Source organism: Arvicanthis niloticus, chromosome 12 (assembly GCF_011762505.2).
Source record: "Arvicanthis niloticus isolate mArvNil1 chromosome 12, mArvNil1.pat.X, whole genome shotgun sequence".
NCBI classification, from domain to species: Eukaryota; Metazoa; Chordata; class Mammalia; order Rodentia; family Muridae; genus Arvicanthis; species Arvicanthis niloticus.
In genome coordinates, this window is record NC_047669.1 from 470,038 (window position 1) to 530,985 (window position 60,948).

The window sequence follows — 60,948 nt, forward strand, 5'->3', positions numbered from 1 at the left end:
AAATTCCTAAATCCAGCCTCAAGTGCTGGTGAGATCCTCTCTAACAAGCACTCTGTGAATGTGAACTAACAGTAGGAATGTACATGGCTATAATCACTTCAAGAAAATGACACTTTTCTACAAAGCTGAACATATGACAAGAAATTATAACTTCTTGATTTTATTTAGTTTAAGCAATGTTTACTTAAACTTGTATGCAATAATTAGAGCATTTATATCTTTGTGTGTGTGTATACATACATGAATGTGTGTACATGCTATGTTACATATGTAGAGGCCAGACAAAGAGCCTTAGTCCCTCAGTTGTTTATCCTCTTGTCTAACTGTTTGAGACAGGATCTCTTGATCATGTTGTACATGCCAGAAGCTCATAAGCTTCTGAGATTCTCCTATCTTTGCCTCTTCACTCACTGGAGGAGTGCTAGTTTTACAGATGTATACAACCACATTCATCTTCATCTGGATCCTAGAACTCTAAACCCTGATCTTCATGTTTATGTAACAAACACTTAGTAAAATGTTTACTGAGTATGTTAAGCCATCTCACCTTTGTTTGTGTGTTTGCTTGCTTGTTTGTCTGTTTGTTTATTTTAGACAGGGTCTGGTATAATCCATGATGGCCTCTAGATCAGTGTGTCGCTGAGGATAGCAGTGAAGTCCTTCTCTTCCTGACTTGACTTCCCAAGTGCTGGGGTTTCAGGTATGCACCATCATAACTGAGTTGTTCAGACAGATTCATTTAAGATTACCAAACCTGGTAACAACCAAAATAAGCCTTCAGTTGGTATATGATAAGCTGTTCTGCATCTTGAAAGGGCACTATTTTCCTATGTTAAAAATAAGTGGGCTGTCAAACTGTAAAAAGATAGAAAAGAACCTTATATGTATATTATTAAACAAAAAATTCCAACCTAACAACGATATACACCATATGATCCTAACCATATGGCATTCTAGAAAAAATAACACTGTAGAACAGCAAAAAGATCAGTTGTTCCCATGGGGTAAGAGGAGAATAGGATACATAAGCCCTTCCATGGGGCTGCTTTCCCTTTGAACCTACATTTTAGCTGTTTCACCCTCCTGCTCCTTCAGGCATGGTCCATCCTATGTCCTTCTCATGGTAGACTACCCTCTTCTCCCTCTCTTGCAATTCTTGCCTGGGAATCCTGAAAGTCCTACCTCTGACCCTCTGATCCTCTGCCCAGCCATTGGCTGCTGGCTCTTTATTGATTAGTCAAAAATGCAACTGTTGGCAGGGACCCGCAACAAACATGCTAAATTACATGTAAGCAAAAACTAAATCCCCAACAGCCATCTGTTGAGGGCCAAGGCTCCCATAGCTCTTTTCCTGGTCTGAAGAAATTAAAGACACCCCACTAGGAGCTTTTCCCAAGTTGACTCCCATACCTGTGCATGTCTCTCTAAGCATCTTTCTATGTTTTTCTCTGGTGGTCTCTTGGATTAATTGCCTAGTGGAAGAGAACAGAAGGAAGTGCATCTATACCATTCTATTGGGACAAGAAGTTTATCTAAGTTTTGAGGTTATACATATAATGCAAATGTCCAAGACATTCAGTTTGTAGAACTGGCAATGTATTTTTATAATGCCATTGTTGAAAAATATACATACTAATTTATCTCATTATTACAGATGTCCTTGGGATTTATAGCATGTTTTTATAACTAAAATTAAGTTCAAAAGATGAAGGAAGTGTGAAAGAAACGCAGGCTTAATGAGGCATGTTGAGTGATTTCTCTCACATAAAATAACATCAAATCCATTGTTGCTTTGTTTCACCACAAAGCTTACTGAGGAGGTAGGAGGATATGAAGAGTTTAGGGAAGAATGGAGAAGGCAGAACAAAAGACTGGCAGCAATGGGGGATCAAGAGTTTCCCTGACATCACATCCACAGAACCTCCAAGGAGAGCAGCAAATACTGGTTACACCTGTATCTGCAGAGAAGAAGCTATGAGACTTCTCCCTAGAATAAGACTTTTCTCCTTAGAAACCCCCCAAGATTTATGATGATGGCATCTCCAGCCAGAATAAGAATACTGAGCAATCATTTGTCATCCATAGTTTAAAATAATAGTAAAGTCTAACCAATCTTAATGAATAAATGCTAAATTCAATGAGAAAATGAATGATGTGTTCCTTTAAACATTTTATAAATTTAAGTTAGCTTAAGGGAATGATAAAATTTCAGCGGTAAAGCATCAAACACAAACAAAAATGCAGAAACTATTACTAGATCTCCTAATGAGTTTATATTCTGATCTTAATGTACTCAACAGAGTGTCTAAGGACTAAAGTGTTTACTTTTCTTGTACTGAATGAAGGTTGGAAAAGGATCTTGCCATTCTTCCTGGTCTGAGTAATTCTCACACAGCAGTGTACAGTGAACAGTTTGGCTTCATTTAGCTCATTTGTGATTTTTATGTAAATGAACCTCTGTATTATTCTATCCTTTTAAAAATTAAACAATTTCCTACACTTTGTGTTCAGTGATTCCCTAAGTTTATCTCAGATTTAAAAAGTTCATGCCCTCAAAGAGAAAGGTGCAATCTGAGCACAGGTGTTTGCAGAAGAACAACAGAACATGCAATCAGGTTAAAAGTGCGCAAAAACCAAGCGAACAACACTGAGGAAATGTAAACAAATGTGGTAAAAATAATCCTATGACTCATGACACAAAGGGCACCTACCTCAGACAAGATGTTGTATGGCTCTGTAGCAGCCTACAGTTCTCATTGATACCTACATATGTTAAGGCAGAAGCTGGAAGTATGGAAATGGCAGTTCAGATACTCAAGGTCAGTGGTCATTCTGTCTGGGTACACACTTCAAAGCTCCATCCTTATTAGTTCACAACTACAATGCAATCCTAGAGAGCCATAGAGTCTAAAAAATGACAGTTGTGCTATCAGAGGTCATCAGTGAAAGACTGATGATTCATAAACAGAAACCGACACAACTGTGATTAACTCACGCTTTGTCACTAAATTGAACTATTTAAGATAGAAGGGCATAATAAATATTTTTAAGAAATCAAAATCCCAAGGAGACTTAAATGGGCAATTTGATTTGATTCTACATTTCCCTCAAAGGAGTCTGAGCCCTTTGAACACAACGAAGTGGATGCTTTGGTATACTTAGTGCATGAGTGACTACAGCCCAGGATTCACTGTTAGAACCTAAAAATTAGAAAAGACAGAAAACTGACACAAGAGGAGCAAGGTGCAGAGTAAGAAGCTTGACAAGGAGCACAACCATGGCCTGAAGAACTCGGTAAAGAACTTTGCAAAGAGATCAGGGAGCTATCTCTCTGTGCTTAGCAATCAAACCTCCATGGCTTTACAGAAAGCAAACTGTGTTGAGAAATTTTTGTTGTTTTTATTTAAGTTTTGGTTTTCGCTTATTTTGCCCTTGTTACCAACTGTGAGATCAGGGGGTCTGTAATAAACATATCAAGATTTTAACAAAGCATGTTACCAGATGTCTCCCTTATCGCCTTGGAAAGATGTGATATGTGAGTAGATGTGAGTAGTAGAATCTAAAGCCAAAGGATGATGAATGAGGTCAAGGTCACCATGCAGAGCAGTTTCCAGCATGAGCAGCAGCTGTTCTCATCCTCTTACTCAACTAGAAAGAAGACTAGGGGAATAACAGGATGCAGTAGGAGAACAAGAATGTGAGCAAGGATAGCAGAGTACCAGAGCACATTTAACAATTGAGCATAAGCAGATTACGTAAGACTTCATATTTTAAAAATATAAAAAAGTAGAAGATAATTTTGCAAATGTTAATAGGAATGCCCCGCTTACTTCAGCTCTTGTGTAAAATATGTATACATTTAAGTAAAAATTAATTATTTTTTTAATTTTTCTAATAATAACCTAAGTTTTTGGTGTGACTTAGCTCAGCTATTAAAGTGCTTGTCATGCAAGAAAAAGGCCCAATGCCTATAAAAATACAGGATAGGCATTGCAACTCTCCTGTAATTCCAACCTAGGAAGGCAGAGACAGGATTTCCCAGATCTGGGAGCTGGTAGATTGATTGAGAGACCTTGTTTCAAAGGATCAGGTAGAATGGCAATAGAGAAAAAGTTTCATCATCAACTTCAGGTCTTGAGAACATGAACACACGTGATCACACATTTGCACTCACATGTTTATAACCATGCACACCACACATACATATGCTTGAAGAGAAAACGCTAAAATAAATGTTTCAAATGCTCTTTACATTATAAAATATCTGTGCTTTTTCTGTCCTTTGTAGTAACATAGGATAGATACCATCTGTCCCTGTATCCTAAAAGCATGAGCACCTCATATGGTAGTCTTTTTAGTGTGCTGAGGGTTCATAAACATCATAACATTGCCGTTGCTGGACTCTGGTTTGTAGGCTAGATTCTCACTTTGTGTTTGTGTGTGAAACAAAGAGTTGGGATGATGGCACTGGACAGTGGGAGGACCTGAGCTGGATTTTTGTTTTGTGAGTAAAGTAATAATCACTTTGGAAGAGTGGACTCTCAGCACCTACCTACTTTCTATTCAGAATAAAAGAATACAAACAAACATATCACATGCCCTTTCCACTGTTCCTCTCACAAAGTGATGGTGATGAACTGCTATGTTCTGATTGCTTTTAGTTTTCTTACATGTCCATTCTCTGTTTCATGAAACCATTTGCAAACATGTTATACCTAGAATTCTCCTGGATCGTGACAGCTCCCAGATTCCATGTATCTTTGACACTACTGACAATTCTAAGACTAAGATGCTGCTCTGTTGTTGGTGGTAGTTTTTTTTTTTTTTAAGTGTCTTTTCCATAACTTGACAGGAGGTAGAAAGGTAGATTTCTCCTGAACAACAACAACAAAAAGCTTCAACAAGTCACTACCCAGATGAGGTTTATATATAAAAAAAAGACTCAAACAAACAAGAGTAAGAACCTCTCTGGGAGCCCTGGACAATCCCACATTGGTGCTTCTCCCCGCTTTCTTACACACACACACACACACACACACACACACACACACACACTTTATGCCTCACCAACTGTCTTCATTATAGGATCAAGATAAGTTAGGTAAGGCAGATTGTATGACCTCATCTGACCTGACATTTGTCTGTCATGCTGAGGCAGGAAAGTGACACCTATTTGACAAAGGTATCCTTTACATATGTTCTTTGCTCCACAGGGATGCCTCAATTGTGTTAATAGCACAAATTTTTATAGCACACATTATCCAACTTTTCAAGGACTTCCACTTCTACCTCTTTTGTCTTTTTGAAAATAGCCAGATCACAAGGCAGCAGGTGCTGCTCACTTGAGTATTAATACTTCAATATACAACTCTGTCAAGCCACATGTCAGTCAAGAAAGCCAGAGTCTTATGCACATCCACATTTGTGCCTATACATTTGTGTGTCCTGCGATTTGAACTCTATATGAATATAATGTGGATTTTGATGAGTTTTCTTTATTTTAAGCTTTATCTTGACAGGTCTTAGCAGCTGAGATGAACAAACAATCGATCAGCCTAGAGCAGTGACTCAGAATGAAACACCCTAACAAAACACAAGTACTTCCAGATGTAGTCTACGTGAGAAAGCAACAAAAAATGAAGGCTGTTGTCCAAAGTATAACACACACACACACACACACACACACACACACACACACACCATACCACCTTCCTCCTCCCTTGGAAAGAACTATAAGGGTCTGGAAGTCCTAGGACAAGAAGTCATCATGAAAAACTCCAACTATATCCTATATCCAATGCATATGTTTAGCCCCAAGGATAATGCCATATATTATAAAGAACACCAATGCCCTTATCTCTCCTGTACACATTTGTCTGTATGTGGATATATACACATTTGTATAATACTGAGGCCACCAAGTATCCAGATTTATTATTCTCCATTTTATGCATTTGAACCCAGAGCTATCCCAGAGACCAGAAAATTCCAGCAATTCTTCTGTCTCCATCCCTCATAGTTCTGGGGTTACATGTCTGACTTTTTTACATGGGTGCTGGAATCTGAACTCAGATTCATGCTTATTCAGCAAGTGCTCTTATTCCCTCAGCATATCTCCTACACCAGACACAACAATTTTGGATATTAGATATATAAAGATATGGTGAACTAATAACATCTTCCCATGTGAAGTTCTTCTTTCATTAATCTTTTTCAGAGAAAGGGAAGAATGCCTTTTCAGCCACCAGGAAATCCTTAGGAATTAATTGTTTATATTCTGCACATCCTGACATTCAGCTGCCTATAATATACTTTCATCTTGCTGAGGACTTTCTTATAGCAAAATGAAATTTCATATTACTTTAAGGATAATCACACAAATTTACTCTTTTTTCGTTTACTGTCAAATTGTACTGTATATTTTCTAACTTTGTTTGGTTTGTTTTTTGTCTTGTTTTGGTTTGGTTTTGCCTTCCTTGACAACAAGCATGTATTGAAGTTTCAGGTTGCTAGACTCTATAGTTTCTAAAGTTCAGTCTAGAAAACGTTCTTTCTTATTCTTTGCAAGGCTCTTATGTTTGAGATTTGTGAAAGGAACTGGAATAGGCAGATCCAATGGATGAAAGAGATATGACTCCAAAGGCCACTGTCAGCTCTAAGACTGATAACTATTGTCAACTTGATTGAATTTAGAATCACCAAGGAAACACTTCTGAGTATGTCTGTGATCAAGTTTAATGTTCAATAACAGGGTCCAGATAAAACATCTTCAGCTCTTAGGTCAGCTTAACTAAGGAGATACTTCACACTTGGCACTGTGACAATAGGTATGGTATTTGAAATGCAATATCCCAGACACCAAAGGCTGAGAGTTATAAAATATGGATTTATTTGAAAGGAGAGAATGTGTCCTCAGGACAGAATATGCACTAAAGATGCCTGCATTCCCAGGTTCAATGCTATGGCATACAGAAGCCACTGAAGCTATAGTATAAGGGGTCTGAGATAACAGCAGCCATCTACAGTTAACACATGATGCTAGTTTTGTAGGCATTCAATGTTCATGGAGGTTCTTACCAAGTCTGCAAATGCTATTGAGGATGAGCAACATGTGGCAGCTTTATATTATTTGTAAATAGACACAGGCCACTGGGTGAACTGTAAAAGTAAGTTCTAATTAGAAATGGAACTTTGGGAATATTGGAGAACCCAGAACTATCAAATGTTTACCTAACCTACAGTACATTGAAGCATGGTGATCTTGAAGACAAGACTCCAAAGAAGAGGAACAGACGGAGGTACCAGAGTGTTCAGAATTGACTTCATTCCCTAATTCATTCAGCTAATGCTGAATGCTGAGAAAAGTTCTAAGTGCCTGCTGTACTTAGACCTCTGAGAGCTATGTGGGCAATTTTACTGTGGGTACAGAGCAGGAAGCTGGGAGCTGTATCAGGAGCATTTTACCTCCAGTCTTTTCACATTCATGCAGCCCATGTGTGTTTGACTCCAGTGTTCAGTTTTGTCCTCTTCATTCCAACCCACACCATATTTCATAAACCGAGAGTCACAAGAGTCAGAAGACCCTGATTTTAAATAGCCTATTAAAGACTGAGACAACCTCACAACCTAGAAATATGACTGGCAACAAGAAGGAGCAGTAGAGATGGTGGAGTTCTCCATGCAGATATGACTTAAAAAGACAATTCTTATTGGTAGGACCCGGTAAATGAAGGAGAACAAGATATGTATTCACAGCCTTTTGACCTCTCTAAAAGCTCCAAGCACCATAAAACTGGCCTCAGAGTAACATCCAGACACCAGATTTTACAACTTCTTATTACTCACATCTTTTTTTCATCCTTAGTTCTGCAGATACATTCTACCCCCAGGAGCCTGTGCCTCTGCAGCTTAGGATGGGTAAGGACCAATGGCTCTCACCATCTATTGTGTGTATCTCACACTCTCCTATCCCATCTTAGGGTCACACTAAGGTTATTTATGTTTGGCCCCAATGAGAACATCCAGAAGTATGTCTCTTTAGTGATTCTAAATCCAATCAAGTTGACAATGGTTATCAATATCAGAGTTGAAGGTAATGTGGAGATATCCATATTCACAGAAACTATAGTAGGACCATATGCAGTGGTCTTTGATGTTGCCTTTAGAGCCATATCTCCCTAGTTGCATAGTGTAAAATAGTTTTTTAATCTTTAAATAATATTTACAAATGTTCTAAAAATGAAAAGACAGTTACAAGTAGCAAGTCAAAGTGAAATTCTTGCTAAGTATCTTGTTTCTAAAACCATGAGAAAAATCAAAAATTCTTTTATGAGTGCCTATAGTCAATGTGGTCAATGGCTTAGGTACATTTTAGTTTTCTGACAAAAGAGCAAAAAAAAAAAAAAAATTCAGTCAAAGCTCAGGGGACATTAGTAGTACTCAAATGTGTCTTCTCTGGCTTCTCCGAAATGATGAAGACAAGCTTATGTAAAGTCAGGAGCAAAACACGGATGGAAAAGGCAGCTCTCTTCTTACGTAACAAACAGACTCACTCAAGCACCATTCTCTAGGTAAGGTGTCTGCCTCTGACTCCTAAAAGATCTATGACTACCCACACCAGATCCTGAAGGAGTCATGCAGGGTGACAGAGGGTGGAAAAGTTATGTATTATCAGACCCTGTATAATCAAAGAAAAACTTGTCCCCACTTACTTGCTTACCAGGTCATCAAGCCAGTAAGAGCCGAATATGACTCATTCAAGCTGAAAAGTAATTCATAAAGGGGATTGCCTGGTATTCAGGGTGATGCCATTTACCTGTTGAGACTAGACCTGTCTGTCAGGCAGCTGTCTACTTTTGCCTTGGACAGGCATCAAGGAGACATGCCAGGCACACTCCAGCTTCATCTGCCACAGGGTGACTAAGACATTTTTAACTGAGCCTCACCCTCTGACCCCTCCCAGTCCCTGTGCCCTGCTTCTCCACAACCCAACTTGCTTAGAGCAAAGACAGGAAGGACAGCAAACAAAGGGAGGAGAAGGCCAGGTACCAAGTACTGCTCTGAGAATTCCTAGAGCCACAGTAAGTATGTAAATATTTCCTGTTATATGCCCTCATGCCTGAATCACATACCAAAAAAGGAAAGGAATTTCTTTCCTTCTCCCTCTTCCTTTCTCCTTTTTTATTTTCCTTTCCCTTCTTCCTTTCTCTTATATTTCCTCAGTGAAAACAGAATGACTTACACTAAGCTTTTCCAACAACAAACTCTGAGCCAATTCTCAGGATGCATGAAGGCAGCAAGTACACTGCAATGTGAGGGCAATGTGAAGAACAGTCAACCCTGTGTGAGAAAGTGAAGTGGTCCAGGACAGTGTCCTGAGATCTGAGCCTATGCAGACTGAGCACATAGCTGAGTAAGTGTGATTAAGTCAATGACGAAAGGACTGACTGAGTATGAAAAGAAGCTGAGTGGGTTTTTTTGCACAACCAACAATCTAGGTATGGAATCAGCCTAGCCTTCTCAGAAGTCACACTGGAGAAAAAAATGTTAAGTGGAAAAGGAGCAGCAGGGTGGATGCTGCCTATACATTCACAGACCTTGAATTTGATAGAAAAACAAAGGAAAACTTTGGGGATCCAATGCCTTTTAGAAGTATAAAAATGAGGAAGACAACATCTCCTGCTTTCTGCTTATGTCTGACTAAAATTACTGCTGGCATGTTTAGACTCTTCCTTGTTCACCAAAAGAGGAAGGAGAAATAAAAAACCAAACCAAAACAAAACGAAACAAAACAAAATACTAAATTGGAATTTTCAACCTGCCACCATCTGGCTATTTATTTCGAATCTGAAAGTCCTGAAGAGAGCAAACAACATTGAAGATCCTCTGAGGCTTTAGGAGAAAGGAGGCCACAAGCACCTTGTCACCAACATCTGGAACTGCTTCCTTTCCCAAAGCCTGAGACCTCATAGCTCTCTCCAATTCCTAAATACCAACCAACCAACCAACAAACAGAAAAAACCCCAATTTAGTAAACTTAGATTTCTAACGCTGCATCTTATTTTATTGAAGTAAAATAGACACAAAGTTGATCCAATAATTTTAAGACTACAATGTGAAGTTTTGGTAAATCTGAGCATGTCCTCCCTCGGCATCACACCGTATTCTATCTGAAGTTACATACTACGTGACACTACCTAGAAACAGGCGTCATTTTACAGCTACCACAAAAATTAATTCTCAGAGCTGCTGTAAGTGGACTCATAAAGTATATTTTATTTAAGGTCTGACTTCATCAGCATGTCTTTGAAGTTTTATTTTATAACTAATAATTTTTTTATTCATTATCCTTATCTGGCTTATTTCCAAAATTAAATTTTATTTTATTTTTACTCTTATGGATAAAATTACTAAGCATATTCTTATTCTGGATGTTTTATTTTTTCATTTTTCTTGAGATGTACAATGGCTGTTTTGAAGCAAATGTGCGTTTATCTTATAAGAAGCTTTCAAGTTGTTTTGTGAAGCATTTGTACCACTTTCTACTCCCATCATCCTCTTGACTTTAGCCATGTGCTAACGGCACAAAACCGCGGCTTCCTGTTCTTTTGTTACAATTTCTGCAGTCATAGGGTTTTTCACATTCTCATGCCATTTTGGGACTCTTTAGTAAAATTTATGTTTTCGATTCTTTCATATACAGGTAGTTAATTAAAAAAAATTTCAGGTTGGAGAGATGGCTTCACTAAGAGCACTGTCTGCTCTTCTAGAGGTCTTGAGTTCAATTATCACCAACCACATGGTGGCTCACAACCATCTATATGGGCATCTGATGCCCTCCTCTAGCTTGCAGATTTACATGCAGTTAGAGCACTCACTCATGGGCATGAAATAAACGAGTAAATCTAAAAACAAATGTATAAAATACAAAATTTCTCTTTCAGATTGAACTTAGATGAAATCCTGCTCTGTGTGAGTGTATATGTGTACATTGAATGTGTGCAAGTCTCTGTGTGTGTATGTGTATGTATGTATGTATGTATGCACATGCATTTCCTTTTTAACTTAGAACTTCTCTTTTCTTCCCCAAACTCTTTACTTACTAAAAGACTAATGTATTAGTCAGGTTTTCTAGAGTAAGAGAACTCATAAAACTAAATGCACAGTTGCTTCAACACAACCATTCTATATGCCAAGAGAAATTGAATAATAAAAAAGACCAGAATAAGAATATTCTTAGCAATTTTATCCACAAAAGAGGATGTATTAGAAAGACTTAAAGTCTGTGATTCAAATAAACCAACTGTGGCTGCTAATGATCAGAATGTCCAAAATCCAGTAGTTTTTTAGTCCACGAAGCCAGATGTTTCACAATATGCTGGAATCCTGACATAATAGGCTCTGGTGCCAGGGAAGAAACAGAATTGCTAACGTTTCTGCAGCAAGTAGGGAAATAGGAAAACTTCCTTCTTCCATGTTCTTATATAGGCTTCCAGGAGAAGGCCTGGCATGATCAGAGGTTGGTCTTTTTAACTCAAAAGATATGGACTAAAAGTGTGTCTGCTTACCTAAAAGATCTGGATTAGAAGTATATCTTCCCACTTCAAATTAAGCAAAAATCCCTCAAAGGGTGACACTCTATTTTGGGGTTTTAGGTAATTCCAGATGTATTCAAACTGATAACCAAGAATAGCCATCACAATTTCACCCCTGGTCGGTTTGGCACACAGTCGTATCTCCTTATGTTATGATTAACTTCCAGATAAAAACAATAACCAGGTATTATAACACCCAAACATAATACAACTATTCCACATGAGTTTCATATAAATTATTTATTTAACCAGGTCATAATTATGCCTAACAATACCTCACACAACTACAGATGAACTATAAATTTATAATAGGTGGCAATGTCCCTTGAGGGGTATTCTTTTAGTATCAAACTTAAATATTATAACTACTAATATTCTCTTAATTGATGTTATATCACATGATAAAAAAATTGAGGAAAGAAAACACAAATTTATTTATAAACCCATTCTTAATAAAATATAAGGGAAACACTGGTGCTTTTAGCCTTAATTTTAATTATATTTTCTGCAAGTCCTTAGCTAGTACTTATCATTACTTTTCTCTACTACCTATTCTGTATCTCTCCCACCCTCAGCAAGCACAGCAGTAGGTCTTGATTTTATTTTTATGGATAATGACCCATATGCTCATTCCTGCCATGCCTGTCTTTGCACTTTGTCATCCTACATTAACATGGTGGCACCAAAAGATGTCCTACATTATCTTCTGCCTTTCAGATGTGATATTTCTTACCTCCATTGTTTTTTCCATGTTTTTATTGGATATTTTATTTACACTCCAGATGCCATCTCTTTTCCCCATTCCCCCCCCTGAGAAATCCCCCATGCCATGCCCCCTTTTACTTTTTGCACTTATACATTTTTTAAAAAATGTTAATCAAAGGCTTTATAAGTTAGGTATTGCTCAATCAGAGGTGTAACCCACTACCCAACCTAGATATATCAACTATCTTTGACTGGTGGAGATACGTGAACATCTGTCTCCCTGTCTCCCCCCTCTTTCTCTCTCTCTCATCACCTAGCTTCTCCCCTCTTTCTTCTCCTCCTCTTCTTACTCCTCTCTTCCTCTCAGTACTCCTCCCACCTTAGTTCCTCCTACATACCACCCTTCTTGTTAAAATGAAACTTTTCTCTTAAAATACAATTAGAGCATAATTATGCCAATTTGTACAAGATAATCCTAATACCCAGTGTATCATTTTGTCGACTAACCAGAACCTCTGTCATCTATCCTAACTAAAACACTTAGTTCTGAACCTGGCTTTTTCCTTGGCTTTAGGATGAATGTCAGCTGATGACCATCCACTCAAATCTTTTCTCTCAAGGTAAATAGCCAGGATTGGCTATGAGGCTATAAGTTTTCAACCCCGTCAGAAATCCAGAATGACTGAGTTAACTATAACTGTGGGAAGCACAAAGCATAGCTTCTAAAACTTAGCCAATTTATAGAGACCACTGAACACCTGGACACTCCCTCTACTACAAAACATTGGAGCATCTGTTCTTCCGCCTTCTGGCCCAGGATCATCTGACAGACCTTAGTGCTGCAGAATTATTAAGGGCTGATTACTCTGTCTAGGCAGATATAATCAGTCGACTATTCTACAAGTGTGTCCTTTTCTGGACAGTAATTTGTCTGTAGATGGAAAGAGGCAATTCTTGTCTAGTGGCTGTCTCACCACAACTGGAGTAACTCCAAAGATGCTCAATTTCTTCTTAGAATCCACAACAGGAAGCTGTCAGGAGCAGACAGGTCTCTAATCAAAATGAAAAATATTTTGTCAGGTCAATTCTGTGGATTTCTGACGTTTTGAAAACCAACTATCCATGTAAGGTAATCTGGACTGTTGTCTGTTAACTCCACTTAGCAATTTCTAAATAAAACATAGAAAACACCCTAACAATAAACTCCAAGCCATGAATTTGCTATAGTACCTTAACTCACAGGCTAACCATCTCAAATCAGTTAAAAAAGTTAAAGAAGGACTGGGTCTAAGCCTTGTATTCCTAAATGTGTTATACTGGTACAATGTCTATGAGAGTAACAATATTCATCTCACTTTTATATCAATAAGAAGCTCGTACCAATGAAAACCTTAAAATTTGTAATCAAAGTAAATTGGTGCCATTTAAGTATTTATATCTTTATCTTGATAATAATTGTACAGATTTCTACTAATAGGTTATGGCTATGCAATAAATCCTAGCTAATCCTCTCTATTTCCACAAAACTACTACTTTTCCCTAGAAAGACAGCCCAACATTTACCACCTTAGTCCCCAAGCCCAGGGAATAGGGACGCAGACTCTTCATTAGCTTCTTCAAGCTGATTATGGGCATTGAGATATTAGAAGAGGGGTGGGGAGAAGAGCAAATTGATAAACCTCTGATGCTGTGTCTTCACTGCATCCAGATGGAATTCCCGGACCTCAGAGGTTTGAGCAGGTCTGCCCAGCTTGCTTGGTGAGTAGATACACCAAGGCTGATTATTCTGCAATATAAAGTTCTCAAAACAAATTTTAGTATCAAGATAGTTTTTTTTTTAAGAGAGCTGACATTTTATTAAGGATGTTGGTTCTAACCGCTTTTCTTTTTTCCCCCTCTCTTATTAGATATAATATTTACATTTCAAATTTTATCCCCTTACCACATTCCCCCCACCACCCAGGAACCCCTTATCCCATTCCCCCTCCTGCTTCTATGATGTTGTTTACCCACCTATCCCCCACTCCCCCTCCCCACCCTTATAGTCCCCCCCACTCAGTGTTCAGCCTTCATGGTACCAAAGATCTCGTCTCCCACATATGCCCAACAAGGCCATCCTCCCCTACATATACAGCTGGAGTCATGTATCTCTCCATATGTGCTCCTAGGCTGGTTGTTTAGACCCTGGGGAGCTCTGGTTGGTTGGTATTGTTGCTCTCCTCATTCTTACCTCCATTGTTAAGAATCAATCAAATTTCCCCATGAAAATATGGATCAATTACCATTCCTATCACTGTTATTCCTTTCTTGGCCTGTCTAAGGATATCAGAAGCCTAGTGTGACTGGGGGGATGTCTGAGCTTCCAGTTCAGTGGAATGTTTGTTGTAGCTCTTGAAAGTAGTGTTCCTCGGTTTAGAACTAAAACTGCAAGGCTGGCCAGAAGAAACTAAGATTATGAAACAAAACCAAAAAAAAAAAAAAAAAAAAAAAAAAAAATCATCCTAATGGGTCACTACAGAAGATAGTGAGTAGAACATGGAACTTTTCCCTCTTTCCAATCCTTGATTCCTGGATGCATGGATGATGGCTATGGGAGAAATTATACTGTATCTTAGAATTCAAAGCATATACGTCCTTCTGGAGAACCTGTCTCAGCCCACCCAATCAATCAATAGAACCTAATTGATTCTATAACTATCTTCAAAAGGCCATTCTACTTTTTTTTTCTATCAGACCAGCTGCTTCAGGGCTGTGGAAACATAAAAACTAGTGGATTCCATAATCATGAGCTCAATGTCAAACTTCTCTGTCTATGAAGTGAGCTCCTTGGTCATAAGGAATACTGTGTAGAATACCATGACAGTAGATAAGGCATTCTGTAAGTCCATAGATGATGGTTTTGGCAGAATCATTACATACAGGAAACACAAAGGTATAACCAGAATAAATACTTACTCCAGTAAGGACAAAGTGTTGTCCTTACAGCTCCAGAGGTTTAGTCCATTTTTGTCATGGCAGCCTTCAAGATATGATACTAGAGAAGCCGCTAGTTTTACACTTGGATCAGCAGGCCCCTGGAAGAACAATTGACCACACAAGGCCTGAGTTGGCCATCTGAGAGCTGAAAGCCCATCCATCTCTTAGTGATACACATCCAACAAAGCCACACCTATTCCAACAAGGCCTTGTTGTCAATTAAGAGGTTCTGAAGAATAAAAGCAGACTTTGTTTTTTAATATTTATTTGATATTGTGCATACCAACGCCACAAATACTCAAAAACATTGCATAAAGAGGTATGAAATCTAATAAAAATTATACAGCCGCTGTTTGATCATAGAATAAGTTATGTACCTTATGTGACTTAAGAAAGATATGAAAGATGGTCAAATGAGCAAGAGGAAGGAAAAAAAGACAAAATAGGATTTATGGGGACTTGGGGACATATTTTCCAAGAATTTCAACAATGAAATGAGCTTTGATATTGTCATAGGGCAACATGGGCCCAATATGTTCCGCATGAATTTTCTACTACACAACATGCAAAAGCTGAAGAGTTCAGACATCAATTATCAATGTGGAATTCTTAGTGAAATGGAAGCTAATAGGTTCTAAATACGATAAAAATTTTCATGGTGTCAATGCTAGGGCTAGGAAACACTGGAGACAGAATTCCATCACATATGCTTTTAAGTTTATTATCTTTCCCTTTTCTCACAACTAAATCAGAAAAGCAACTAAATCAGGAGTTGTGCAGATTTCCTCAGCATTGCCTCAGTCCACCATCACTAAATATGAATAACATGAAAACTTAGTGGAATAACAGATAATGGAGCTGAACCGACTAGTGTCTTCAGTATACGTGCTTGTCATTGATGAAACTTTTGTTGATAGGTATGAATTAAGAATAACACTCTGAGAGTTCACCAACATACTTGGACATAACATAAAACTTTTTGTCATAGCAATAGTTATATTATTTTTCCTGAAGAATGGGAGAAATAAGAGCAATTGATGATGCTGTTGAAATACAAACAGGAAAGAAAATTGCAAGAGATTGTTTGACTGGGCAAAATATAGGTCAACCTGTATGTGAGGCTACTATCATTGGGGCATTGTGCCACTCTTCTGATTTTACAATGTACACTGAAGTTATTGAAAGGATAACAAAGAGGATATCTGTCTGGGAGGGCACCATGATCAGGACTGAATGGTTTAAAAACCCATGGGGAGGTCCTTATACCCCTTAGAGTGCTGAAAGGTTCTTGTTTGATTAGGTAATAGCCAAGAGACACTCTAAATTTGGCCATTATTATTGTAGTAATCCTATTCTTACATTAACTTAAAAATATGTACTGAGCACTGTGCTAAATGCCACAGAACCAAAATAGTGAGCAAATCATCTTACTTTGTGGACATGCACTCTGTCAAAATGACATTATCCAAAGCATATTAAAACTCAATGCAAATGTGTACAGTATGATCTCTGCTATAGAGAATAGCAGAGTGACCATGAGTATTGAGAAGGAGTTGTTCATAAACCCAGTTGACCAACACAATGCTATGAGTATTTATAACGAGGCAGAAAGTAAAACGTGTGGAGAAGTAAACACTGTCAACAAGAACTCATGGTTTGAGTACACAGTGGACTGTGTCCCACATAATGAGGTGCATGGCATGTCACAGACAACAAGGAAGTTTAAAACTGATCAGAAGTAGGGCAGTAGGGCTCAACCTTCGTAAATTTATCCTAGAAACAGCTCATTGAAGGCACTTAAGCACTTAGACAGGCAGCCTTACATGCCAGGCCTCTTTTTATTCACAGCTTAGATTATATTTTATGTGCAATTTTGAGATTCCTAAAAGGGGTTGCCGATTTGTAACCTTACCTAGGAAGGGAGGTCAGCGAACTCTGAGTTTGCAGAGCTCTAGTGTCCGCACAGAAACACTGCCTCTGTGCTCTGCTGTTTGCTGTGCTGCTCTTTTGTTGGAAATGTTGTGTGTTTTATGTTTTGTTCTAACATCAAGAAGCCAATCAGCTCCTGAATAACTCAGAGGGTACATGAAAATATTCCTGAGTAACAGATTCTGTTTTTGAATCCTGTGAGAAATTTTGCAAAATTCTATATCCTTAAAAAGAATCACTTTAGTAAGTTCAATGTTTTCTTCTTTTTTCTCATATATACCTTTTAGATGTTTGTTCTAATATAAAATCTTTCTACAAATAAACACCATAGATGTGTTGATGTTTTTTCCATGCCCACCAATGACTGAATCTGCTCCTTAGCTGCTCTCTTTCCTATGACCCCATCCCTCTTCAGTAACTTAGCTAAATTATTTTGTTTTATTGCCGTTAATTTACAAATATTATTACACAGTTTGTTGTAATTATAAATGTATGCATATAACCCATATGTTTATATATGTATATGATATGTATGTGTATATAACCATTGTTCTATGAAGGGTTTCTATGAAACACAAATATGGGCTTTAATATATATAAATATAAATCATATATACAGACATATTATTTACTTGGCATTGATATGTTATCCGTTAGATAATAAATTAAAATATTGCCTCTGAATTATATCCACAATGTTAAAAGAGAAGACAAACTACTAGATATAAAAGTAAACTCCTCACACACTTATCCCTTAGGCTGTGTTCACTAGTTCCATGAGTGAGAAAAGGTATCAGCATAAGCTTCGCATCCATTTCCAGGATTCCAGGAGCAGGTCTCAGGTTCTCAGTCACCATTGGAAGTTACATTACATGTGTAACTTTCCTGTGGTTTAACCTAAAAGTCTAGTCTAGCAAGAATCACCAAGCAGAACGTCAGTGGATATAAGCAGAGAGTTTTCTGAGATTGCCTGCCCCTGCTCTCAGATAAGCACAGCTACTTTCTGGAACCATATGGTCTCATGGGAAATAACATTATAAAGTAGATAGAACTAAATATAACTAAATAATAACAGGGATGGCACTGGGATAAATGACAAAGTAAACGTATGAAATAAATCAGACTTTCCTGTTGGATTCCATGGTATAAGTAGAACACTAGATTCAAACAGGTGAACTATTGATTAACTGTCCCTTCAGAGTCCTGAGCACAGGTTTATTTACATAGCTATTAAAGTTGGTTTTTTTGTTGTTGTTTAGAGAAGTTATGAGAAGCTTTGAATAGTTGCTTTAATGACTTCAAAGATGGAGGTCTCAACAGTCTCAGGGATTTTTAGAGATTCTTGGAAATAAGATTTTTACTGAAAGTCACTTTTTAAAAATCAGAGACTATCTTCCCAGCCTGTTCTGTGCAAATTGATTTTTGGATTTTTGAGTATACAAGAAAGCAAACCAGGAGACTAAAGCTGTACTCGAGTAGAACTACTGCACAGCAGCAGTAGGAAGGTTACAGTCGGGCCATTCTCCCTCTAAGCACCTGTCTGACATGACACACATAGGCTAAGACTGAAAAGACTACAAAGTTGAATGTGAAAAACAGTTGATTGCCCATGAAAATCAGCTGCGTAAGTCTACAGTTAGAAGTTAGGCAGGCTGTGAAGATAGAGCAGTGTAGTCACTCTGCATTCCTTTTCAGAAGCAAAATCAGAGCCAAAGCCAGCCCTTCAAAATGAAGTGCACTGAAGATGCATCAGTTCTTTTATGGTCCCATGAAGCCAAGAACAGTTGGACATCTGTGAAAATACTAGATTATACCTAATTACTTTGTGAACAAATTATCTTACTGAGGTGGAAAAAGCAGGAGTTTAGTCTTTGTCATATGCCATGATTTCTATTTTATGTAAGAGTATATTTCCAGAAGTCATGTGGAAACAGTATCTTTCAGTAACCAAGAAGGAGAGTATTCTCTTCTTTTAAATATCCATGTACATAAACCTATTTGAGGGTGCTAGAAAATGAGAAAAAAGCATATATACTTATGTGTGAAATATGAATTAACACACTGTAGTTACGGTTTCCGTGCTGTGAATAGACACCATGAAAACATTTAATTGGGTCTGGCTTACACTTTCAGAGGCTTACGTAGTCCATTATTATGGTAGGAAGCGTGACAGCATGCAGGCAGACATGGTGCTGGAGAAGGAGCTTAGAGTTCTACATCTTGATCCTAAGGCAGTAGAAGACTGTATGTCACACTGGGTGTGGCTTAAACACAGGAGACCTCAAAGCCCACCCTTATATTGACACACTTTCTCCAACAAGATCACACCTACTATAGTAAGGCCATTCCCCCTAATAATGCCACTCCCTATGTGCCAAGCATTCACACACATATGTCTATAGGAGTCATATCTATTCAAATCACCACACACACTAACAGTTCTAAGCCTAAGAAAGTGAGTTTTACTGTGTGTTGAAGCCTGTAGTTTACAGCTTTAATGCTATGTCCACACCATTTTCCTGTCACTGTCTTCATCCCAAATAACCTCATCAGAGGCCTCCATACCATACTGGCTGCTTTTGCAAATAAGCATTGCTGTTTAAAATTTCAATGCACATTGTCAAATATGATGTTGCTTAAAACTAGAAGGAAACAATGAACGGGGAAAAGCAGCGGTAACTGAGAATGACAGACACACAAAGCATGCAGGGCTGCTCAGCCTTAGGCTGTGGAGAAAGCTGGTCTCTGAGAACTGCTGTTCTCCACTCATGTTCCTACATCTCATAAGGAAAGGAGAGACTTCATTAATCCTCTTCAATCTCCCACAAATTTCTGTTGCCTCTGATTAAAGTAAAGAAGCTAGTATTTCAGAGATTTTTCCATCTTCCTGGGAAAAGTAAAGATGTTTTAGAAGTGATTTTGTGTTCAATCTGGAACCCATTGTATATCACCATGTAATAGCATTCAGATGCATGCTCACTTCCCACCTTTATATACGAAGAAAATATTACAATTCCATGTTATTATTGTGAAAGAAAGAACAATGAGCATTAAATGCATTTGCTGCTTCAATCCAACAGTTTTAAATGGCAAGCCATTCATCTTCTATACATCTCCTGTTGAGCTGCTGTTTCTTTATGTTAGCAAACCTTTGATGCCATAATGTCCACAGAGCAGCACTACGTTCTCTTTAGGCACAGATTCTTTTTCTAATTTAGTCTTAGAAGGACAAACTGATGGCTTAGAGTGGACCAGCTAAGTGCAGAACATAGCAGCTGACACTTATTTTACTGACATCCCATGGGCTGAACATGCAGGAATATAAGATTGAAGATTATTATGTACAGGACCCACACAGTTGTCACAAGAGCTAAAGGAACATTTCAAACGCAACAGTTTCTTTTCAGAGCATCTTGCTGAACTTGCTGTACCTTCGTTATACCCTTGCACTACAAGAGACTACTCACAGCTGTCAGCAGAATCTGTTCCCTTGCCAGGTTTACAAAACTTATCAATTCCTACTTCTTATCATTCGTTGGAAAATAAAAATGTTACAAAAAGAAATATCAACTGAATAAATCAGTGACAGAGGTGTCACTTTTTAAAAAGAGGCAACATAATAGTGGACTTTTTCAATGTCTAAAAGTCACTATTGGCTATGACATAGTCTCAAGGCTAAGCCTCAGGCAGCAGGAAACAGTGAAGAAACTATCAAAATGTAAGAAGAAAATGCCTAAGCCTTCAATCCATGTGCACAAAACTAGCCCAAAGCTGTGCAGGTATAATTTCATTAATTCTCTGTCATTATATATATATATATATATACATATATATGTGTGTGTATCATTACATATATAACTTATATATTACATATGTAATATATATGTGTAATGTACTTAAGACAGCTCAAAGTTTACCATTATGCAACATTTTTACAGATCCTTTCTTCCTTTTGTTTCTATAAAAATAAAAACACAAATGTTTAGTATTTTGCAGAGGTTTTGACATATAAGCTATAGCAGAAATAATTTAAGGATTTACATTAAGTTTTACAACACCATCAATAACTGTTCATCACCCAATTATAAAAGTAGGATATAGCATTTTTAGATACTTGTTGCAGTAACACCCTGTATCTCAAAATCAAATCTCTCAGTTTCTCTGGGCTGCCATATTACAGAAACACCATAAATATGGGTGGCTTATAACAACATAAATTAATTTCTAAATGTTCAGTGGTCTAAGACCAAGGTGATGGCAGATCCAGTTCATGAGTAAAGCAAGCCTCCTGTTAACCGTCAGCTGTCCTCTTGCTGCATTAACATGGAGAAGAGACAAGCTTTTCCAGGTTTTTTTTTTTTTTATCAAGACACAAAACCAAGGTTTGAGTATTCTATATAATGACCAAATCACCTCCCAATGTTTCATCTTGAAATTTTGCTGCAACCTTGATGAATGGCTTTCAACATATTTAAAGCATGGATATTCAGACACTAATAACATGGGATTTGCCACAGTTTCCTTTGGTCCTAAGGATTCATGCTGATCTTGGAAGGATTTCCTTATATTTGCTGTGTACCCTCCAAAACACATCTTATCTCCAGGATACAGAAGGGCCATTCTTATGTTTCATTAACACCATAGCATGTCTAAAAGAGATAACACAACTAGTCTCAGGACTTGCTCACTGTTACCAGGCCATACTAGCCACTCTGGGAAAATTACTCAGTAGACAAAGAAGCTTATAGTCCCAAGATGTTACAAGAGCAAGTTTTAAATATAAAATATTGAAGATCTATGGGCAACAGTGTGGTTTCTCAGCAGACTATGTATTGGTTAGGTAGCAGTGCCCTCAGCTACTACTCTGGTGAAATGTGTAAGTTTGCTTTACAAGAGCTTCTTCTGAGGTACTCTGTTCCTGGGCCCTCTTTAGCCAAACAAAGGGTCCACTTAAAAATGATCAGCTTGGAGGCAACTTGGAGGTGTTTTATACTGGATGGCAACATGGACACACAGGCAGCTCATTACACACAAAAGTTCTACATTGTTGTTCTCAACTAAACAGAATTTCTTTACCAGAGCTCCTCTTTCCAGTCTCCTTCTCTGAGCAACAAAAGAAGACAGAACTTCTCAAAATGAATGGATTCCAATTCTCCCAGGAGTCAGACCCCTTGTAGAACTTTTAAGAAAATCATTCCAAGGGCCCTTTCCCAGAATCTTTATGAACCAGACTTTTCTAAAACAGGACTTGGAGACCTTTCATTTTCAAAATCTTCCATGGGTCCTCCATTGACGCAGAGGACACAGGTTTCATTGACTCCCCAATATGTTTGCCTCACATCATGAATCAGAAGCTGCCTCAAAACACCCACTAATTTTCTCCAGGGTACCTGGTCAAGTCACACAGATAACTTGTAAGGATTTCTAAAATATTCATCTGGTGTATAGAGGGACCTCACTTTTAAGTCTCAGGTTGTACAAAGATGTGAGCCTGTAGCCTTGTTCAAAGCTATGACTCCAGTGTCCTCTGTGACAAACCGACAGCTCTAGAAACTATACTGTGTCAAGAGTGGTTGACTTAAATATAAAATTCTGGTCAGTATGTCAGCAGGGACCCCCAAGCCACTTGAGTGAGATCCTGGAGACTTGAGACATGTGTCACATGGTGAGTAGCTGTCTACTTGGGAATGAAGGATGTTGTCTATAACTAGCTCCTAGTCAAGAATTCAGGGGCTTGTAGGCACACAGGTATTTTTTTTTCATGTTATTAAATCAGCCTCTGGGGCAAAATAGATTTTTTTTAAGTCTGTTTCACAAAGAACAACTTTTGCCACCAGGGATGTAGATGAAATCCCTTTTTCCCTCTCTCCCTCCTTTTCCTCTCCTTCTCTTTTTGTCCTGTTCTGTGCAAGTCTCTAAGGCAGAGATCATTATCCAGGCAAAAGAAAGAGTGTGTGTGCTGTGGCCTTCACAAGGAGGTCTGTGGGTTTGGGCCAGGAGCAGGAATTCCCCATACAGACAGCAAGTCGGCTGCTGGGGATGGACTTGCCAGCTCTACAGAAAGCCCTTCTGTTCCCAAGCACCGAGGTGCCTGAGTGGCGTGTTCTGGAGGCCACAGAAGGAGGAACTGTTTGAACGGGGGTGTTTTTTTTCCCTAGAATACACAGCGATCCTATTTCCTTAGGGGTGCAGTAAAAACTAGCCATGAATAGATTGCCAAATGTAGCTAAAAGTCAGCGAGGATATTTATCTCCTCAGGCTAGAGTTGTTCAGATGGATCTCTGGGACCAACTTTGAATACTCAATAAATCAAAATAAAAGATTAAAATAAGAAAGCATTTGTTAAGCATGTTTGGAAAGAGCACTTTATATTGCTATTTTTCTTGCTTTGTGATTTCACTGGCTTTTTAATCCAATAAGAAATGTTCATGCATTTGAAGTGGGAAACAAAAACAGAAAAGACAAGGGTAACTGATATTTGGAACTTTGACTCTCAAGAGATTTCCAGGTGAAAAAATCCAAAAGCTAAATTTAAATTTATTTGTTTTATAAAGTGTAAAACACAAACAAAAAACAGAAACAATCCCTGAGGGCATATAGATGATTAACATAAAAGTCTACTGAACTGTATTCTTTATTTCTCTTTCATTAAAATGTAAAGACTGATTTCCTGGGAAGCCCCATCAATAATGTTAACAACTATGAATACTTGTGAGCATGTGACTTGTTGGAATGTGCAAGGAGACACTTCCCAGAACCTGGTCTCTGGTGTGTAATGTGAAAGTGTTTTACTTGTTTAGAGAATGACATTGCACAACAAAGTTTAGGAGGCCCTTTATAGCTTAGAGGCTGTCTATTGCTTTAGTTTAGCTTAATTTAACCTTCTGGACAGCCACAAAACCTCTGCTTCTGCTAAAACATACAACTGGGGGCTGGCTGCCTATTCTGAGTCCAAAGCAGACAAGCAAGTGCTGCAGCTGTTCTTCTTGTGGGTGGGGCTTCACTTCAGTGCACATCCATAAGCCTACAGAGAACACAAGCCGGCCAAGCAGTGTATCCTAGAACTTTGTAGCCTGAGCTATAACCTCAGGATCCAATGGCTAAATTCAGAGATAACCTTTAATGATATAATTATGTTAAATGAACTCATTACGGTGAGTCTAAGTCAATATGACTGGATATGTGAACATGCATTTGCTGGAAGACTTGGAAACACAGACACATAACAGGGAGGATCATCTGAAACACAGAGATTATGGGGAGGATGACCATAAGCAAGTCCAGGAGAGAAGACTCAGGTTGCATCAGCCTTGTCAACACTTGCACCTTGGACTGCTAAACAATAGATTTCTATTGTTTAATCCAGTTGGCCCTCTGTGGTGGTAGCCCAAGCAGTTGATATAACTTTGAACAATGCCTGGGATTTCTGCTCTCAAGCTTTAAACAAAAAAAGGCAGAAGTTTTGCTATAGGCACTGATAAATCTGCCTCACTCTGGGATGGCAGTGAGGATACATTCAGTACCTAACATAAAATGTAGTAAGACACACAAAGCAAGCAAGCATGCTCATGAGGCTTTAAATGCATAAATATATGGCTGCTTTCAGATGTCAAGACTCTGGTGTTCACTTGAGCATCTCTTTGAAAGAGAAAGCCTGCTTTTTAATGCAAATAATAATAATGAAAGCCAAATCTGTACTTAAGCCAAGAAATAAAAGCCTACAAGCCAGATTTGAGCAAGGGCTAGCTCTCAAATGACAGTGTATACATGTCTGTCAAAAACACTCAGCAATGGTGCATTTGGAAATAGAATACTTTCTTTACCTCAAAAGCTCTGTCTACATCCGCCTTCCAACGGAAACAGCTTTTCAGAGACTGCAAGCTGATAATAAACAGCAAGTGATAAATGAAGCTTTTTCAAATGTGTCACGCCTGGATCTAACTCAGGATTGGTCTAAGATCTTCTGCCTCATGTTTTCTGCCCACATTCCTTTTGCATGATCAATGCTTCATGTGCCTGAGGTTGGTGCTGCTGAGGTTGCATTCCAGAGAAGCTTCCACTAACCCTTTTGCTTATTTCCCTGCCCAATGGCACTTGTTGTTGTCAAACACAGTTGATATGTAAACTTTGTTTATTCTCTATCACACACAGCAGAACTCTATAAGATTAGCTTCCATTGATATACTATCAAGGACACAGACTCCTATATTAAACTGGATTACCTTAGAGAGCATTGACTACTATAACAGAAAGATCCAAAGCAATCAATAGGCATTTCTCAGAGAGTCAAGCTGTGCTTTCCAGGTTAGCAGATGGAGCATTTATCAATCTATGGTTCCTGTGAGGATCACTGTCAACATAATGGAAAAACTACAGATCTCTCTCTCTCTCTCTCTCTCTCTCTCTCTCTCTCTCTCTCTCTCTCTCTCTCTCTCTCTGTGTGTGTGTGTGTATGTGTGTGTGTGTGTGTGTATGTGTGTGTGTGACATAGGGTCACAGAATGCACAAACTTTATTTTCTATCCAAGTCTTATAATATACCCTCTAAAATGGACTCATGTGCCAAGAAATTACCTTGTCTTGACTTCTGGGAAAGAGAAAAAGGATGTACTTTTAGAGCTTATGTCACAGAATGGGGTGGCACAAACCCCTCCTTTAACTCTTGATTATTTCTAGTGAACAGGCCTTCCAAAGATGTTATCTATCTGGGTAGATGTGTACTCAGCTACATGACTATGACTACAGCAAAAAAAAAAAAAAATTAATGCCAGCAAACAATTTTGCCTCCATTCCTCACAAACAAATGATTTTTCCAGGAATGATTACTATGAATTCATACTAAAAAAGAGAACTAAAAGATGCAATGCTTCTCTGATGTTCCTTGGGCTTCACTAATAGACATGATAGATCAGTTGGTGTGGTTCATAACCAGCAGTGAAAAAGCATTCAGATCCATAGAGCATTAGAACATTGACATGTTAAAGAGAACATAATCTGCACAGACACAATACTTGATTGAAGTCTGGCCTTACAACTGGCTGGTTTGTTTGTGAGCTAATCTATTAATTATTCTCCTCAGCATCTTTCTCCAAAATAATCCCAAGATCTCTCCAGAAACTATAATAAGATGCCTGTTAAAAGTATACAGGATAACAAGATGTCAGGAGGCAAGCATAAGAGCAACAGAAACCAACGTTACTTGGCATCATCAGAACCCAGTTCTCCCACCATAGAAAGTCCTGAATATACCACCACACTGGAAAAGCAAGATTCATTTCAGATCTAAAATCATTTCTCATGATGATGATAGAAGACTTTAAGAAAGATATAAATAGCTCCCTTAAAAAGTACAAGAGAACACAGTTAAACAGATAGAAGCCCTTAAAGAAAAAACACAAAAATCCCTTAATGAATTAGAGGAAAATATAACCAAACAGGTGAAGGAATTGAAAAGACCATTCATGTTCTAAAAAAGGAAATAGAAACAATAAAGAAACCTCAAAGGGATACAACCCTGGAGATAGAAAACCTAGGAAAGAGATCAGGAGTCATAGATGCAAGCAATACGAACAGAATAGAAAAGATAGAAGAGAGAATATCAGGTGCAGAAGATACCATAGGAGACATTGACACAATGTTTGTCAAAGAAAATACGAAAAGCAAAAAGCTTCTAAAACAAAACATCCAGGAAATCCAAGAAAAGAGAAGACCAAATCTAAGGATAATAGGTACAGAAGAGAGCAAAGATTCCCAACTTAAACGGCCAGAAAATATGATCAACAAAATTATTGAAGAAAACTTCCCAAAACTAAAGAAAGAGATGCTCATGAACATACAAGAAGCCTACAGAACTCCAAATAGACTGTACCAGAAAAGAAATTCCTCCAATCACATAATAATCAAAAAACAACAAATGCACAAAACAAAGAAAGACTATTAAAAGCAGTAAGGGAAAAAGGATCAAGTAACATATAAAGGCAGACCTATCATAATTGCACCCAACTTTTCACCTGAGACTATAACAGCCAAAAGATCCTGGGCAGAGGTCCTACAGACCCTAAGAGAACACAAATGTCAGCCCAGGCTACTATAGCCAGCAAAACTCTCAATTACTATAGATGGAGAAACCAATATATTTCATGACAAAATGAAGTTTACAGAATATCTTTTCAGAAATCCAGCCCTACAAAGGATAATAGATGGAAAACTCCAGCACAAGGAAGGAAATTACACCCTACAAAAAAAAGAAGAAAGTAATCTTCCAACAAACCAAAAAGAAGATAGCCACATAAGCATAATTTCACCTCTAACAACAAAAATAACAGGAAGCAACAATCACTTTTTCTTAATATCTTTTAACATAAATGGATTCTATTCCCCAGTAAAAAGAAAAAGACTAACAGACCAGATATGTAAACAGAGCCAGCATTTTGCTACATATAGGAAACATACCTCAGTGACAAAGACAGACACAATCTCAGAGTAAAAGGCATAGAAAAAATTTAAAGTAAATAGTTCCAACAAATGTCCACAAGGAGCCATAATACTATCAAATAAAATTGACTTTCAAACAAAAGTTATCAAAAAAGTTAAGGAAGGACACTTCATACTTGTCAAAGAAAAAATCTATCAAGATGAACTCCAACACAAGGAGACTACAACCTAGAAAAAGCAAGAAAATAATCTTCCAACAAACCCAAAAGAAGATAGCTACACAAACATAATGACAGTTCTAATAACTAAAATAACAGGAAGCAACAATCATTTTTCCTTAATATCTCTTAATATCAATTGACTCAATTCTCCAATAAATATATGGAGACTAACAGACTGGATACATAAACACTATCCAGAATTTGACTGCATCCAGGAATCGCACCTCAGTGACAAAAACAGACACTAACTTCCAGTAAAGTGATGGAAAACAATTTTCCAAGCAACTGCTTCCAAGAAACAAGCTGGAGTAGCCATTCTAACATCGAATAAAATCGACTATCAACCAAAAGTTATCAAAAAAGATGAGGAAGGACACTTCATACTCATCAAAAAAACATCTGCCTAGATGAACTCTCAATTCTGATCATCTATGTTCCAAATTCAAGGACACCCACATTCATAAAGAAACTTTACTAAAGCTGAAGGCACATATTGCACCTTACACAATAATAGTGGGAGACTTCAACACCACACTCTCAGAAATGGACAGATCATGGAAACAGAAACTAAACAGAGACACAATGAAATAAACAGAAGTTATGAACCAAATAGATTTAAGAGATATCTATAAAACATTTCATCCTAAAAAAAAGAATATACCTTCTTCTCAGCAACTCATGGTACCTTCTCCAAAACTGACCATATAATTGGTCACAAAACAAGCCTCAACAGATACAGGAAGAATTAAATAATCTTTTGCATCCTATCAGATCATCATGGACTAAGACTGGTCTTCAATAACAACAAAAACAACAGAAAGCCCACATACATATCTAAGCTGAACAATGCTCTACTCAATTATTACTTGGGCAAAGAAGAAATAAAGAAATTAAAGACTTTTTAGAATTTAGTGAAAATAAAGGCACATTGTACCAAAACTTAGGAAAACTCATAGCTCTAAGTGCCTACAAAAAGAAACTGGAGAGAGTATACACTAGCAGCTTGACAGCACACCTGAAAGTTCTAGAACAACAACAACAACAAAAAAAAAGCAAATACACCCAAAAGGAGTAGGCAGCAGGAAATAAACTCAGGGCAGAAATGAACCAAGTAGAAACAAAAAAACTATACAAAGAATCAACAAAACCAGGAGCTGGTTCTTTGACAAAAATCATCAAGATAGATAAATTCTTAGTCAGACTAACCAGGGGCACACAGACAGTATCCAAATTAATAAAAATCAGAAATGAAAAGGGAGAGATAACAACAGAAACCTAGGGAATTCAAAATATCATCAGATCCTACTACAAAAGCTTATATTCAACCAAATTGAAAAATCTGAATGAAATGGATAATTTTCAAGACATATACCAGGTCCCAAAGTTAAATCAGGATCAGATAAACCATCTAAACAGTCCCATAACCCTTAAAGAAATAGAAACAGTCATTAAAAATCTTGCAATGAAAAAAAGCTCAGGACCAGAATTTTATCAGAACTCCAAAAGAAGACCTTAAACCAATACTCTTCAAACTCTTTCACAAAGTAGAAACAGAAGGAACACTACCCAATTCATTCTATGAAGCCACAATTACACTTATACCTAAACCACACAAATATACAAACAAGAAAGAGAACTTCAGACCAATTTCCCTTATGAAGATCAATGCTAAAATACTCAATAAAATTCTCACAAACCGAATCTAAGAACACATCAAAACAAACACCCATCATGATCAAGTAGACTTTATTCCAGGGATGTAGGAATCATTCAATATATGGAAATCCATCAAAATAGTCCACTATATAAACAAACTAAAAGAAAAAAACCCACATGATCATCTCATTAGATGCTGAGAATGCATTTGACAAAATTCAACACCCCTTCATAGTAAATGTCTTGGAATGATCAGTAATTCAAGGCCAATACTTAAATATAGTAAAAGCAATAAACAGCAAACCAGTAGCCAACATCAAACTAAATGTAGAGAAATTTGAAGCATTCTCACTTAATCCAGGGACTAAACAAGGCTGCCCACTTTCTCCATATCTATTTAATATAGTATTGGAAGTTCTAGCTAGAGCAATTAGACAACCAAGGAGGTCAAAAGTATACAAATTGGAAAGAACGATGTCAAAATTTCACTATTTGCAGATGATATGGTAGTATACTTATGTGACCCCAAAAATTCCAGAACTCCTAAACCTCAAAAACAACTTCATCAAATTTGGCTGGATATAAAATTAATTTAAACAAATCAGTAGCCTTCCTCTGTTTATCAAAGAATAAACAGGCTGAAAAAGCAATTACAAAAATGAAACCCTTCACAATAGTCACAAATAACATAAAATACCTTGGTGTGACTCTAACCAAACAAATAAAGGATCTGTATGACAATAACTTCAAGTCTCTGAAGAAAGAAATTGAAGAATACCTCAGAAGATGGAAAGATCTCCAATGCTTATGAATTGGCAGGATTAATATAGTAAAATTGGCCATCTTGGCAAAAGCATTCTACAGATTCACTGCAATCTCCATCAAAATTCCAACTCAATTCTTCATAGAGTTAGAAAGAGTAATTCTCATTTGGAATAACAAAAATCCCAGGATATCAAAAAATATTCTCAACAATAAAAGAACTTCTGGGGGAATCAGCATCCCTTACCTCAAGCTGTATTAGAGAGTAATAGTGATAGAAACTGCATGGTATTGGTACAGAGACAGTCAAGAAGATCAATGGAATAGGATTGAAGACCCACAAATGAACCCACACACCTTTGGTCACTTGATATTTGACAAAGGATCTAAAAACCATCCAGTGTTAAAAAGACAGCATTTTCAACAAATGATACTAGTTCAACTGAAGGTCAGCATGGAGAAGAATGCAAATAGACCCACTCTTATCTCTGTTTTACAAAGCTCAAGTCCAAGTGGATCAAAGACCTCCACATAGACCAGATACATTGAAACTAATAGAGGAGAAAGTGGGGAAGAACCTTGAACACATGGGCACAGGGGAATATTTCCTGAACTAAACACCAATAGCTTATGCTCTGAGATCAAGAATCCACAAATGGGACTTCATAAAATTGCAAAGTGTCTGAAAGGCAAAGGATACTGTCAATATGACAAAAAGACAACCATCAGATTGGGAAAAGATCGTTACCAATCCTACATTTAACAGAGGGCTAATATCTAATATATACAAAGAACTCAAGAAGTTAGACTCCAGAGGATCAAATAACACTATTAAAAATGGGGTATAAAGCTAAACAAAGAATTTTCAACTGAGGAATACCGAATGGCTGAGAAGCACCTAAAGAAATGTTCAGTCTCCTTAGTCATCAGGGAAATGCAAATCAAAACAACCCTGAGATTCCACCTCACACCAGTCAGACTGGCTAAGATCAAAAACTCAGGTGACAGCAGAGGCTGTTGAGGATGTGGAGAAAGAGGAACACTCCTCCATTGTTGGTGGAATTGCAAGCTGGTACAATAACTCTGGACATCAGTCTGGAGGTTGCTCAGAAAATTGAGCATAGTATTTCCTGATGACCTAGCTATACCACTCCTGGGCATATAACCAAAAGATTCTCCAACATATAACAAGGATACATGCTCCACTATGTTTATAGCAGCCTTATATATAATATTCAGAAGCTGGAAAGAACCCAGATGTCCTTCAACAGAGGAATGGGTACAGAAAATGTGGTACATTTACACAATGGAGTACTACTCAGCTATTAAAATCAATGAATTCATGAAATTCTTAGGCAAATGGATAGAACTAGAAAATATCATCCCGACAGAGGTAACCCAATCACAAAAGAACACACATGGTATTCACTCACTGATAAGTGGATATTAGCCCAAAAGCTTGGATATACAAGATACAGTTCACAGACCATGTGAAGCTCAATAAGATGGAAGACCAAAGTGTGGATGCTTTGGTCCTTTTTAGAAAGGAGAACAAAATACTCATGGGAGCAAATGTGGAGACAAAGTGTGGAGCAGAGACTGAAGAAAAGGCCATCCAAAGACTGACCCACCCGGGAATCCATTCCATATACAGTCACCAAACCCAGACACTATTGTGGATGACAAGAAGTGCATGGTGACAGGAGCCTGATATAACTGTCTCCTGAGAGGCTCTGCCAGAGCCTAACAAATAGAGGCAGCCAATCTTTAGACTGAGCTCTGGGTTAGAGAAAAAGAGTGAAGGAGCTGTAGAGATTTGCAACCCCATTGAAAGAACAATAATATCAACCAACCAGACCCTCCCCCCCAGACCTCCCAGGGACTAAACCACCAACCAAGGAGTATACATGGAGGGACCCCTGGCTCCAGCTGTATATGTCGCAGAGCATGGCCTTGTTTGGCATCAATGGGAGAAATGGCCCTTGGTTCTGTAAAGGACAGATGCCCCAGTGTAGGGGAATTCAAGGATGGGGAGGCAGGAGAAGTTGGGTTGGTGCGTGAACATCCTCATAGAAGCAGGGGGAGGGGAGTTGAGAGGGAATTCTGGGAGGGAAATTGGGAAAGGGGCTAATATTTGAAATGTAAATAAAGAAAATATCCAATAAAAATAAATTTAAAATAATGTTTCCACCAGCAAATACTGTTCTGTGTCTACACATTGTCCTTCATAGATAAAAAGAGTCAGTAACTAGATTTTAATGTCCTCTTGATTCTGAACTTGTACTGGGTTTGTGCTCTGTTTTTTACCTTCTGATTATAGAGGCACACAATACTCTTTATTTCCTTAGAAATTATTTTGCTGACTGTACCTTTTGTTTATCTGCGAATAAATAGCTGTCTCTGCTAAAAATAAATAAATAAATAAATAAATAAATAAATAAATAAATAAATAAATAAATAAGAATGTGACTTTCCACAGTTATCTGCCAGCAGTCCAGTTCAGTTTTGGAAATTTTTATTCATGATGAGCCATTGACAGCTTTCAAGTAGACAGGAAATGGAATCATTTTGCTGAGTGGACTACTGTCTTCTATTGTTCTGGTTAACTGTTAATCCCATAATTATTCCTAAAGCTAGCAGCAAACACTTCCCTACCTCCACAGTCAGCTTCTCAAGTGCCAGACTACAACCTACAGATATGAACCATTTAATGACTATGTGATTCTAAAACCACATCTCTAACAAACTTTAAGTTAATTTTTGTCAATCTATTAGCTTTCTATCACCAAAACAAGTATTTTAGATAACCAGTATATAAAGAAAAAACCATTAAGTAGTTGTTTATAACTAACAACAGTCAGTTATATTGTTTCTGGAACTCTGATGGCAATAGCACATCATGGCCAGAGTCCGTGGTGTAGTACATATGCTCATCCTGGAAGAAAGAGAAGGGACTGACATGTCTCCACTCCTTTCAAGGGAATGCCTTAGTTATGCAAAACCTTTTACTAGGTCACATTATCTGAAGTTTCCACATCTCATGGTTGCTCTGAGATGAGGAGTAATACTTTTATACACAGGCCTATAGGAAATATTCTACACCAAACAAAAATAAATAAATAAAAAGAGTGTATTTTTTTTCACAAAACCCAATAGTTGGTCTGAAGTACATTCATGTACTGACAAAGCACATCTCAAATAAATATAATAACCCCGAAAAGGATGTGCTGAGGTTGTCTTCATAGCTCAAAGAAATGAGCTGCACACAGTTCATGCAGGTATCTTTCACTCAGTGGTACCTTAGGACGCAGAGGAGGTTTCTTTCAAATGTTGTCTGATGGTTAAGAGATGTTTGTCACTTGCTTGCTTTAATCTCAACAGGCTTAAACACTGACCCTACTTTTATTTTTTTCTTCAGGTTAAGTGGACAGGGCCTGGTGAAATAAGCAATTATCTCATTTGTATTTGCCTTCCAGAGGAATCCAATTTGTACTGTCTCCCAAGATGCTGGGGCACACTCATTAGTGTGTTCACCATCAGTGGAAACCTGATCCCCAAAACACACCTGTTCTATCCACTTGTTTCTAATCAGTGGAAGCCCACTCCCTAAGACACTTCATATGCCCAGGATTTTGTCTTAACCTGCTTCCTGGCTTTCACAACTTCATCTGTATGATGTAAGGAACAAACTCTAGGATTTTATGAGAAGCAAGATCACAATATTTCCAGTTCTTGTTTGCTTCTACCATTCCAGAGTGTCTCTGCTTCTCGATGTGAGGACACTGATGTCATTTCATGTTGCTTAACAATTCTCAATTTTCCTTAAGGAGGAATGGTCCCTAGAGTTACCCAGGGTTCTTGATTCTGTTTTCAAACAGCATTGCAATTATTTCTACAAATAAAATAATAAAAGAAAACTAGAGACCCCAACACTGGTACTATTTCATTTTGGGCTTTTCCTTATCTTTAGCGTGATTTATCTATTTTCAGGTTGAAAAAGACATTATGTTTACAATAAACTACTATAATTCTCTAGCCTTTGAGCTCTGAAGGTTCATGATAACGTAGCTCATTCACTTAGTTCTAAATTCAAGTAGAGCACTCCATGTGTTGGGTAAAGTAAAAATATTGCAGCACTTCTCTCTTTCTTCCTCTTTCTTTCTTTCTTTCTTTCTTTCTTTCTTTCTTTCTTTCTTTCTTTCTTTCTTCCTTCTCTTCAGAGCCAGAACTTGTCTTACAAATAAGCAAAGGATCAATTTTAATGGGATTTTTAAAGAAGCAAACTTCGGTTATAACCCATACCTGAATGGGAACCTATTTATACATAAGAGGACGTATTTTTAATTAATAAACATAACATCTGACACTGGCCTTTTGCAAACTTGACTGACAACCCCCACTCCAAAGAATGAGATGAGAAAGAGACAGAGACAGAGAGAGAGAGAGAGAGAGAGAGAGAGAGAGAGAGAGAGAGAGAGAGAGAAGAGAGAAGAGAGAGAAGGAGGAGGAGGAGGAGGAGGAGGAGGAGGAGGAGGAGGAGGAGGAGGAGGAGGAGGAGGAGGAGGAGGAGGAGGAGGAAGGGGAGGGGGAAGGGGAGGGGGAGGGAGAGGGAGGAAGAAGAGGAAATGGAGGGAGAGAGATAGGGGAGAGGGGAAAGAGGAGAAGGAGGAGAAGGAGGAGGAGGGAGGGAGGGAGGGAGAGAGAGAGAGAGAGAGAGAGAGAGAGAGAGAGAGATCTACTTCCTTAATTGTTCAGACTCCCTTCTGCCAATTGCTTGGATGACAGAATTATTTCCCTACAGCACCACTCCAGGTCTTGAAAACTCTAAATCCCTCTTGTTCTCATCACATAAAACATCTATGCAGCTTGCACACCTCACACTTCTGATTATCATGCAGTCTTGAGGGACTGTGTAACCGAAAATATAGTGTGACAAGTGAAAATAAAAATTTCCAACATGGCAAACAATACGGTTTGCAAAGTGACAGGCTAAAGCGCTGCAACTGGAACTAAATGTAGGCACAGTGCTTGTGCTGTGCAGCTGGGACTGGCAGGTCTTACTGAGCCGACTGGAGGAGATCAGTGTCCCGCCCAACTGTTGCCATGGCTGCTCTGTGTGCAGAGACCACTTTCAACTGTAGCGCCGCCTCCGGGAGCCAATTGGTAGCCCTCTGAGGCGTTGCCATGGCCACACTGTCTGTTAGGGTCGCAAATGCGCAAATGCGCAGAGCCAAGCAGGCTGCCTCGGCCTGTGGCTCCGGATCTGGAGCGTCCTGACACTATGCTCCAGATGACACTCTAAGATCTAATTTTATTAACACCCATCATGAACCGAAAGAAGCTGCAGAAGTTGACGGACACCTTAACTAAAAATTGTAAGCATTGTAAGTAAGAACTGAATGCCAGAGGACCCATGACTTCTGGCTAATTCTCTTTCTAACCTGTCCCTACTTCCTGCTTCCACCAGTAATGGCCCCTCCACACTACCCCTTAAGAGAATTTGGAAGAGAAACCCTTTCTGTAATTCCAGCTCCTTCGGGGGCATCCTGTCCCAGTACCTTCAGAACTCAACAAGTTCCATAAAATCTCAAGCATCTAGTGTGTGTGCTTCCCTCACACAGGTTCACTGAATTCAAAGACCCTCTTTATTTGCTATTATGTTAGAAAAGTAATATGGTACGTGCCTGGGAGGCATGTGGCTTCACCTTTAGACAGGTTGAAAAGGAAGTCCTAGAAAAACACCAGAATCAAGAAAGTAGCAGAGTCTTAACCTACGTCCTGGCTCTTTTTAAAGCAAAAGAAGCTGTGAGGTCTAAGCTCTAAAGTTTGCTAAGAGATCCATAAAGAAAACAATCATCCACTCCTGGACACTTTTAAGAAAGAGTCTGGAAGTGTTACAGGCACTGTCTTATGTTGAGGCATTTTATTGAAAAGCAATAGCTCAGCAAATCTAAGATGGTAAGAAATCTGTTCCCAGTTTCAGATGCTCAATTTCCAATTCCTCGTCAAGTCCAAGATCATACAGATACAAACCAGATCATTGTACTCAGACTGAAAAATGGCTGTTCTTTAGCTGAGAAGCAGTGTGTGTATCACTGAGATGAGGGCAGAATTGTTTGATGTGTGACAATGAAAATGAATATTGGTCACAATGAAAATGGAGAGGTTGCATCTTCAAGCCATCTCTGTTGTATGAAGGTGTGGAAGTGAACTTCTAATGTAGCTCTAGAGGTTTGGGGCCTAACACCTTTATATCGTTAGTATCTGATATACTGTGTGAGAATTAATGTCATGGGGCCAGTCCCCTGACGGAAAACTGTGAAATATTGTTACACTGTGAACACCTTAAAATTCTCAGAAAATGGTAGTTTATTATTTAAGGTGTTTATTAATTTAATAAGAGATTATGTTCTTTTGTTGTTTTCCTGAAATGCTTTCATATCTGGGAAAATATCTATATTTCTAAAATGAGTAAAAATATTTCTAATGAATACTCACAACACATTAATAACTGGTACACACAATGTTTATTTGATTGAGTCTGCTTCATAAGTTCACAATTCTTTACTAACCGACAGTGACAACAATTCAAAAATAATGAGGTGAGGATGTTTTCCCTATTTCCAAGAGCCATACACTATCTCATACAAAATTCAATGCCAGGCTTGGAAAACCTCCAGTCGAATTATTGGTTAGGGGAGTACAAGAGATTCCCAAGACAATATGAGCTATGGCTGTTGCCTTTGTCTTCCAGAACTTGAAAGTGAGATTCTATTGCTGAAGAGACATGTAAGATACAGAAGTCACAGAACTTGAGCTGCAGCTGGCCTGGAAACCTCCCTGAGGCCGAGCTCGTATATCTTAAAGTGTTGTGCATGCTGCCAAGGGAGAGGAGCAATCAATAGCCCTATGCAGAGAAAAGCCTATGAGCCAGAAAAACAACTGGACTGACACAAGATCCACAATGGTGGCACTTTTATTTTGCGAGCAGCCACCAGCTGTTTAATTGGACTACGTAGGAGAGGCCTCATGTCTGGTACTATAAACCTAGCCAACTAATTATGGCTGGAAGGATCATGAACCCCAGAGGAGAACCTACAATTGCCATTTTCCTAAACCAGTATAATTTCTATATGTACTCTAAATAATTATTCTTGTAGTCACAAATAAGTGTAGTTCTCACTCTGCATCAAGTAAGTCTCTTTTTTCAATAGATAGAAACTATTTCAAAGATCCACAACATGTCATGATGCAAAAAAATAAGGGACCATGAGGTACCTAAGCCCAACTGATGTATATATGAAACACAGCCCTTATTTCTAAGACTCAGAGAAATATCACAGGGAGAAGAAAGCTTTAAGAGCCAGAAGACCAGGATAACATCCCTAGACATAACTAGGACAATGCAGCCATAAAATCTCAACAATATAATTTTGTAAACAAGATCAGTATAATGACAACATTGGTTGACTTGTCAGTGTGTACAGAGAAAATGGGTGCAACTCATAGTTAAAGTGCTATGGATATACAACAACTGTGTGTGTGTGTGTGTGTGTGTGTGTGTGTGTACACAACAATAAAAAAGGTCATGAATTTGGAAGGGATTGGCGATCATGAGATGGGAGGAGTTAATGGAGAGGAGGAAGAGACAGCAGTGACATAGACGCAGTGTTCACATATGAAGTAGTCAAAAGGTTTTAAAATCAGCGAGAAACTTTTTCTTATAAACGACTTTCAATCACAGTCATAAATTGAGCTAATGTCACTTAAGGGTCATTCCTGTTGAGATTGAAATGCAATGTTGCTGTTCCTTCCTCGGACACTAAAAGTTCTTAGCTTTGCTTAGTCATGCATGTGCATTTTTATATCATTAGATTTAGTATTTTAACAATTTTATATGTTTGGTTCTTGGCATTAAGTTCAGAAGTTTTCTCTTAACCATGATATTGTGGGTGGAGTCCAAGATGCCTGCTATTAGATATATTAAGCATTATATATTCAATGTTTTTCCCTACATATGTATACCTACTATAGTTTAAGTTATAAACGAGGCATATATGTATATGTCAAGGTAGTTACAAAGAATTAAATTAAAATCATTACAACAATATACTATAATAAAAGTAAGGTTTCTTTACTGTATCCATCAATCTTGCACTCTAATAGGTGAAGTGAAGCTTCACACAGGAGGGGACTCTGTGCATCACGGGTTATGTCACTATCATAATCAGCACTCTTAGAGCTTTAATCTTCCCCAAGTAAACCCTGTACCATCCAAACACTGACACCCCTTTCTACTGTCACAACTACTAGAATCCACCATTAGAGCAATAGACTCTGCCATTAAGTTGAGAAAAGTAGGTACATCATGTAAATGGAACCATATTTTCTTCTCTTGTTTAGACCCACTTTGGTCTATAAACATGCTTCTTTAGTTTACTGTATTTTAAAAGATATTAAAAAATAAACATTGGTAAAGGAAAACAGGATTTATTTACTTCTTGCATAAGTTGAGTGAGGGTGTCTAGCTTTCCTCCTTCTGTGCCTGTGGGCAGCTTCCAGTTTATAGAAAGCCGGGAGAGTAAGACACATGTAAGCATATCTACAGGACAGGGGAAAGGGGAACTAAGCCCAGTTGGTCTGTTGTTCCTGTTCTTTATGGACCCTGCTCTCTGTTACAGAGATATACCTTTATTCAGTTAAAGGAAAGAAAAAGAATGTCATCTGATGGACTTTGTTCTGGGCCTGATGGTTCTTTGTCCCTCAGTCCATCTCTGTGGTAGGTCCATATTTGTTCTAGGTCCATCTATCTCCATTATAGGTTTATCTCTGTGCTGAGTCCCATCACTGTGCTAGGTCCATCTTTCTGTTATGTCCATCTATCTCTGTGCTAGGTCCATCTGTCTCTATACTAAGTCCATCTCTGTGCTCAGCCTGTCTGTGCCAGGTCCATCTTTGTATTAAGTCCATCTCTGTGCTAGACCCATCTTTAACTCTTTCTCTTTCTGTTTTTTCTCTCTGTGTGTGCTAGGTTCATCTATGTTCTAGGTTTATCTCTGTACTAGGTCCATCTCTATGCTAGGTCTATCTATCTCTGTAAGAAGTCCATTTCTGTGCTAGGTCTATTTCTTTGTGCTAGGTCCACCACTATCCTAGGTCTATCTCTGTGCTAGGACTATCTCTGTGTTAGGTCCATTGCTGCTTGATCCATCTTTGTGTTAAATGTCAGGTATAATAGTATTATTGTTCAGTTGTGGTTTTTTCTTTTAAAAACAACTTCTGGCTTTGACTCCTGAATGCCTGTCATTTTGCAAGTGAAAAGCAGGTCTGATAGTGAAGACACAGGCAGAAGTACTTCCTTTTACATTATTTTTCCAATGCTGTGGTATTAGCATGAGGTCATGGTTATACTTTCCTTCTGTTTTTCTACTTAATGCCCATGCATCTTGTAACAACCCTTTAAAGCCAGGATTCAGCTGCTTGGCTACATAACATTTTGTTTAACCTCTCATCCACCACAGAACACTTAGGCTGCTCCTGTTGGCTCTTCTGAAGGATGTTATTGTGAACAATGGTGTCTAGTCATATGGTTGACTTGGTTCTCTCAGTTCTCTAGTCCTATGCTGAAGTAGATCACTGGATCACTGGATCATAATGATAGGGACTGACATGCTGTTTTCCATTATAACAGTTCATGTAAAAGTCTTAACCGTATTCTACTATTTACTTTTTCCACCTTTTCCAAAGTTTTAAGTTTTTCTCTTAAAATATGATTCTTAAAACCAGGAACCACCCTCAGTCTGCTGTAGCATGTATGATAGGGTGCAATTTCTCTATTTTCTCTTACACACAGGCTTTGTCTTTATGTATAAAAGCATACATATGTAAACTTTTTCCATCTCCCACTCATATTTCACATTTAAATTCACTTATATTCTTTTTGGTAAACTGTATTTTAAAATGTTTTATTTACTGTTTCTGCTGATGGTATTGGTAGGTTAGTAGTGCTAGTGCTGTATACGTGTGTGTGTGTGTGTGTGTGTGTGTGTGTGTGTGTGTGTGTGTGTGTGTGCGTGCAAGTGGTATCAAACTCAGGTCACAATACCTCCATGGCAAGACAAGCTCTTTTTTTTTCCACCAGTCTTCATGTATGTTCTTATTGCCAGTAAGTATTCATTCTCATACTCTCTCATTCCCTCTCTCTTATAATCTCTCTCTGTCTCTTTCATCTCTTTCTCTTCTGCTTTCTCTTTCATATGTGTGGGTATATGTCTTAAGTAAATAAAATCCTTTTACAAAAGTAAATTTCATTAGTTTCTTGTTAATGTTCATACAACTTGTAAGATATAATGCTGGTTTGTAGAACATGCTTAAAATTTCTGTATTAGAAAATAACTCTGCTTTCAAAACTCTGCCTTATAAATTCAGTGAAATGAAAAACATTACACAGATATTTAGTAGCCTCAATTTCCAGGGAAACTCTTGTTTATAGTTGTCATAAAAACCTCTGTCAAATGTTGGCTGTTGCTGACAATCTGAAACAACACTACTATGACTATCCCTCAGCCTGCACTGGAAAGTTTAGAATTTGGCAACAGAGTCATTTGGATCACATGGCTGATATCTTTTTTTTTTTATCCTAAATGCAATGGGCCTATATCTACTTAGCATTTAGGCCCAGCAGAAAGAGCTTACCTTGTTGGTGCATACTGTAATTTTGGCATCATCTTCCTTTAATTCTAAAGCTGTGACTCAGAATATAGGAGTCATGAAAATGGCAACCAACTATTAGGTATCTTTGCTTCTGAATACCCAAATGCAGTAATACAATATTTGGTAAAAACTTAAAATTTTAAAGTGTACTTTTGTTATGTGTCCATTTTGATCTTTTACAGTTAATAAATTTGAAGTGAAATGTCTTATAACACTTTTCTATAATTTGGTGGGAGACATACCAGAGAGGCCAGGGGTAGTCACTGGACTAGATCGCAATGTATTTCGGAACATCCTGCATGTGACATTTGGAATGACAGATGACATGATTATGGACAGAGGTAAGATAATGTACAATTCAAACTGCCTTACCCAACTGTAATTTATAAAGGTTTAAAGCTGGGCTTACTTATGGAAAGAATAATTTCCAACTTCATTTGAATATATATTAATCTTCCAAAATGTCTGGAGAAGGAAGTGGTCTCTTCCTTTTGTTGTTTAGAAAAAGACCAAGGTTGAATTGCATAGCTAAGTTCATACAATCATAAAAGCCCCATAGTGTTGCACTTCTATTTAAATTTTTTTTACATTCTTGCAAGTAGTTCACAACCAGTTAAGGCACACTTCTATGATGTAACAGAATCACTTGTCTTGAGAATAAAAACATTATTGCTTTTTTTTAACTTTTTAAATTTTTTATTGGATATTTTATTTACATTTCAGATGTATCCCTAACCCATACCCATCCCTGCTCAGGAACCCCCTATCCCATCCCCCCTTCTCCTGCTTCTATGAGGATATGCCCCCACCTACACCCCCACTCCCACCTTCCCACACTCGAATTCCCCCATACTCTGCATCTAGCCTTCATGAGACCAAAGGATCTCCTCTCCCACCTATGCCTGACAAGGCCATCCTCCCCTACATATACAGCTGGAGCCATGGGTCCCTCCCTATGTGCTCTCAGGCTGGTGGTTTAGACCCTGGGAGCTCTGGTTGGTTGGTATTGTTGCTCTCCTCATGGGGTCACAAACCCTTTCAGCTCCTACAGTCTTCTCTCTCACTCCTCCATTGGGAACCCCTTGATCAGTTCAAAGGTTAGCTGTGAGCATCTGCCTCTATATATGTCAGGCTCTGGCAGACCTCTAAGGAGACAGCTATATCAGGCTCCTGTCAGCATGCACTTCCTGAGATTCACATCAGTGTCTACCATTGGTGACTGCACATGAGATGGATACCCAGGTGGAATGGTCTCCAGAAGGGCCCTGCTTCAGTTTCTGTTCCACACTTTGTCTCCATATTTGCTCCCTTGAGTATTTTGTTCCTTTTTTTCTAAGAAGGACTGAAGCACCCATACTTGGTCTTCTGTCTTCATGAGCTTCAAGTGGTCTGCGAGTTGAATCTTGGGTATTTCAAGCTTCTGGGCTCATATCCACTTATAGTGAGTGAATACCATGTGTGTTCTTTTGTGATTGGGTCACCTCTGTCAGGATGATATTTTCTAGTTCCATCCATTTACCTAAGAATTTCTCGAATTCATTGTTTTTAATAGCTGAGAAATATTCCATTGTATAAATGTACCACATTTTTTTGTATCCATTCCTCTGTTGAAGGACATCTGGGTTCTTTCCAGCTTCTGGCTATTATAAATAAGGCTTCTATGAACATAGTGGAGCATATGTCCTTGTTATATGTTGGAGCATCTTCTGGGTATATGCCCAGCAGTGTCCTCAGATAATGTTATGTCCAATTTTCTGAGAAACCACCAGAATGATTTCCAGAGTGTTTGTACCATCTTGTAATACCAGCAACAATTGAGGAGTGTTCATCTTTATCCACATCCTCGCCAGCATCTACTAGCACCTGAGATTTTGATTCTAGCCATTCTGACTGGTGTGAGGTGGAATCTCAGGGTTGTGTTGATTTGCATTTCCCAGTTGACTAAGGATGTTGAACAATTGTTTAGGTGCTTCTTGTTTCCTCAGTTTCCTCAATTGAGAATTCTTTGTTTAGCTCACTTGGTTGTCTGGAGTCTAATTCCTTGAGTTCTTTGTATGTATTGGATATTGGCCCTCTATGAGATGTAGGATTGGTAAAGATCTTTTCCAAATCTGTTGGTTGCCATTTTGTCTTATTGACAGTGTCCTTTGCTTTACAGAAGCTTTGCAATTTTATGAGGTCCCATTTGTCAATTCTTGATCTTAGAGCATAAGCCATTGGTGTTCTGTTCAGGAACTTTTCCCCTGTGCCTAGGTATTCGAGGGTCTTCTCCACCTTCTCTTCTATTAGTTTCAGTGTATCTGGTTTTATGTGAAGTTTCTTTTACATTTGGACTTGAGCTTTGTACAAGGAGATAAGAATGGATCAATTTGCATTCTTCTACATGCTGACCTCCAGTTGAGCCAGCACCATTTGTTGAAAATGCTGTCCTTTTTCCTTTTTTTAGCTCCTTTGTCAAAAATCAAGTGACCATAGTTGTTTGGGTTTATTTCTGGGTCTTAAATTCTATTCCATTGATCTTCCTGCCTGTCTCTGTACCAATACCATGCAGTTTTTATCACTACTGCTCTGTAGTACAGTTTGAGGTCAGGGATGGTGATTTCCCCCAGAAGTTCTTTTATTGTTGAGAATAGTTATTGATATCCTGGGTTTTTGTTATTCCAAATGAATTTGAAAATTTCTCTTTCTATCTCTATGAAGAGTTGACTTGGAATTTTGATGGGGATTGCATTAAATCTGTAGATGGCTTTCGGCAAGATGGCCATTTTTACTATATTAATTCTGCCAACCAGGAGCATGGAGATCTTTCCATCTTCTTCGATTTCTTTCTTCAGAGACTTGAAGTTCTTCTTGTCATACAGATATTTCACTTGCTTGGTTAGATTCACACCAGGTATTTTATGTTATTTGTGACTATTGTAAATGGAGTCATGTCCCTAATTTTTTCTCAGCCTGTTTATCCTTTGAGTAGAGGAAGGCTACTAATTTGTTTGAGTTTATTTTATATCCAGCCATTTTGTTGTAGTTGTTTTTAAGGTTTAGGAGTTCTCTGGTGGAAGTTTTAGGGTCACTTAAGTATACTATCATATCATCCGCAAATAGTGAAATTTTTACTTCTTCCTTTCCTATTTGTATCCCTTTGACTTCCTTTTGTTGTCTAATTGCTCTGGCTAGGACTTCCAGTTCTATATTGAGTAGGTAGGGTGAGAGTGGGCAGCCTTGTCTAGTCCCTGATCTTAGTGGGATTGCTTCACGTTTCTCTCCATTTAGTTTGAGGTTGGCTACTGGTTTGATGTATATTGGTTTTACTATGTTTAGATATGGACCTTGAGTTCCTGATCCTTCCAAGACTTTTACCATGAAGGGATGTTGAATTTTGTCCAATGCTTTCTCGGCATCTAGTGAGATGATCATGTGTTTTTTTTTTTTTTCTTTGAGTTTATTTATATAGTGGATTACACTGATGGATTTCTGGATATTGAACCATCCCTGCATTCCTGAGATAAAGCCTACTTGATCATGATGGATGATTGTTTTGATGTGTTCTTGGACTCGGTTTGCAAGAATTTTATTGAGTATTTTTACATTGATATTCATAAGGGAGATTGTTCTGAAGTTCTCTTTCTTTGTTGGGTCTTTGTGAGGTTTAGGTGTGAGCATGATTTCAGCTTCATAGAATAAAATGGGTAGTTTTCCTTCTGCTTCTATTTTGTGGAATAGTTTGAAGAGAATTGGTATTAGGTCTTCCTTGAAGGTCTGATAGAATTCTGCACTAAAACCATTTGGTTCTGTGCTTTTTTTGGTGGGGAGACTTTTAATGATTGCTGATGTTTCTTTAGGGGTTATGGGACAGTTTAGATGGTTTATCTGATCCTGATTTAACTTTGGTACCTGGTATCTGTCAAGAAAGTTGTCCATTTCTCTCAGATTTTCCAGTTTTGTTGAGTATAGGCTTTTGTAGTAGGATCTGATGATTTTTGAAATTTCCTCAGTTTCTGTTGCTATGTCTCCCTTTTCAGTTCTGATTTTAGTAATTTGGATACTATCTCTGTGCCCTCTTGTTAGTCTGGCTAAGGGTTTATCTATCTTGTTGATTTTCTCAAAGAACCAGATCCTCCTGGTTTTGCTGGTTTGTATAGTCTTTCTGTTTTAACTTGGTTGATTTCAGCCCTGAGTTGAATTATTTCCTGCCGTCTACTCCTTTTGGGTGTATTTGCTTCTTTTTGTTCTAGAGCTTTCAGGTGTGCTGTCAAGTTGCTAGTGTATGCTCTCTCCAGTTTCTTTTAGTAGGCCCTTAGAGCTATGAGTTTTCTTCTTACTACTGCTTTCTTGGAGTCCCACAAGTTTTGGTATGATGTGTCCTCATTTTCATTAAATTCTAAAAAGTCTTTAATTTCTTTCTTTGTTTCTTCCTTGACCAAGCCGTCATTGAGTAGAGTGTTATTCAGTTTCTACTTGTATGTGGGCTTTCCATTGTGTTTGTCATTATTAAAGACCAGCTGTTGCCTGTGGTGATCTGATAGGGTGGGTGCAAGGGATTATTTCAATCTTTTTTGCATCTGTTGAGGCCTGTTTTGTGACCAATTATATGGTCTATTTTGAAGAAGGTACCATGAGGTGGTGAGAAAAGGTATAATTCTTTTGTTGTGGGATGAAATGTTCTATAGATATCAGTTAAATCCATTTGGTTCATAACTTCTGTTAATTTCATTGTGTCCCTATTTAGTTTCTATTTCCATGATCTGTATATTGCTGAGAGTAGGGTGTTGAAATCCCCCACTATTATTGTGTGAGGTACAATGTGTTCTTTGAGCTATAGTGAAGTTTCTTTTATGTATGTGGGAACCCTTTCATTTGCAGCATAGATGTTCAGAATTGAGAGTTCATCTTGGAAGGTTTTTCCTTTGATAAGTATGAAATGTCCTTCCTTATATTTTTTGATTACTTCTGGTTGAAAGTCGATTTTATTTGATATTAGAATGGCTACTCCAGCTTGTTACTTGGGACCATTTGCTTGGGAAATTGTTTTCCATCCTTTTACTCTGAGGTAGTGTCTGTCTTTTTCACAGAGGTGAATTTCCTGTATGCAGCAAAATTCTGGGTCCTATTTATGTATCCAGTTTGATAGTCTATGTCTTTTTATTAGAGAATCGAGTCCATTGATATTAAGAGATATTAAGGAAAAATAATTGTTGCTTCCTGTTATTTGTGTTATTTGAGGTGGAATTATGTTTGTGTAACTATCTTCTTTTGGGTTTGTTGGAGTATTATTTTCTTGTTTTTTCTATGTTGTAGTTTCCCTCCTTGTGTTGTAGTTTTCCATCAATTATCCTTTGAAGTGCTGTATTTGTGGGATGATATTGTATAAATTTGGTTTTGTCATGTAATATCTTGGTTTCTCTATCTATAGTGACTGAGAGTTTTACTGCCTATAGTAGTCTGGGCTGGCATTTGTGTTCTCTTAGGGTCTGGATGATATCAGTCCAGGATCTTCTGGCTTTTATAGACTCTGTTGAGAATTCTGGTGTAATTCTTATAGGTCTGCCTTTATATGTTACTTTACCTTTTTCCCTTACTGCTTTTAGCATTTTTTCTTTGTTTTGTACATTTGATGTTTTGATTATAATGTGACAGGAGGTATTTCATTTCTGGTCTAGTCTATTTGGAGTTCTGTAGGCTTCTTGTATATTCATGGACATCTCTTTCTTTAGGTTAAGGAAGTTTTCCTCTAAAATTTTGTTGAAGATATTTACTGGCCCTTTAAGCTGAGAATCTTCACTCTCTCATCTATACCTATTATCCTTAGGTTTGGTCTTCTTATTGTGTCCTGTATATATTGGATGTTTTAGGTTAGGAGCTTTTTGCATTTTGCATTTTCTTTGACAGTTGTGTCAATATTTTCCATGGTATCTTCTGCACATGAGATTCTCTCTTTTATCTCTTGTATTCTGTTGGTGATGCTCTCATCAGTGACTCCTGATCTCTCTCCTAGGTTTTGTATCTCCAGGGTTGTATCCCTTTGAGATTTCTTTATTGTTTCTACTTTCATTTTTAGATCCTGGATGGTTTTGTTTAATTTCTTCACCTGTTTGGTTGTGTTTTCTTGAAATTCCTTAAGGGATTTTTGTGTTTCCTCTTTAAGGGCTTCTATCAGTTTACCTGTGTTAAACTGTACTTCTTTAAGGGAGTTATTTATGTCCTTCTTAAAGTCTTCTGTCATCATCATGACAAGATATTTTAATTCTGAATCCTGCTTTTATGGTGTGATGGGGTGCCCAGGGATTACTATAGTGGAAGAACTGGGTTCTGATGATGCCAAGTAACTGGTTTCTGTTGTTTATGTTCTTAAGCTTGCCTTTCGCCACCCGGTTAACTCTAGTGCTACCTCCACTCACTGTCTCTGACTGGAGCCTGTCTTTCTAGTTATCTTGCTTGTGTCAGAACTCCTCAGGATCCAGATGTCTCTGTGATCCTGTGATCCTGTGATCACGTGATCCTGAACTCCTGGGTGGAAGAACTCCTGGGACTTAGGCCACCTCTGGGATCCTGATATCCTGCTGCTCCAAGTGCAATGGTCCCTCTAGGATGGCTCAGGATATGGTGTCTTCACAAGAGCTGACAAGCTAGGTGTTCGCTACTCTGAGTGTAGTGGCTCCTCTAGAATGGCTCAGGATACAGTGTCTTCACAGGAGCAGACCAGCTAGGTGTGTAAGCCAGCCAAAAGGACCAAGAGAGGGGTGGAAGAGAAGTGGTATTCCACAGGGGCAGGGTTTGGGTGGCTGATGGGTTCTGATTGCCCCATGCTTCCAGTTCTAGCTCTGGGTCATAGGGTAGTGGGAGAGGGTTCTTACCCATTTCTCTGGGTGCAGTGGTTTCTTTAGAATGTCTCAGGATATGGTGTCTTCAGGAGAGCAGACCAGCTAGCAACATTTTTGCTTTTGATTAAGAAACTTTAATATCTAATAACTAACATTATTATTATTATTATTATTATTATTATTATTAATTTCTTCACCCATATTTTATATATTAAGAACATTATTCAGTTCTACAACATATGAAGAGAAAATAAAAATATAATTAAAAGATTTTTTGTGTAATAAGTTTAATATGTAATTAAAAGACTATGTGTCTCAGTTTCTCTTGTTAAAGGAAGGCATGGGACCTTGGTCTTAAAATAACTGTGAAAACCATAGTGATGTGAGACTTGATATATTATGGAGTTTTAAAATCCAACACAAATTACACTGTGGTTTTTTTGGTTTTTGTTTTTTTAGTATTTCGAGGCTTTGATAAAGACAATGATGGCTGTATAAGTGTATCAGAGTGGGTTCATGGATTATCACTGTTTCTTCGAGGGACTTTAGATGAAAAAATGAAATGTAAGCCTGCAGATGACCTACTAGCTCATGAATTATGATAAATATACTAAAAGCTTTTAAATGACTGTTTTCCAAACCACCAATAAAGAGGTTTTGATTGGTTGGTTGGTTGGTTGGTTGGTTGGTTGGTTGGTTGGTGAATTCTTTCTATGGGGCAAATTTAAGTTAATAAAGGGTGGGAGTGTATTAATTAAAAGAGAAATCAAGCCACTTAAGGAGTGAATGGCATGAAAAAAGCACCATGAACTGTGATCTTACATTCTAATGATGCTCCAGTACATTCAGCTACTACTAAATAGCTCATGGCACCTGACAGCAAGCATTAAACCAGAAAACATAATCAATACTTCCTGGTTCTTAAATAATTCTCAATTAATAGAGTTATACTTCATTTAATAAAATTAATGTAAATATACAATTGTTTTTTCTGTGTTTCCAGTAAGTAATGCTTAGGTTAGTGCTCCTAGGTGTATCTTTTCAAAAGAAATGTGTAGTCAGGGACAAGAATATTTCCCTACTGTACACTAACATTCCCCTGAAATTCAACTAGTATTATAGCCAGATAATGCAGGAATAAGATATGTTTTTGCACTAAATACTTTGTCAGAGAAACTGCTACCTTAGTGATAATCTCATACACACACACACACACACACGTTCCATGTAGCTTTTGCTACCCTGCCTAAGCTCTGGGAAAAGACTGCACTACCAATCCCTGCCCAGAGAATATTAGATCCTTGAGCATAGGCATACACAGTTGCTCAATTTTAACTTGCCTTCTTGGCTCTATTGCTGAGCACCTCAAATCTACCTCGGCTACCATGCCCTTCTCTGTACTCCCAGCTCAATGGTGTAAATCCACACTCAGCTTCAGTTGCTCTGCCTCCTTCAGTCCAAGATCAACATTCCCAGCCTTCTACCTATAGAAGCAGCCTATGGCTGCTCCACCAGTGATCTCATATAGCTAGTTGGCTTTTCTATCTCTGAAGCATGTCAAACCTCCTTTCCTCTCTACCTGAGTCTCCTACCTGCCCTGTGGGGACCCTGAAGTCCTGCCTATTCTGCCCATCAATTGGATTGGCTGCCAGCATCTTTATTGATTGTTCAAGAACCAGTTGAAGAAAAGGACCTTAGCAAAAGCCAGTCTCACCTTTTCTGCCTAATAAAATAAAATAAAATGTTCTTCTTCCAGACATAAACTAAACAAAACCATAACAATCATGTAAATTACTAAGTATGATATATAACTAACATCTAATCCATCATATTTGTCCATTAAAGTACTCGATTCTATCACTGGATTGTTTAGGTTTTAGCCTGTAACGTCATCTGTAAAGCATGTCTTCTACTTTATAACCTCTCTCTCAATGTTAAACAACTTGAGTTGGATTATGAGACAATAACTAGTTTTCAACCCCTCAGTAATCTGAGAATGACTTAAGTATTACCTGGGTATATAGGAAGCACCAAACACAGTTCCTAAACTTAAACAATTGTAGAGACAGCTGATTATCTGGAGAGCCCCCTCATTTCTTATAATGTTGAGCATCTGTCTTCAGCCTTTTGGCCCAGGATTGTCTGTCTGACCTTTGAAAAGGAGGTTTATGAAGGACTGTTTACCCTTCTTAGCAGAGCTATCATTTGAGCTATCAATTCTGCATAATGTGTCCTTTTCCCAGAAATTATTTTGTCTACAGATGAAATAGGCAATTTCTGCTCTGTGGTTACCTTGCCATGATAAGCCACCTCTCCTGGAGATAAAGTTTCACAATTTCTTTTTTGAACAAAGACGAGGGTACTGTCAGGAGCAGATATGTCTCTAGTCAAATGATCTAATAATGATGAATTGATTAGATGTCAGATTCTGTAGACTTCTGATTTTTTGAAGACTATCTCTCTATAAAATGTATATCTGAACTTTTCAATCTTGACTACTCTCAGCTATTTCCAATTGAATAATATTGAAAACATATTATAATTAAATCAGAATTTAACATAACCATGAGTTTGGTATCTGGCCAATAACTTGTGTTGCTTAATCATCTAAAAACACTTTGTAATATCCATTATTGGAAGGACTGGGTCTAAGCTTTGTATTCTTAAATGAGTGGCATAGGCACAATGTCTATCTAAGAGTAACTATATTAATCTCAAATTTTGTATCAATATAAGAAATTCACATCAATGAAAACCTTAAATATGTATCAATGTAAATTTTGTTCCAATATAAGAAATTATAACTTCAAATTTTAAAGATCAATTATAAAGATTTCTACCAATTAAGATTATGGCTACACAGTGTTTTGTTTAAGGATAAAATTTAGTAATCTATCCCATCTATTTCCCCCCTGTTCAAAATTATGACAATTTATCTATAATTTGTAAAGTAACCATTACCAGACACCCAAACCCAGGGAATTGGGCTGATAATTCTCCATAACTTCTTCCTGCTGAATAGGGACTACAAAAAAAAAATCTTTAAAGGGGTGAGGAGGGGTAGAAAAATTAGAAAATTTGGTTAGACTTAAGAAAGCTAGCTTTAGCATGTTATCCAGTCTCTGAATATTTGGAAGATTCAGAACTTGACTAAAGTTCTGACCAGATCAATCAGGAAGGTTAGATGAAGCTACATGATCTGGAATCATTGGCAATCTCCAAAGCTATTTATTTATTTATTTATTTATTTATTTATTTATTTAGGTGGCCAAGCAAGTCAGTTTAGCATCTTTGAGGATGAATCATGCCAAAGTTGTACATTTTGTAATATATGAATCTTACAAACAAAATTTTAGTACAATTAATATTGTGGGTTGTGTAGTGTGCACAGGTCAGTTAAGGATGAAATTATGCTTGTTTGAATAGGTAAAAGGCAGCTGTGTTTTTTATGAGTTAATTTTATCAATAACTAATTGTAATAAGTCTTCATCCATACCATGTATAAGATGGCAGAAAGAATCTTTACCTGTCCTGTTTGCTTCTCTTCAATTTTTCTAGTTCTTCAGGGGGTCTTCCCTTGTCATATCTGATCCGTATCACCCTGGAAGGAGTACAGAGCCTAGTATCCTTTCCCATCAACACAAATGAGGAGACATTCTTCCAAAATCACAACTCCTTGGTCTAGTAACAGGAAATCATTAAATGTTTAGCTTGATCTCTCTGCCAGAGGAATTTTAATATAACTACCAAACTCATAACCATACTCAGTTGATAAATAAAACAATTCAAAGCAAACAAGGCAATCTAAACAGTTGTTAACTGATGCAACAGTGTTTCTGCAGTTTCCTGCCCTGACCTGGCTGAGCTTAAGGCCTAAATTACCTAATATCTTTGTCTATTTACTATATGAGGCTCTCTATATAATTCTCAAGGCCTAAATTTCTACTATCTGAAGTAGACTAGGCAACCTACTCCCTGCCTTTGATCTAATAATTTAAGATTGAATGCCACAACATTTTATTATCTATGTCTACTTACTGTATAAGCCTATTTCTAGGCTCTATTTTTGTCCTAGCAGGCAAAGAAATCCCAGAAATTCCATGAGTAGACCAAGTCCAAAGATCCGAAGAAACTGACCTGGCAAGACTTTTTCAAATATTTTTTAAAGCATTTTTTTTTCATGCAATCTTTCTAACTTCTCTTCTATGGAGCTCAATATTTTCAAAGAGCTCTACCAACTGGCTCTTTGCCTCTCATCTTAAGCTCTTCCATTAGTTGCAAACCACAGGAAGAGGTGCTCACGTGGCTTGGTCAAAATCTGTATTCCCTTCTATCCTTAAAAACAATTAAATCAAATTTCTAAAATCTGTCTTTGATTACCTGGTTGTAGGAAGCAGGCAGCTTTAGAATATATTTCTCTGCCTCTCATATTAAGATCTTTGTAACAGTTCTGAACTACAGGAAGGAATTCCCACATGGCTCTGGCAAAAATCTGTATTTTCTTTTATTCTTAAAAACAATTAAATCAAAATTTTAAAATTTTGTCCTTTAATTATCTGCTTGTAGGAATCAGGCAGTTTTTACTGTCCTTTAATTATTTGCTTATAGAAATCAGGCAGTTTTTACTGTCTGGCTTTCTGCCTCAGAGCAGTCATCCTGTCTCTTTGCACAGCAAGGAATCCCAGCATCTCTGAGCTGAGGCTCTCCCTGTGTTCTTTTGTTCCAATTTTGTGTGCATTGGAATCATGTGACTCTCTCTGATCTGCTTGCTGAGAAACCAATGCTCCCTTCTTAGACTCACTGTGTGGTCATAATCCATCGGAGAATTCCTAAATTAATAGTGGATTCTAAACTTCCATGTTGCATGCTATCTTTCGGGTGTACATTTTGCTACCCTGCGTAAGCTCTGGAAACATGCTGTGCTACTAGCATCCACCCAGAGAATATTGACTCCTTGGATAAAAAACACAGACCCACACAGTTGCTCAATTTCAACTTGCCTTCCTGCTCAGTGGTTCCAATCTACCACAACTAGCATATCCTTCCCAGTGCTCCCAGTTCAGCACGATAAATCTGCATTCAGCTTCAGTTGCTCATCCACCGTCAATCTTAGTTCAACATCCCTAGCCTTCCTCCGGTAGAAGCGGCCTCTGGCCACTGTGCTCAAGATGTCACATGAATGGTTGGCTTTTCTCCTTCTGAAGCATGGCAAAACTCTTTTCCTCTTTCCCTGTGTGTCCTAACTAGCCTGTGAAGATCCAGAAGTCCTGCCTATTCTGCCCAGTAATTAGCCATTAGCATCTTTATTGATGGATTAAGAACCAATTGGAGAACAGGACTTTAGCATCAGAACCACCCTTACACACACACACACACACAATTTTATATATATATATATATATATATATATATATATATATATATATATATGTATATATAATTATATAAATTTTCTTTAGATTGCTTTGAAGTATTTGATCTGAATGGTGATGGCTTCATTTCAAAGGAGGAGATGTTCCACATGTTGAAGAACAGCCTTCTCAAACAACCCTCTGAGGAGGACCCTGATGAAGGGATTAAAGATTTGGTTGAAATTACACTTAAGAAAATGGTAAGTATGGATAGAGGTTTAATATTGAAACTTATAGGGAATCTATGGGAGAGAAATAATTACTAATTGAGTTACAGTGATTTTCAGTATTCTGTTTAGTTAAATAAAAGTTAAAATTTTTTGTTACTAAAATATTTTCTTTGAGCTGCAGGTGTGGCTGTGACAGAACACTTGCCTACCACGTCAGAGGCTCTCAATTTCATGCTACTAACACACACACACACACACACACTATAAAAGTTATTTTTCAACTTTCCAACCTAATCTCTCATTCTCTTACTAACACCTGCCCATGAAAAAGAGTGTGCATTTGAAGCAAGAATGCCATGTGCTGACTGACCCAGGTTGTGCACCTCACAGGACCATGACCATGATGGGAAGCTGTCTTTTGCAGACTATGAGAAGGCCGTGAGAGAAGAGACTCTTCTGCTGGAAGCCTTTGGGCCATGCCTGCCTGATCCAAAGGTAACAATATTCCTTTTGTTGAACCAAAACCTAATTGGAATTGAACCAAAACCTATTTGGAATAGCCAACTTAGGACATACCAGCTTTTGGTATGGTAGTCAGAAAAATATAAGTATAGAAGGCCCCAACAGAAGGGACAGCTTCTCTCAGGGATAGCTTCTGTTACATTCCACTGCTTATTTTTTTTTTTCATTCCTTAATGGATTAATCTACATTGAAAAAAATTCATGAGGCTCAATTGCCAGAAGCCCAGAGGAAAGGCTCAGTGGCTGCACTGGACGGCAAAAATCAACATGAAAAATCAGCGCACAACATTGTGCTAAGTATATTATTGTAATAGTGTACATTAAATGACTTACATGGTCACTGTGACAGGCAATGATACAAGATCATATTGCCCAGTTTATAAATGAAAAATCAAACAGGAGGTGTACACATTTTATCAAAACTATCTTAACTAATTAGTGGAGTGCCAAGGTGGGTGAGCTGGTGCCATTGCCCATGGAGAGCTGTGTAGAATGTGATGGTGGGCAGGAAAAAGAACATCCATACCATCCAAACCACAGGAAGACAGAAAGGCTTAGCCATGGAACCAGGTCAACGATAAAATACAATGGGGAATTCATCCATGCAAAAGAAGTGATGTTTGTACAAAAGAAAGAAAGGGAAGAATGGAAGGATGAAAGGATTGGGGAGAGAGAGAGAGCAGGAAGTGTTTTACAAAAGAGCCTGGTTTATAATTAGCTAAACATAAGGTAGTAGGTGCCTAGAAAGACTATGTCCTGCACAGCTTGGGATGGTCTGGAAAGTGATAAGGATGTGGATGGATTTAATCAAGCAAGTCAGTAATGCAAATTATGAGTATCCCCATCCCCTGACCTCTAGTTTGTATTTCCAGCTACCAACTCAAGTATCTATTCAGATATTTTCTAAAAGTTTCTGGTTTCTCCTAAATGTGCATCTCTCCTCTCTCCTGTGTTGTTAAATGGTGGTCTGTTTCCAGCAACTTCAGTAACCTGAGAGCCATGTTTGGTTTCTCCTGGCACTCTTAGCTACTCCTTCAGCATTTAGCCTTAAATATGGCCCATGCCAGTTGCTACTATCATTGTCCTGTATAAATACCTAACTGTTACTCCCACTGTCTTCTCCCTACTGCCTTTCCACTGTAACATCCTCTATATTTGAAAATGTGGATTGCATCATGCCCCATCTTTTTCCACACTCTCCAGTGAAATCTCCATATGTAGCATCTGTATCCTGTCTTTACAGAAACATGACTCTGTTTCCACATTCTCTCAGGCATTGCAGTAGAGGCAGTCAACTCTATGATCTCCACTTTCTGCTGTGTCCTTCCCATCTCTTCCCCAACCCTTCACATCCCCGATTCCCTAAGTCACCCAGTGTCAGTGGACTTATTGCATTGTTCAGACAGCCTTTGCTTTTCCTTATCTTTCGTCTGTGTCCAAACTTGCTTTTTGTACTATTTATTTCACCATATTTATTTGTATGTGTATTGTCTCATCCCATGAGTTTGAATTTCATTATGTCAGGAAAGAAATTCATTTTTTCTCAGTTTTTTTCACAATTTATGTATTGAGTTCACAGAATAGATGCCTGGAAAAACATGGATACATGAATGGAGATGTAGATGAAAGGATGGTGAAATGAATGAATGATCTCAGAAGTTCCTGGAAGAAAGCTCTGGGTCTGTCCTTGCCCATTCAGGAACTGCTTAGTCATTCTTTCATGCCTTCTCAACATTCTTAAATTGTTCCTTCCTTACTAAAACCTCCATGTTTGAATTCTAAAGGCTTTAAAAGTTTTTCCATCTTAAAAACCAAACAAGGAGCTAGAGAAATGGCTCAGCAGTTCAGACCATATTCTTCTTCTCTTATAGATTACTCCAGTTGGGTTCCCATACCCACACCTTCCTCTCATTCTGTTTCCAGGGAAATTTGATGCCTCTGACCTTTACTGGCACCCACACTCATGTGCATGTACCTCAAACAGAAACACTTAACACACAACATTTTTAAATTTTTTAAAATGCAAATGGAAAGGACAGGATAAAAGGAAGACAGAGAGGGAAGGTATGTATTCACATGAGTTTCATAGTCACTTCTACTTGTACAGTTACATGTCTTAAGAAAAATGTCCAATGTAAGACCAATACTATCATGTGTTACTCCTCATCTTCTAGAATCTTGTTGTTGAGATTATCCTGTTTCTTGCCACATCCAGTTGATGAATTTCATCAATGTCTTTAGGTGTTTGGATGTGCCTGAGTTCCTGGAAGTCCAGAGTTCAGTATTGCTCCCCACTGAAGCCTCATACCCAGACTATACCCCATGTTCCTGGCCTCTGTTAGGTTGGAGTCCACTGAAAAGCAATTTGAGAGTCAAAAACACACAAAGAAGATACCAGTACTCACTGTGTTAGTCAGAGCAGAGGTTCTCAATCTGTGGGTTTAACCCATTGTGGGTCAAACAGCTCTTCCACAGGGGTCACCTAAGACCATCAGAAAACACAGATATTTACATTATGGTTAAGAACAGTAGCAAAAGTACAGTTATGACAGAGTAAAAAATTAAGCTTATGGTTGGAGGTTACTATAACATAAGGGACTATATTATTAAAGGGTCCCAGCATCAGAAATATTGAAAATCACTCAAGAGAAACAGAACTCACAAAATGAAAAAAAATGTGTGTGTGTGTGTGTGTGTGTGTGTGTGTGTATTTGAGATTTTTGGTAGTGGCCTACTGCCTGTGATTTAACTATTCTAATAGTGATTGTTCCCTCATGGAAAAGTCCAAGAATCCAGTAGTTGTTTAGTTCACAATCCTGGATATCTCATCTGGTCTTCAGTATTTGTTAGGTTCACAAAGAAGTAGACTCCAATTCCTGAGAAGGAATCCACTGGCCAGGGAGAGTGAGGGCAAGCAAGCCAAAAAACAAAAAAATCAGCTTTCTTTCATGCACTTTATGTAGGCTGCCTTCAGAAAGTGTGGCCTAGATTTCAGCTAGGTTTTTCCTACCTCAAATGATCCAATCAAGAAAAATTACTCAGTAGCATGGGTTTTGGTTAATTCCAGATATAATCAAGTTAATAACAAAGTGTAGCCTCCATACCCACCTTCCTTGTGACCCTGTCTCTACAGACACAGAAGGATACAATGTTTTGTTTTGTTCCGCCTCTTTTTTAAGTTTATGCTAAGTTCAGCACCTTTATCTTACAGAGTCAGATGGAATTTGAAGCCCAAGCATTCAAAGATCCACATGAATTTAATGATATCTGAATTCCTAAATGTATTGTTGTGAGTAAGTACAAAAGGAGCCATATTAATGTCATCTGTTCTTCTCAGCTCAGAAGATGCCGTGGTGAGATTCAATTCCCTTGTATGTATTTTAGTTCAGGACATCTTCAGAGATGCTGTGTTTGGCAAGAGAGGTTGACATTGTTAAAGCTACTTCACCACATGGACTCTGTTAAGACACATACCTGTCATAAATCTCCAGATTAATTAAAGCAGTGAACAAATTATATAGTCATCACTTATGGATACAATCTATATGTCAGAAAGAGTTTGATTATACATTGAAATATTGTTGCAACTCCAGAGTTTCCTTCATAGCAATGGGTGATGAAGAAATAAGAACATGCCAGGTACTGGGAACTACACAGCAAGATGAAGGACCCATGGAGACTATTTAATATGCTTTCTTCTGTTATGTGACACATTGCTTTAACAAGCTCATCAACATTGGAAGGTGCAGATTTGTCACGCACACTTTCATAGCCACCATAGCAGCTAGCCTTCTGCATGTAATTGGCCCTCAATAAATATTTCAGATTAGATTTAAAGACAGAAAATTGCCACACAATTACCCTCTGTCAATGAGCAAATAGAAGTCTTCTCCATTTCATGAATCCAGCTTTTAGTTAATCTCTGGAGACATGTCTGACCTGTGTATTGCAGTCTGATGCCAAGGCCCTCTCTGCTCTGGCTTCTAGTGTCATACCTCTCTCACTTTGCTATCATGCATTCCCCATATGTAATATCATGTCATGGCTCCATACTGTCTGATGTCCATTATAAAACCTATTATCAGGGATCATGTCACATTGTATAATAATGGTGCTGGCCAGTTATGGCAACACAAAAACTCCATCAGGTACTGTGGGCATCATATGGCAATGAAAGGGCACCCTTCTCCACATGAGGTTCTGTGAGCTCTCTTTTACCTCAATACACACAGGAAAGCAATTGAGAAGGTTAACTATGTGGTACCTTCACCTGATGTGTACAAGCTCTAGAGAATACATGAAAAAGCAAATCTCCTTCCTTGTTATATATGCATTATTATGTTTGTGCAAAGTTTATATTGTGTACAACAATTGGCTGCTATTAATACCTGGAACAAGAAATTCTATAAAATAAACTGATTATACATATATAAGGCACTTTTAATGAGTAGCTATGGCAGTTATAAATAATAAAACACAATATTCTCTATATTTCTAGCTTCATTGGGAACTATCAACCAAAATGGTGTGTAATTAAGGCAAACCCAATGTTTATATGTGTATATGACTAAATAATTATTACTTAAAAGTCAAGTAACATATCTGTCAACACATATCTGTCCGGCTTAAACATAGTCTGCTTTCATAGTAAGTTTCAAGTGCATTGCCTGTATCTTCTGTTGAATAACTGAAACCTAGTACATCTTGACTAACACACCCTTCATTCTGCTTAATGGTGGTCATAGCCACATCCCACCCTACTTTGTGCTGCTGTGAGATTTTTAGCTTTAAATTCACATAGAAGAATGAGATTTTGTAGTACTTACTATCTTCTGTGTGAGGCATTTTTTGCTTTCACAATGTTCAGCTTATCAATAGTGTCACAAACAATATAAAATCCCATTTTAAAGGGTAACTGATATCCCCCAGTAAATGTATATAAAATGCATAAATGTAGGTCACGATCACCTTGTCTTTTTCTGTTTGTCTAATGGCAGACAGGCTATTTCTGCATCATGCTTGTTTACCTTTGTCATGTGAATGCTATGAAACGAACACAAGAGTCTGGTGTCCCTCTGTGTTTAATTTCATCTGGTACCTCTCCTTCCACATTGTTTCACTCTTTCCCATAATGATGTCCTCATGCACATTTCCACTAATGCTATGAGGTTTTTTTCCCCCCATAAACTGCCAGCATGTGTTACTTTTCTTTGTCTTTTTTAACACTAGTCACTAAAATTGGGGAAATGACACCAAATTGTGGTTTGGACCTGTACTTTCTTAGAATATGGCAACACTGAACACTTTTTTTCTTCCTCCTCTTGACTTTATTTCATTTTTCTTACTCACTTTACATCCCACTTACCTTTTTCTAAAGTGTTGGTCATTTGTATATATTTACAAAACACAAAGTTGGGCCATTTGCCCAGTTTGCATCACATCTTCTGGTGTAATTGTAGTTCATTGAAAAAAATTCAGAAGCTAAAACTAAAAAGCTAAAATACTATAAAGTATTGGTTAATATTTTGGTGAGTCCTTTCAGTTTTTAGAGGCATATTTATTCTTGCTTTACCACATGTGCAGGTTCGCATGCAATTGCATTGAAACTACATTTCTTCCAGATGCTGCCTTGAGAACACTTTTTAGGTTGGCTAGTGTTTGTCCACATCCCAGCTTGTCTCACCTTCTATGTGTCAGTGCCATTGTCAGCATCAGGACACTGATCACTGTATACATTAAATTTATTCTAGTGTTTGCAATTATAATAACTAATGGTGAGCACCCAGGAAGCCTATCTCACATGCCTCACCATTGACTCTCTTGGTATCAGTTTGAAAATTAAATTGTTGTGAGGTTGTGTATGGTCCTGCAGTTCTCACAAAGCTGGTTCTGGTCTATGAGAACACCAGTCTCATCACCAATTAGGGCAGTTTCTTCAAAATCATGGATGATTTGTACCATTTGTTTTATCAATATAGTTGTTCTCTGAATGTCCTAGTTTGCTTTCTATTGCTATGACAAAGACCATGACCAAAATCAATTTGGAGAAGAAGGGGTTTATTTTATATTACACTTCCAGATAACTATCCATCACTGAAGGGAGTCAGGGCAAGAAGTCAAGGAGGGAAGGATTCTGGAGGCAAGAACAGAAGCAGAAGCCATGGAGGAATGCTGATTACTGGGTTGGTTCTAATGGCTTTCTCAGCCTGCTTTGTTTTTTCATCCTGAATCACCTCCCAGGGTTAGCACTGCCCACAGTGGGCTCCACTCTCCCCCATAGTTATTAATAAAAACATGTTCCATAGATTTCCCTGAATCCCCATCTAATGGAAGCATTTTCCTAATCCTAGTTCCCTTCACCCAGATGAAACTAGTTTCTGTCAAGTATACCAAAACTTAAACAGCATACTGCATCTAAATTTCTATATTGTGTTCTATGTGAATATCCCTCCTCATATAATTGTATTTAAATCCCCAAAATATGAATAAAAACTTAAGTAAAGTCAATGCATGTTCAGTTGATGCTGGCACACAACTCAAACTGCACGTATGCCTTGTCCATTAGCTTCCTAACATGCACAGAAGCACACCCTGTTTGCACACATCACCATGTGAACAAAACCTTTTCTTCTGTTACTATGTCAAAGTTTTTGGATTCTTTTAATTTTGTTGTTATGGCAACTCCAGTGGTTTCAACAAACATCTCCTTACTTGATGCCAGACATATTTAAGCACACAGAGTTCTTTGTAGGACCATCTTTCTCCCTCTGGCCTACCCAGAGCCATTATCCTTTGCTGCTCAGCTTGGCTTGACATACTACTAAGGCATAGCCAGCATGCAGGCCAGTCCCCTATCTGCCCTGGGATGACTGAGCTGGGATAATGAAAAGCACTTACAACAGGCCAGGATGGGTTATCATTCTTTTCATGGACACCTTACAGTTTTGCTTTTCCTTTTCTGCATTGTTCAATAGAACCAGCAGAAACTACCCTGGGCCACTGATGTATAAATACACACGACTCCATAAGCAGCATGGA

General features: G+C 38.0%; 1 protein-coding gene across 4 annotated transcripts; it reads left to right on the top strand.

Moving 5' to 3' along the window:
• The first annotated feature begins 35,487 nt into the window (after nucleotides 1–35,487).
• Nucleotides 35,488–60,417, top strand: Clxn (calaxin). 4 transcript variants are annotated; one of them, XM_034515666.2, is made up of 6 exons: nucleotides 35,488–35,660; nucleotides 41,172–41,330; nucleotides 48,267–48,371; nucleotides 53,267–53,418; nucleotides 53,779–53,883; nucleotides 57,122–60,417. In XM_034515666.2, exons 1-6 carry the CDS (start codon nucleotides 35,603–35,605, stop codon nucleotides 57,179–57,181), a joined length of 639 nt encoding a protein of 212 aa, XP_034371557.1. In that variant the 5' UTR covers nucleotides 35,488–35,602; the 3' UTR covers nucleotides 57,182–60,417. The 4 variants fall into 4 exon arrangements, with proteins under 4 accessions (XP_034371557.1, XP_076798610.1, XP_076798611.1 ...); XM_076942495.1 differs by lacking the exon at nucleotides 57,122–60,417 and adding an exon at nucleotides 55,834–55,968; XM_076942496.1 differs by lacking the exon at nucleotides 57,122–60,417 and adding an exon at nucleotides 55,834–55,968 and having other exon boundaries at nucleotides 35,488–35,651.
• Nucleotides 60,418–60,948: the final 531 nt, after the last annotated feature.

Coding starts and splice junctions, on each gene's coding strand:
- Clxn (XM_076942495.1), top strand. CDS start 35,603: ATGAACCGAAAGAAGCTGCAGAAGTTGACGGACACCTTAACTAAAAAT. Junction 41,331..48,266: donor TGACATGATTATGGACAGAG/GTAAGATAATGT, acceptor TTGTTTTTTTAG/TATTTCGAGGCTTTGATAAA. Junction 53,884..55,833: donor CATGCCTGCCTGATCCAAAG/GTAACAATATTC, acceptor TTCTGTTTCCAG/GGAAATTTGATGCCTCTGAC.